The sequence below is a fragment of the Camellia sinensis genome, chromosome 12, assembly GCF_055761805.1.
Source record: "Camellia sinensis isolate YWXY chromosome 12, ASM5576180v1, whole genome shotgun sequence".
Classification (NCBI taxonomy): Eukaryota; Viridiplantae; Streptophyta; class Magnoliopsida; order Ericales; family Theaceae; genus Camellia; species Camellia sinensis.
In genome coordinates, this window is record NC_138972.1 from 90,327,451 (window position 1) to 90,399,539 (window position 72,089).

Genomic DNA, 72,089 nt, shown 5'->3' on the forward strand with positions numbered 1-72,089 from the left:
GCATGGCACTCCCCCTCCTTACGCCAATCTTCGGGTTTTTGGCTCTGCCTGCTTTGTTTTGCTTCAATCCCATGAACACACCAAGCTTGAACCTCGTTCTCGTCTTTGTTGCTTTCTTGGGTATGGAATTGAACATAAAGGCTTTCGCTGTTGGAATCCTCTCTCTAAACGTCTTCGTATCTCCTAACATGTCGTTTTCTAAGAGCACCAAATGTTTTCCGGGAGCACCAAATGTTTTCCTCACTATCCTCCTTTCACTTACCCGCACTTTCCACTAATGTACTGTTTACTAATCCTTCCATAGATCTTTTCTCTGATGATTTTGATATAGGTTCCTCCTTCATCGAGACGCCCTTGCTCACTCCTGATCCCGTCCAGCCTGCTCTCTCTGAAGGTCCACCTCTCATTGCCACACCTCCTTCTCCACCGATTCTTCCTCCCACCGATCCTCCTACGGGTCGACCACGCCGGGTAACTCAACCTCCTATCCATCTTCGTGATTATATTGTTGGATCTGCTGCCTTCTCTACTTATGAACCTACTTCCTATCATGAGGCTTGTACTAATCCTCTTTGGCAGCAAGCTATGACTGATGAACTCTAGGCCTTGGACAAAACTCATACTTAGGATCTTGTTGATCTTCCTCCTAGCAAGACTGCGATTGGCTGCAAATGGGTTTATAAAATCAAAACACATTCTGATGGCTCTATTGAACGCTACAAAGCTCGTCTTGTTGCCAAGGGTTTCAACCAGGAATATGGTATTGATTATGAGGAGACATTCTCTCATGTTGCTCGGCTTACCTCTGTTCGCAGTTTACTTGCTGTTGCTATTGCTGCTGCTCGCCACTGGAGGCTCTTTCAGATGAATGTCAAAAATGCTTTCCTCAATGGTCATCTTCTTAAGGAGGTCTACATGCAACCTCCACCTGGGTCCACTTTTCCACCTCATCAGGTTTGCAAACTACAGCGTGCTCTCTATGGCCTCAAGCAAATGCCTCGTGCTTGGTTTGCTAAGTTCAGTTCTACCATTCATGACTTCGGGTTCACCTTTAGCTCCTATGACTCTGCTCTTTTTATACGGACTACTCCTCATGGTACCACTCTTCTTCTTCTGTATGTGGATGATATAATTATCACTGGTAATGATGAAGCTGGTATTCTCCACCTCAAACAGTTTCTCCACCGTCAGTTTGAGATGAAGGACCTTGGTACTCTTAACTACTTCTTAGGCCTTGAAGTCTCTTATGATTTTACTGGTTCCTATTTGTCCCAGGCCAAATATGCATCCGATCTTCTGGCTCGTACTGGTCTTACTGATTGCAAAACTACCTCTACTCCAGTTGATCCTCAGATTCGTCTCACTCCTCTCGATGGGACTTTTCTCTCCGATGCTACTCTTTATCGCCAGCTCGTCGGCAGTCTTGTCTATCTCACAGTGACTCGTCCTGACATTGCCTATGCTGTTCACATTGTCAGTCAGTACATGTCAGCTTCTCACACTCCCCACTATACTACTCTACTCCGCATCCTTCGCTACCTCAAAGGCACTCTATTCCATGGCCTTCACTTCTCTGCTTCCTCCTCTCTTGAACTGCGTGCCTTTTCCGATGCTGATTGGGCTGGGGATCCTACGGATCGACGCTCTACCACGAGATTCTGCTTCTTCTTAGGGAATTCTCTTCTTACTTGGCGTAGCAAAAAACAATCCCTCATTGCCCGCTCTAGCACCGAAGCTGAATACTGAGCTCTTGTTGATACTACTCAGGAACTTCTCTGGCTTCACTGGCTCCTTGCTGATATGGATGTTTCTTCTTCTGGTCCTACCCTTCTCTATTGTGACAATCAGAGTGCCATTCAGATTGCTCACAATTATGTTTTTCATGATCGCACCAAACATATTGAGATTGATTGTCATTTCATTCGCCAGCATGTTACCTGTGGTACTGTTCATCTTCTCCCTATTGCTTCAGTCGATCAACCCGTTGATATCTTCACTAAGGCCCATCCCCCTGGACGCTTCAATGATCTTGTTTCCAAACTCAACTTGGTTGATGCTTTCCCTCCTTGAATTTGCGGGGGGATGTTAGTATATAATTGTTAATAGCTGTTATATCATCATAGCTTAGCATTATAGCTTTAGCATAGCTTTATCTTTTATATTGTAAATGTTTTATGCTTTCGGTGGGCATCCAATGCATCATATCCTCTCTATAAAGAGAGTGCATTCTCTTTGTAAACATAGATACACAATTACAGACAATTCTGTGTCTCTCTCCCTCTATCCTCTCTCTCTATCAAACTATTATTTCACTGACACTGAAATTTGAACAGTTTCTTTGACAACAACTTTCCTAGTGGATCTCAGCACAGTGCCCACATCATTCCCTGAACGTTTCTTAGGACCCATCTCTCTCTCTGAAATGTAATTCTTTGCCTTTTTCTGGTTTTCCCTCTTCTTTGGATCGGTTTAAAAGTGGAGAATTTGCTTTCAACTAGGATATGTAACTGTTAAGGTTTGTAGAGGTTGGCACGTGGAGGACAGGTGCCAATAATCTTTTGAATAAAAAAAAATTTGAAAAGGAGTTGAGGGTGCAGTTAAAAGTGAAAAGGAGTTGAGGGTAAAAAAAAATTTTAAAGAAAAAAAATTATAAATCAATATAGAAAGATTAAAAATAATTACAAGTGTAACTTCCTTTTTTTTTTTTGTGAAAAAAAAAATTACAGTAAAAGCTATGTTCCACTAAAAGGTAAATAAAATTTTCACTTTTTATCTTGTAATTTTCTATCTAATAATATGTTATTATGTATCTTAGGATAAATTTCAAATCAGTGTATAAGTTAAAAAATAATTATAAATTGATAGTAAATTTTATTAATATTATTAATTAAAATTATAAATTTTTCCATACATATGTAATAATTTTCTATAATTATCACCTCCAGGTAATTTCTCCTTTCACTACTACAAAAATAGTTAAAGATCACACTTTGACAAAAAAAATATCTCACTTTTATTGAAAGTGTGATAAAAAAAAATTATATTGATATTTTAATCATACTTAATTTGATTGAGTGTGATTATATTCATTTTTTATGTCACTTTTCAATTAAGTGTGATTCTATATTTATATTTTTAATCACACATTCTAATTAAAGTGTGATTATATATACACTACTACTTTTTAATCACACTTTTTAAATAAGTGTGATTATATATATATATATATATATTTTAATCACACATTCTAATTAAAGTGTGATTATTTATATATTTTTTAATCACACCTCTAATTAAAGTGTGATTATATACACATTACTACTTTTTAATCACACTTTTTAAATAAGTGTAATTATATATATATATATATATATTTAATCACACTCCACTACAAGAAAAAGCATCTTTGGCGAATAAAAAAGCACATTTGGTCGCTGAAAGTATAGGTTTTGGCGACCAAAAAAGCATTAGTAGCCAAAAGTAAAGATTTTTGGCGATTAAAAAAATTTAGTAGCCAAAAATATAGGTTTTGGCAACTAAAAATCTGTTTGGTTGCCCATATATGGCTTTTACTGACTAAAAAAATTTTAGTAGTCAAAAAGTAACTCTTTTTGGTGACTAAAAAAAAATTAGTTGCCAAAAGTGAGGTATTGGGTGACTAAAAAGATGTTTGGTCTCCAAAAATGAGACTTTTACCGACTAAAAAAATTTTAGTAACCAAAAGTGAGATTTTTTGGCGACTAAAAAAATTTAGTAGCCAAAACTGAGGTATTGGGCAACTAAAAAGATATTTAGTAGCCAAAAGTGAGGCTTTTTGGCGACTAAAAAGAAGTTTAGTCGCCAAAAGTGGTAATTTTAGCCCGGGAATTAAATTTTTTAACGACTAAAAAATAATTAGTAGCCAAAAGTATAGAATTGGCGACTAAAATTATGTTTAGTCGCCAAAGGTGGTCTCTTTTTTTTCTAGTAAATAATTTATTTTTACATAAATTATGTTCAATAAAAAATAATTATCTTTATATATATACTTTTATATTAATACGGGTCTATGTATTATATAAATAATATATATTGCATATATAATCATATGGTGTTATAGAGGTGTAGTGAAAAAAGTGTGGTGTATAAGGTTTATGGTGTGAGAGGGTTGATGGTTCGAATCTCCACAAGAGCAAATGAGAAGCTAGTGAGTGTAATTTTTTTTTTTTCACGAATGAGCTTTTGGCGACTAAAAGGTTTGATTTAAATGTTATTAATCACACTTAAAAGGTGTGATCTAAATATTATTAATCACACTTAAAAAGTGAGATCTAAATGTTATTAATCACACTTAAAAGGTGTGATTAAAAATGACCCATTTTAATCACACTTCCAAATATCACACTTTAATAAAACTTAAAGGGTGTGATTAAATAACATACATCACACAAAAAAAGTGTGATCTTTATCTATTTTTGTAGTAGTGTTTATCTTTAAGGCAGTTATTTCTTGAAAGTTAGATTTTCCGTTCATATGTAGGTTTGGAATTTTCAGCTTAGATCGTCAATGCTCAAGGAATAATCTCTGCCTTTTCTTTGCCCCCAATGTGAACCTGAGTTTGACTTGGGTTCACATTAATTATGTCTTCAATAAACATTAATGCATAACTTTATCAATCATGTGTGTTGAAAGAATTCTGAAAAGACTTTATTGATGATATCGGCCAAAAAATGATGCACATCTAATGATAGAAAAATTTCAAATTACAAGTATTCCAAGGTCTGGGCAATGCTTTGCCCTCATTGTCCTCAAGCCGATAAGCTTCATTGCCTAATACTGAAGTAATTCTGTAGGGTCCTTCCCAGTTTGGACCAAGCTTGCCTTCCCTGGGATCCTTCTTGTTCCCGACGACTTTTCTCAGGACTAGGTCGCCGACTTAAAAATCTCTTGGATTGACCTTCTTGTTGTAAGCTCTGGCAAGCTGTTGCTGGTATACTGCAAGCTGAATTGCAGCTTTCTCTCTTCGTTCTTCCAACAAATCCAGATTTCGGTCTAAGAGTACGTCATTGATTTTCTGTGTTTTGTCATATGGTTTCATTGTTTAAATATATATATATATATATATTAAGGTATGATATCACATATATTTATAACTGAAACTATGGTTCATTTGGATGCAAGTTGATTTTTTAACTTTTTAATTTTTTAGTTATTTTAGTCCAGGATTAAAAGTCATGTTTGGGATAAGAATTTTGATTTTTTTGACTTTTATGAGAGAAAAAAATGAAATGATTATGATTTGGATATGACATTTTGTCTTATTGACTTTTTAACATATTTTACCTTTTTAGGACTATTTTAACTTTTTAACCTCAAAATTTCACATGCCAAACGAGGGTTAAGGCCTCGTTTGGAAACAAGCTATTTTAATAATTTTTTGATTAAAATATGAGATAAAAAAAATTAGTATGTTTAGAATAATTTTTTGATTTTTTACGAAAAGATGTGTAAAAAAGTAAAGAGAAAATAAAATTTTTTATTTTTTGGTATAAGTTATAGACTTTTTGGTTTTGTTAATAACTTTTTGACTTTTAGGCTAAAACACTCGCATGCCAAACAAGGCCTAAATTGTCAATTCAAAGTACATAATTGCCTTTCTAAAAAGTTTTTTTGATCAACAAAAGAGGAAGAAACTTTATTGATGAACCAAGAGAATATTACATCAATAAAGAAAGGGGATGAGTACACTACAAGAAAAAACACATTTGGCAACTAAATTTTTAGTCGCCAAAAGTCAATTTTTAGTTGCCAAAAGTCGATTTTTAAGTTTCTCCGACTAAATTTTTTAGTCACCAGTTTGGTCGCTGGAAAACGGTCGGGAAAGGTATTGGCGACTAATTTTAGTCGCCAAAAAGCAAGTCTATCGCAACAAAAACTTTGGTCGCCAATAGTCAATTATATTTTTTAAATTATACATTTGGCGACTAAACATAATTTAATATATTTTTAAATTATATATAGTACTTTGGTCGCCAATAGTCAATTATATATTTTTAAATTATACATTTACCGACTAATGTTTTAGTCGCCAATGCTCAAGGAATCGGCGACCAAACAGATTTAGTCGCCAAAAGCTCATTTCGAAAAGAAAAAAAAAATTTACACCCTACTCTTGTGGAGATTCAAACCTTCAACCTTCCACACCATAAACCTTATACAACACACTCTTTCCACTACACCTCCATAACATCATATGATTATATATGCAACATATATTATTTATATAGTACTTAGACCCGTATTAATATAAAAGTATATATATATAAACATAATTATTTTTTATTGAACATAATTTATTTAAAAACAAATTATTTAGTAGAAAAAAAAAGGACACCACTTTTGGCGACTAAACATAATTTTAGTCGCCAATTCTATACTTTTGGCTACTAATTATTTTTTAGTTGTTAAAAAAAAAATTCTCGCGCTAAAATTACCACTTTTGGCGACTAAACTTTTTTTGGTCGCCAAAAAGCCTAACTTTTGGCTACTAAACATGTTTTTAGTCGCCGAATGCTTCACTTTTGGCTACTAATTTTTTTTGTCGTCGCCAAAGGGCCTTACTTTTGGCTACTAAAATTTTTTTAGTCACTAAAAGCCTCACTTTTGCCGACCAAACAGATTTTTAGTCGCCGAATGCCTCACTTTTGGCTCCTAAATTTTTTTTAGCCGCCAAAAGGCCTTACTTTTAGCTTCTAAAATTTTTTTAGTCGCTAAAAGCCATATATCGGCGACCAAACAGATTTTTAGTCGTCAAAACCTATACTTTTGGCTACTAAATTTTTTTAGTCACTAAAAATCTTTACTTTTGGCTACTAATGCATTTTTAGTCGCCAAATGCTATACTTTCAGCGACGAAATGTTATTTTTTAGTCGCCAATAGTGCTTTTTCTTGTAGTGGTATAAAAAGTATCATAACGAAACAAATCAATCCCAACCACCAATAAGACTACCAAATCATATACTAACACACCATTAAGAATTGGTGAGTAACCAACCACAAATACAGAGACCAACCACACCCAAATAATAACTAAAATAAAACCAAAAACAACAGAAACAGAAAAAAAGAAAATTACAAAAAAAAAAATTTCTCCGCTTTACAAATCTCTGCCCAAACAGACCAAAACCAGTAAACAGTAGCAAAAAGACCAACATCAAACATCATCAGCAACAGTAGCAGCCACTCTCAAATGGATCTCTACCCAAATAGGCCAATAACAAACAGCAGAGGCGACAACCATCCTCAATAGATCACCTTTGCTTACAACTCCACCTCAGACCAACACATAACAGATACTCCTTTTCATGACTTGCTGAAATTCTGCACAATGTCATTGACGGAGTAAATGCAATCAGCATCCACAGCTTTCAACCAGATTGTCACCCTCACTTTAATAAGATCAATAAGGCCACAATGTTTGGTTAAGTACCAAAAAAAATACACTCATTCATATACCTCCATACCGACCAAATCACAGCCACTAGTTCTCCAAATCTGCCTCTCTTTCTTTCTGAATTTCCAATCCATCCACCATTGCATCAAACATTGCATAGACCCCGATAAAACCCAGTACAATCCCCAAAAATCCAAAATACTTGACCAAACTTTCCACACTAAAGGGCACCAAAGCAGGATATGATTTAATAACTCTGGTTCAGATTTACAGAAAACACAAGACAAATCAACATTACCTCTTAGCACTCCAATTTTATGCAAGAAATCCACTGTTTTCATCTTGCCTTTCCAAGCTAACCATGTTAAAAACTTAGCTTCGGGTGGGGAAAAATTATGCCAAATCAAAGATGCTGACCTTATTTCAGGTCTTAAAGACAATTCACAACTCTTATACACATTACACACCTTAAACACCCTAGCTTGATCTGCTTTCCATCTTGGAGTGCTAACCAAATTCATAATCAACCTTGGCCCTTCACCTAACAGATTATTACTATAACAAAAACACATTTTAGTAACACCATACTAGTGGCATGTTCTTAAAAAATGTCACAAAAAGAATATTTGGTGGCATTTTTTAGAAAAATGTCATAGAGCCACAAACATACAAGGCTCTAGTGGCATTTCAATTAAAAAAGTGTCACTTCACTACAACAAAAATGTCACTACAACAAATTTACACTTTAGTGACACTACACTAGTGGCATGTTTTTAGAAAATGCCACAAAAATAAAAATTGGCATTAAATGTTTTAGAAATATGCTACAAAACCACAAACATATAAGGTTCTAATGGCATTTTAATAAAGAAATGTCACGTCAATTTTATGGCATTTTATAAAATAATGACACAAAAAATTATGTCCGTGACATTTACCAACAGATGTCACTAAACTTTAGTCGCAATGGCATTTTTTAAAAAATGTCAGGGCACTAGGTAGATGCAAATTACTTTTTATGGCACTTAGGTGAAAAGTGTCATAAACAAATATTTTATAGCATTTTGAGAAATGCCACTAAGCCAAAAACTTTCTAAGCTTATAATGGCATTTTTGAAAAAATAAAAAATGCCAATATATTTTCTAAATTTTTAAAATGCAGTAAATGATTAAAAATAAATAAATTAAACTCAATATACACTACAGGAAAAAGCACATTCGGCGACTAAATTTCCTGACCAAAAAAAATTTGGTCGCTAAAAGTATAGCTTTCAGCGACCAAAACAACATTAGTTGCCAAAAGTAAAGCTTTTTGGCGACTAAACAATTTTAGTAGCCAAAAGTCTACAATTGGCGACTGAAACTAAGTTTGGTCACTTATTATATGGGTTTTAGTGACTAAAAAATTTTTAGTAGCTCAAAGTAAAACTTTTTGGCAACTAAAAAAATTTAGTAGCCAAAAGTCTACAATTGGCAACTAAAAATAAGTTTGGTCGCTGATTATATGGGTTTTACCGACTAAAAAAATTTTAGTAGCCAAAAGTAAAGTTTTTTGGTGCCAAAAAAAATTTTAATAGCCAAAAGTCTACAATTGGCAACTAAAAAATAAGTTTAGTCGCCAAAAGTGGTCATTTTTAGCGCGGGAGAACTAAAATCCAAAGGTGGGAATTAAATTTTTTGGCAACCAAAATTTTGGTAGCTGAAAGTACATCTTCGGTGACCTAATCCGATTTTGGTCGGCAAAAGTTAAGTTTTTTAGCAACTAAAAAACAATTAGTAGCCAAAAGTATAGAATTGGCGACTAAAACATTTTTTAGTCGCCAAAAGTGGTCTTTTTTTATTTTGCTAGTAAATAGTTTATTTTACATCAATTATGTTCAATAAAATAATTATGTTTATACATATACTTTTATATTAATATGGATGTATGTACTATATAAATAATATATGTTACATATATAATCATGTTGTGCTATAGAGGTGTAGTGGGAAGAGTGTGGTGTATATGGTTTATGGTGCGGGAGGTTGGCAGTTCGAGTCTTCGCAAAAGCGGATCAAATTCTTCTACAACGAATTATCGTCACGAATGGCACTTGATAGCGTCACGAATAGTGCCTACCATGACATTAAAGTGTTACTGAAATGTTTTAGTCTTGATGGTGTAATGACACTTATAAGTGTCACTAACTCTTTTTTTAATGGCGCTTGATAGTGCCACAAATAATAGCTACCATGACATCAAAATGTCATTGAAAGTTTTTAGCCATGATGGTGTAGTGGCACTTGCAAGTATCTGCCGTAGCACTAGTATCTACCGTGGCACGGATACAAATGACACTTGTTTAAAATGCCACAAGACTAAAAAATGTTATTAAACCAATAATTTTGTGGCACTTTCAAATGTTACTAAACTAAGAAAATGTTGTAGTGTATGAAGTCTATCTAACTCTTCCTCCTCCCAAGCATGAAAGGGTCTTCTGAATCTGAAAACCCACTTGCTCTACCTATCATATCTTGAGAGTTGCCCATTCAATGATATATCCTTTTCAGTGCATAACTAATACAGTTTAAGAAATTGTGCCATCAGACTTGAATCACCTCTCCACTTATCTATCCAGAACAAGATCCTACAAAAGGGATGTAACATGAGGACTTCCTAGAGGGTTACTTATCCTAATACTACTCTCGTAGAGGTACGCTTAATTGCAGAGTTTTGATAGGATCCAGTATATTAGTGCTGCTATAATTGCTCCCAAAATAAAGCTACTAAGTGATTCTCTAGTGATGGGATCCGGTGGATTAGTACTGGAGAGTTCTAAAAAGTTACTGCATGGTTCTCTAGTGATTGAGGTGCTTTATAGGTTTCATATTTGTAATAAACCTAGATAATACATTTTAAATAAAACTAAGGTGTGCCTTGTCATTACATAAGTGTAATGATGATCTCCAATATTATATCATCTAAGAGTTATCAAATAATTATTAAAATTTATTATTATTTTAAATTTAAAGAAAGTAATTACATATCCTTAAATAATAGAATGAGATCTTTCATACAATTTTAAAATAGTGAGAATCACAATCCATAATAAACATATGGGCGAAATGATTCATTTTCTTACCAACAAATACAAAGAGAGAAAGTGGCTAAAAAATTGAGTGGCTATTTTTAAAAAATTGGCATGATTTAAATATTTCAATTTTTGAGATGAATTGAGATTTCTCCAATTTGAAATAACCTCTTAAATTCAATAAATTCAAAAAGGGAAAATTCAGACATAATAAAGAAATAAACAATAATATCGAATTGGGATCTTGTGGATCAAGAAGTTACAATCCTCGTTCAAGATAAAGGGGGAAACGTTAATATCACAAATGTTAGATTTAATATAATGACGAGCGAATTTGATAATTTTGAAGTATGAATAGTGACAAACATCGAAAGAAAAAGTTAAAAACAAAATAAGAAGAAGCGAGAATCACTTAAATGAAAGAATTAATTATATCTCATTCTTCGTCTCCCACAGTAACTAGGGATCAAAAACAATGGGCTACTCCAGAAAAACTTACCAAAAAAAAAATGACGAGTTTGATATGATGGCCCTGACTATGAAAAATTAACAATAAATAAACAAATAAAAAGGTAGTTTGATAGTCGTCAAGAGAACACATCAGAAGAAATTTTTTTTTTTTTTTCCCTTCTTGTCTTCAATTATCCATAGGTAATTAACTCTAGGGGGGGGAAAAGTACTATAAAGAAAATACAAAAAATTAAAGGCAGAGAATGTTGTGCTAAAAGTTAAGAAATCCCAAACAATTAAAATGAGAAAATTCCCAAACTACAATGAAGCAGTTCTAGTTACTTATATATATAATAATATCTCAACTATACATAACGAGAATAGTAAGAAAAGTTTCACTGATCATTGAGGTGTCTCTTCTTAGCAACACCAGACAACTCAAAGCTCGATCGAAAGAATGAATCTATCTCCTCACGCCACATAGCTTCGAAGAACTGCGACTCGGGATATTTTCTTTTGCGTGAGAAAACATGTCCTTGTTTTCTTGGTGCCGGTGGACATGTTTGGATGGCGGGAATCTTGTGATCTTGAGAGGTTGGTGTTCGACACTCCTCATAGTCGATCGCTAACTGATTTTGTTCTTCACAATCTTCTTGTTTGATTTCTTGTGGTAAACTTTGGTGGAGTAGTACATGATCTGTAGACATGGAAGAGTCTGCACCTAGGTAAATTGAAGAAAGAAAAGTGGAGATTGGAGGTGCAAAATGTGCATGAGAGAGAGAGAGAGAGAGAGAGAGAGAGAGTGTTTTGACAAATTTGTTTGCTTATTTTTCTTATGTTTTGAAACTGTCTTTTGGTGAGCTCTGCTTCTTCTCTTGTACTCTTGTACATTGTACAATATGTTTCATGACTTCATTCATTTTTTTCTCTCTATTTTATTTTGGAGATACAATGACAAAGCTGTCATTTTAAGGCATCTGACTGATACCCTCACCTACTGAATTTGCAAGAAAAGAACATGATTCATTTTGACTTTGATCCAAGATCCAACTTGATCCTAAAGCAATGTTTGATGCAATTTATTTTAAATTAAAAGTGAATAATTTAAAAGAAAAATTGAAAATTTATTCATTCTCTATTAGAATAATCAATTCATCTTAGTTTCTATGAGAAATTTATAATTTCTTTTCAAAATTATTTTGAGAGTGTCATTTGATGTCGCCCTCCTTGCAACAATTATTAGGCATCAATAATTTTAAAAAATTGATTATTCAAAAATTAGGATAGGAGTGTTGTTGACGTATATTATTTTATTTACAGTTTTAACATATAATAGGCCTCGCTTGAGAACAACCTGTTTAGTAATTTTTTAGTGTTTTGGTTAAAATAGTATATTTTGGATTATTTTTTAGCTTTGTATGAAAAAAAAATATGCAAAAAGTAGGGGGAAAAAAGGTATCTTTGACTCTCTTTTTTTATATATATATTTTGTTGATTTTTTTACTTTTTTAAGTGATTTTTTTACTTTTAAATCAAAATCATGTATTCCCAAACTTAGGCCTTATTTGTTAACTATATATTTTAGCCAGAAAGTCAAAAAGTCATTATAAATTGTCACATCACTCTCTCTACTTTTCTGTACATCTTTTCGTAAAAAGTCAAAAAATTACTAAAATATTATGTTCCCAAATTAGGTCTTAATACTATAAGTTACACTAAACAAGTCCATAAATAACCTATTTAAATTGCAGGAAACAACATATAGCTTGTAAATTTATCCTTTCTTATATATGATCAAAATGGGTCAAGTCCATTGAGCTTCAATTACTTGTACGAAAAATTGTCTTCTTTTTCTCTTTTTTTAACCATATGATGTTAGGGTGTTGGCAAGTCAGATTGTAAGAAAAATGTCACAGTCACTCTATCGAGTCAAATTCTGAGTCTCTAGTTTTCTCATTATCACTAGAGATAGTTACATAGATCACTAGGCGAATTGTCCGATCCATTATATGAAACAATTGGAGGGCTTTAAATTATGTCACAATTAATCTTATTAGACCACCATTAATCTCAAGCTAACACACCTAACGCAAAGCAGTTAAAGTTGTACCAACAAAGTTAATATATAGAATTGATTAAACCCTTTTTACTATTGTCGGTAACTTAGGATTCTCTATGATTTTGGGCAGTTATACTAGTTGCTGTATGTAAATGTTGAGTTAGTTAGAGGAGTGTTGAAGATCATCATATATATATGTTTCAAAGCAAACCTAATTCTTGAAAAATCTTCTTCTATCTCACAGACAGTGGTTTTAGCCATATTCTTAGCTTACGTCCGGCACTGCACACCTCACATGCACAGTGGTTGAATTTTCTTACCAAACACACTCAGTTTTTATAACATATTTTCCAAATTTAAGTAATCTTGAATTTATTTCTTAATTTCAGATTGTTTGGTTGACTTTCAATAATCAAAAAAATATTTTCAAAGTTTATTTTTGTTTTAGAAAAGTGAAAATCATATAAAAATTATGTGTTTATTTTTTTTATCAAATTAGTTTTAGCTTTTATATAAAAAAATATAGAATATAATTTGAAAGCCTGACTTCAAGTTTCAAGGCTTGTTTTAAAACATTTCAAGAGTTTAATGAATCTCAATTGAGATTTAAGTTGTGTTTAGATGGCAAAAATTAAAAGAAGGAAAACAAGAATCATATTATCAGGAATCATATTATTAGGAATAGGATTGTCTAAGAAAAAATTTTAAATGGTGAGCCCAACAGTTTTTTTTACTCTTAGCTATGTTTGAATAGTAATCTTGAGGGAGAATAAAAATATGATTCCAACATTAGAAATAGATTGGAATGAGAAAGTTACTTCTATTTCAGTAGGAATCACATTCTCAAACTAAGTAGGAATTTAATTTACCTACTTTCTCGTGCAAATTTCACATTCTTGAAGAAATGTTAATAATTTAAGAGTAGAAAAAAAATTGAACCAAAATATTTTCAATCTTATTATTTCCCCATTGAAAATCCTAACGAATACAAACACTTGAATACTATTGACACAAAAAATTTGTTATTAGTAATCTTATTAATAGTAATAAAATTCTCATTTCCCCTTAAAATTCATCTCATTCAAACATACCCTTAAAATAATCAAGGGTAAGGTGACTATTCCTACTTGAAAATGTAATTCCTGATTAATTAAGTAGTTTTCCAAAGATAACTTTAAAGTCTAATTTTTAAAACAAGACGTCATGAATTCAAAACAACTACTAGCATTTCAAAATATTTCTTGAAAGATGTATAAGAGTTTGGTAAATAACTCCACAATGGCCATATCTTTCTCTCTCTTCACCTGTCATGTCTGTCTCTCTAACTTGCCTGTACACATACTCAGTGCATAGGATACCATTTTGGACGTAGAAGATAAGACATGAAATTCAAGAAGACGTATACAATGCAACTTACATCTTTTTTTCTACACCACAAATTCTTCAATCACATCTTACTAAACAACAACATTTTGTTTTGGTACTCATTTCATTTTTGTTGTGTCATTTGAAATTTTGGGTAATCAAATCCAAAGAAAATTCTGTGATTGGTAGGTATAAAAGTTGCATGAAGAATTATTTTTGAGAGGATTTAAAGTTTAACCTAGATATATAAATACTCAGCAATATATACATTAATATCTGCAATGTACTTGCTCCTTTGCAATTTCCTTTTTCTTGTCTTTCTTTTCGTTCTCCTTCAAACTCATTCTCAAAATTTCACCCTTTTTTAATTTTTTATTTATTTTTTATGCTGAAGACAATTCTACAGTAAAGCAAATATAAGGGGTATTAGGAAGACAGTTAGGCCAAAATAACCTATTAAAATATAACTTAAGTTAAAATAGTTAATAAGACAAAATGCTATATCTAATCCATAATCATTTCATTTTTTCTCTTACAACCATCAAATCAATTACAAAAACAAGTCAATCAACTTCCCAAATACAACTTTTTTAACTCGGATAAAACAACTAAAAAGCCAAATAACTAATTAAAATAGCCAACTTCTCCAACAAGGCCATAGATTCATAATTGAATTACCTCCTTACTCCTTACTCCTTACATTCATGCACCAAGCCATCATTTTGTTTTTCTTCTTCTTCAGAGGTAGAATGTTAGCGAATTAGTAGTTAGATTACTTACCAATAGGCAATAAGCATTCGATGTTTCTCTATGAACTTGAACCTCTTCCTTGCAAACAAGATGTAAAACCTCTTGAGCGGAGCTCAAATTCTTTATTTTTAGTGAATTTTGTTAAGTTTTTCACCTTTTTAAGTTCTAGACTAGAAAGCCCTAAAATTATAAAAAAAAACAATGGACTAAATTTCAAAAACATTCCTTCAATAAAATAAAGAAATATAAAAAAAGTGTAATACACCACAAAATTTATTTATTTTTTATTTTTTATTTTTTTGTCTTCAATAAATTATAAAAGTAAAAGCTTTGACAAAATAATAATAATAAATCACTAAAAATAAAAATTGAATAAATTCTGTTAGAAAGCATTTGTCAAAAAACCCCCCAACAAATTATTATTAGGGAAAAATTCAAATCAGAGTATATTTTTTAAAAAAATAGTACAAAAAAATTATAAAGTTTATATATATTAATAATTAAAGTTATAAGATTTTTCATGAATTAGTAATAATTTTGTGGTATGGGAAGTAATTTTCCCTTATTATTATAAATAAAATAAAAACAACTTTGTTCTTTCTTTCTTTTTTTTAGATGGTAGACAAAAGTGGAGTTGTGTAAAATACTGCTCAATCCGCTAAAATCGCACTAATTCGCATCAATCCGCACTGTTCTATCCGCTTATCGCATATTAAACTTTAAAATTTATAATCTGTCTTCAAAACCGTTCCGCTCCTCAATAATTAATACATATATATATATATATATATTTTAACTTCTCATAAAATATTAAAGTAAAAATAATTGTTAAGATGTGAAATTTATTACAAATTAGTAGTTATATATATGAAATATATTATGTAAAAATAGTTTGTGTCGTACTTATAAAAAATATTGTGCAAATTAGTATTATATATTATGCATATGTTTGATAATTGATTATAATATTTTTCAATCTGTCAATCCGCACAAAACTATCCAAATCATGATTTGTCAGTCCACTATTCAATTTGTAATTTTACTATAAAATCATTCGAATTTCATTGCAAATACCTAGAGAGAAAAATAAATGTACTTTCTAAGTCCTGATGTTCTGTTCATTTTAATATCCAATACATCACCCAATTTGAGATGAGTTTAGCCCAATGGATCACATGCTAAACTTTTCACCTTTAGCCTTTTCAGCCTTTGAGTACAACTTGAGGCCGTTGCTTTTCGGCCCAATATGGTCTGGGCATAGGCCACTCTTTGCCAGCCGAAAATGGTGGTTCAAGCACCACCTCAAAATGGCCCCCCAGAAAATCACCTCGAAATAGAATGGCAAACGGGACGAATTTTTTTTTTTATTATCAATTTTGGTGTTTCCCTCCCCTCCCCTCCCCAGCAATGAGGCAGGATTTTTTTCTCCGCCCCTGTATTTATTTATTTATTTTTTTTTTTTTTTTTTTTTTGAACCATCTCCGCCCCTGTATTTGAACCCCTCATCATCTCACTAAGCCTTCGTTAGAATGTGGGTTAGTTTTTTAATTTTTTTTTTTTTATTTTAACTTAAGACTAAAAAATCTCATTTGAGATGAATTTTTTGATTTTTTTAACTTTTGTGAGAGAAACATGAAATGATTATAATTTAGATGTGACATTTTATTTTATTAATTTTTTAGCCTATTTTATCTTTTTGTGACTAAAATAGCCAAAAAAAAAAACTCATGCCAAACATAGCCTAAATAATTCAAATCAAAAATAGTAACAAAAATAGTGATATAGGTTTTTGCTCACTTCACCAACCTATAAGGGTGTTTAAGAAGAGCGTTGGGCTAAAATAATTTATTAAAAGATAAAATAGATTAAAATAATTAATAAGATAAAATGTTATATTAAATTTGTAATCATTTCATTTTTTCTCTCACAATCATAATTATTAAATCAACTACAAAAAATAAAAATAAAAATAAAAAAATCAACCAATTTATCAAACACAACAATTTTAGCTAGGCTAAAATAATCAGAAAGTCAAATAGTCAACTTTCCAAAAAAAGTCATTAAAAAGTCTTAAGGGTTCGTTTGTAAATTGGCTCTTTTAGTGTATTTTTTACTTTTAAGTGCAGCTATTAGCACCCGATTAATTATTTTAGATCCCCATTTATTTGGACTCCCACTTATAAATTGCAAAATCCTTAAAATCTATTTTCTCTGCCCAAATAATACCAAAATTACAGTTATAAAAATATTTCACACATTACCCACACATCAAAAAGCCTCTATTTCAAAACCCTAACAAAACCCATGATAGTAGAACCTGTCAAAATCAATAAGAAAAAATGATGCTAATTGAAAAGTTTTTTCTACTTCATTACGAAATTTGTCAATTTGTTTGATTTTTTTTTCTATTATCTCTTTTCACACACACAACACAATCCACTTTTATGTTTCTCTGGTTGGTTTTCTGTCATTCATCCATGGCCTCACTGTACTTCTTGTTGGGATATACCTCCTTATTGGAGTTTGAGACCCAATTGGTTTATTAAAAGAGTTTAATTTGATTTGGTATTAGTTATAATAAAAATATATTATATCTAATTTTTGGAAACCTAATTCAGTTTGAAAACAATTAAGATTTTGATAAAAAATCCTAGATTCACAAAATACATATATATATTGTTCTTCGAAAAATTGGTGAGTGGGGTGAGAAAACCAAAAAGGAGCAGCGGCTAGTTGCTTTGTTTTGTGAGATAGTGCCTGTGGAAAAATCAATTCAGTGGGTTAATTGATTAAGGTGTGATCTTCGGCTAGTTGCTCTGTTTCAGCTGATTTGGTTAGTTATTTTGGGTCTTCTTCAATTCTGGTTTTGAAGATTTTGATTCATCTATTTGGTGAGATTTTTTCTCTTATTTATTTGTGATTATTTAGAATTCACCCAAGGGTGGTTTTGTGAAACCATTCGTGCCTCGTTTGTAATCATTTGAAAACTTATTTGGTTGATAGTGGAATCGGATTTTGATCCCGTGGACGTACCTTACATTGAGGGAACCACGTAAAAATTCTTGTGTTGCTTTTGATTTAATTTTTCCGCATTAGTTTTAATGGGGATTTGGTGATAGCCCCCTCACTATCTAATTTGTCTTTCAAAAAGACAAGAATTAAATAAGTACTTTCAAAACCCCCTAATATTTTAAAACTTGTTTCTTTTACCATATTACCCTCATAAAATTTTATTTTGTATGAAAGTAAAATTTTGCTCTGTATGACTCTCTGAAACTAAAAGTAAAATTTTACTCTGTATAAAAGTAAAATTTTACTCTGAAAAATGAGTAAACTGTGAGACTTTGAAGCTAAAAGTAAAATTTTACTCTGTATGAAAGTAAAATTTTACACTCTGAAACTAAGAGTAAAATTTTACTCTGTATAAAAGTAAAATTTTACTCTGAAAAACGAGTAAACTGTGAGACTTTGAAGCTAAAAGTAAAATTTTACTCTGTATGAAAGTAAAATTTTACACTCTGAAACTAAGAGTAAAATTTTACACTCTGAAACTAAGAGTAAAATTTTACTTTGTATAAAAGTAAAATTTTACTCTGAAAAACGAGTAAACTGTGAGACTTTGAAGCTAAAAGTAAAATTTTACTCTGTATAAAAGTAAAATTTTACTCTGAAAAACTAGTAAAATGTTACTCTACACAAAAGTAAAATTTTACTCTGGTTCTGTCAAATGAAAAAACAGAACAATAGAACCAGAGTAAAATATCAAATGAAATTTGATAAAAAAATAACAAAAATAAATCAAAAACAAAACAAACAAAAACAAAACAAATTAATCAACAAATCAACATATCTAATTGAGAAGAAAAACTTCTAAAACTCGATCAACAATCACAAATCTCATTGAAAAGAATACATATGTTCAACAACACTCATACACACAAATATATATATATATTCTCAAAATCTTGAATGAGGAATGTAACGGCTGCGAGATCTTCAGATTTGGAGATCGTCTTCATCGATTTTGTGAAGTATGATCGATTTGGAGATCGTCTTCATCGGCTACGAGTTCAGATTTCAAATTTTTCATACATATGATACTATATATATAAGGGCAATATTGTGATAAAAAAAAATAGAAATTATAAAATGTCCTTATTAAGGTAAGCATTTCTTACTCAGGGACTTTTTGAAAGAAAATTAATTAGGTTATCCTTTACCCTAATAAAAAGGCCCAAAAGGGGGGTTCCACTAAAAATCCCTAGTTTTAATTCTCATTGATTGATTTACTTGTGGAAAATCATTTATTTTCCCTAACAATTGGTATCAGAGCTTACGGTTTATTTGGGTTTATTTATTTGTGCAAATCAATGGAGGGGAATGTGGGTCGTATGTCTAGCTTCAATGGAAGCAATTGGGTAACTTGGAAAACTAAAATGGAGGACCTATTATTTTGTAAAGATTTGCATGGCCCTATTGAGGGTGATAGTGGCAAACCCGAAGGTATGAAAGATGATGAATGGAAGAGGCTTAATCGAAAAGTCGTTAGTGTTATCCGTCAATGGATTGATGACAGTGTGTTTCATCGTGTTGCTACTGAAACTTTAGCACATGATTTATGGAAAAAATTAGAAGGCCTTTATGATAGGAAATCAGCCACAAATAAAGCTTTTCTGTTTCGTAAGTTGGTTAACTTAAAATATAAAGAGGGCAGCCCTATTCCGGAACATCTAAATGAAATAAAGAGTATTGTTAATCAACTTGCTTCTATGAAAATTATTTTTGATAATGAGTTGTAGGCTTTGATGCTACTTAGTTCTTTACCCAAAAGTTGGGAGACTTTGGTTGTGTCAGTTAGTAATTCAGCACCCGATGGAGTTGTCACAATGGGCCAAGTAACTAGTAGCTTGTTGAATGAAGAAACTAAAAGAAAATCTGCGGGTTCTTCTCATTCAGAAGCATTTGTTGTGAGAGGCCGAAACAAAACAAGGGGGAGGAGTAAGACTCCTCATGGTCGTGATCAAAGCAGTGACAAATCAAAAGATGATTCTTTTTCAAAGAAAGACATTGAGTGCTATTATTGCCATGAGAAATGGCACATGAAGCGAGAATGCCGAAAACTCAAGAACAAGGAGAAAAGACGTGACAAAAGTGTGGATAAGAAGCAAGAAGACACAACAGCAGTTACTACCAATGATCTCATGGTCGTTTGTGAAGATGATTGTATCAATTTTGTGGGCCAAGAGAGCAATTGGGTGATTGATTCTGGTGCTTCATTTCATGTGACTTCTCGAGTTGATTTCTTCACTACCTACACCAAAGGAGATTATAGTTCTGTTCAAATGGGTAATGAAGGTTTGTCCAAGATTATTGGCATTGGTGATATTTGCTTGGAAACAAATTTGGGCTGCAAGTTGTTGCTTAAAGATATGAGGCATGTTCCCGACATTCGCCTCAATTTGATATTTACCGGGAAGTTAGATGATAAAGGTTTCAACAACAAATTTGGTGATGGAATATGAAAGCTCACAAAGGGTTCTTTGGTGGTGGCTAAGTGCAAGAAGACTCATACACTTTATTCGATGCAAGAAAAAATTTGTAAAGGTGTTGTCAATGCACTTGAAGATGATACTTCTACTGAATTGTGGCACAAGCAGCTTGGCCATATGAGTGAAAAGGGGCTACAAGTTTTGTTCAAGAAAGAGCTTCTACCCGGTTTGAAAGATACACATCTTAAAATTTGTGTTCATTGTTTGGCGGGTAAACAACATAGAGTTTCTTTTCAGAAAAATGTTGCTTCTAAAAAAGAAAATGTTTTGGAGTTGATTCATTCGGATGTTTGTGGTCCTTTGAAAGTTATAACACATAGTGGTGCACTTTATTTGTTACTTTCATTGATGATTATTTAAGGAAAGTTTGGGCTTTTCTACTAAAAATTAAAGATCAAGTTCTAGAAGTATTTAAGCATTTTTAGGTCATGGTTGAAAGAGAAACATGGCAGAAATTGAAGTGCATCCGATCAGACAATGGTGGTAAATACATTGGGCCATTTGATGAGTATTGTCGCAGCCAAGGTATTCGACACCAAAAGACAGTTAAGAAGACTCCTCAACAAAATGGCGTTGCCGAGAGGATGAACCGCACCATTGTGGAAAGAACAAGGTGTTTGCTTTCACAAGCTAAATTGCTAAGATCCTTTTGGGGTGAGACAATGAAGACATCAGTTGACGTGATCAATTTGTCTTATTCTTATCCTTTGAATGGTGATGTTCTAGAAAGAGTTTGGACCGGTAAAGATGTGCCTTATGAGCACTTGAGAGTGTTTGGTTGCCGAGCTTTTGTTCACATTCCAAAGGATGAGAGGTCTAAGCTTGATAGTAAGTCAAGACAATGTATTTTTCTTGGCTATGGGCGTGATGAATTTGGGTATGGATTGTGGGATCCGGTCGACAAGAAAGTCATTCGAAGCCGTGATGTTGTGTTTCTTGAAGACCAAACAATTGAAAACTTTGGCAAAGGTGATCAACCGAAGCCAAAAAATAGTGATCTCATTGACATGGATCCATCTCCTTCATCTTCAGTTGATGATGAAAATTGGGGAGATGTGCAGCCACCTCTTGAAGATGTAGATGATAATGCTATTCAAAATGAAGTTAAACCCGAAATTAAGGAAGAGCATCCAACTCAAGAACCGTCACTACAACTTGAGTTAAGGAAATCTACAAGGGACCGAAAACCTTCGAGAAAGTATCCTCCCAGTGAATTTGTGTTGATTTCCGATCAAGGGGAGCTTGAGAGCTACCAATAAGCAATTGAGCATGCAAAGAAAGGTGATTGAAAAAAAGCTATGGAAGAGGAGATGAATTCCTTACTTGAAAATCACACCTATGATTTAGTGAAGTTGCCTAAGGAGAGGAAAATTTCGAAAAATAAGTGGGTCTTCAAATTGAAGAATGATGACAAGAATTTGAGGTACAAAGCACGTCTTGTTGTGAAAGGCTTTGGGCAAAAGAAAGGTATTGACTTTGATGAGATTTTTTCACCAGTTGTGAAGATGTCTTCTATTTGGGTTGTACTTGGCATGGCTGCAAGTATGAACTTTGAAGTTGAACAACTTAATGTGAAGATCGCATTTCTTCATGGTGACCTTGAAGAAGAAATTTACATGGAGCAACCGGAAGGTTTTTTAGAGAAAGAGAAAGAGAAATTTGTTTACAAATTGAAGAAAAGTTTGTATGGCCTCAAGCAAGTCCCGCAACAATGGTACAAAAAATTTGACTATTTCATGATGAATAATGATTTTTCTAAAACCACTTTGGACCATTGTGTGTTTCTGAAAAATTTCCCGGATGGCAAATTTATTATTCTTTTGCTTTATGTTGATGACATGTTAATTGTGGGTCAAGATTCTACCATGATTAAGAAGTTAAAGTTAGAGTTGAGTAAATCTTTTGCTATGAAATATTTGGGACCGGCAAAGCAAATTCTTGGTATGAAAATTGTTCGTGATCGCAAAGAGGGGCTGATTTGGTTGTCTCAAGAAAGCTACATTAAGAAAGTTCTTGAGAGGTTCAACATGAATAAAACAAAGTCGGTTGGTTGTCCACTTGCGGGTCACTTCAAACTTAGTTCGAATCAATGTCCTACAAGTGAGAAAGACAAAGAGGAGATGTTGAAAATTCCTTATTCTTCAGCAGTTGGTTCTTTGATGTACGCCATGGTTTTGTACAAGGCTGGATATTGCTCACGCCATTGGTGTGGTGAGTCGGTTTCTCTCTAATCTAGGTAAAGAACATTGGACAACGGTAAAATGGATTCTAAGATATCTTCGAGGGACTTCGAAAGTGTGTTTGTGTTTTGGGGATGGTAAGTCGATGCTAGATGGGTTCACAGATTCTGACATGACCGGTGATGTTGATTCTAGGAAATCTACTTTTGCGGGTATGGTTGATGTCTCCACCTAAGTCGATAGGGGGAGAATTGTTGGGGTATATCTCCTTATTGGAGTTTGAGACCCAATTGGTTTATTAAAAGAGTTTAATTTGGTTTGGTATTATTTATAATATATTTATAATATATTATATCTAATTTTTGGAGACCTAATTCAGTTTGGAAACAACTAAGGTTTTGATAAAAAAATCCCAGATTCACAAAATACATATATATATTATTCTTCGAAAAATTGGTGAGGCAGCTACAACGTTGTTGACTTTCGGTGGGGTGAGAAAACCAAAAAGGAACGGCGGCTAGTTGCTTTGTTTTGTGAGATAGTGCCTGTGGAAAAATCAATTTAGTGGGTTAATTGATTAAGGTGTGGATCTTCAGCTAGTTGCTATGTTTCGGCTGATTTGGTTAGTTATTTTGGGTCTTCTTCAACTATGGTTTTGAAGATTTTGGTTCATCTATTTGGTGAGGTTTTTCCTCTTGTTTATTTGTGATTATTTGGAATTCACCTAAGGGTGATTTTGTGAGACCATTTGTGTCTCGTTTGTAATCGTTTGGAAACTTATTTGGTTGATAGTGGAATCAGATTTCGATCCCGTGGACATACCTTACATTGAAGGAACCACGTAAAAATTCTTGTGTTGCTTTTGATTTAATTTTTCTGCATTAGTTTTTATTCCCATTGATTGATTTACTTGTGGGAAATCATTGATTTTCTCTAATAGTTGTATACTCTCTGTGTGAGCAAAACTGGGCAGGATTTCACCCACTGGTTGACTCTCTGGTCAACTGGCCAGTTGGCTACTAAAGAGTGGTCCGACCTCTTTTGTTTGCCTCATTCTACTACTGCTTTGATTATCTATTCTCGAACAAATAAGAAATATTTGGTTACCTATTCCCGAACAAATAAACAATGTTTGGGCATGTGCTCCTGAATTTCGATCATATGATCGGGAGTTCAATTCCAAAAAAATGAAGAACATATTTTATTATTTTTGTAATTTTTTTTCAAGAAACTTACCCTGTAAGACCAATCTCATCCGAGCTAAGAACACCATCAAAGTTATGAACTTTTTTAAGTTTTTATTATTGTATTTTCTCTCGTCTCATGGAGTTGTGATTTCTGAAAAAAAAAATTCACTCATTGTCATTACTCGAGAAGTGTATGTAATTAAATGGTAGCCACTGTTGCCACTAGAATATTGTCGCCAACATATTTTTAAGGTTTTAAAGATGGACAGATTTTGAAGGTGTGATTTGGAAAAAAAAAAAAATGGATGAGTGGTGATGTAAGTGAGTGCTCTCATAAACCCTAATCATGATGTAGTGAGTGTGTGAGTTTAATTGTAAGATGTGATATCTCAAAATTATTGATATCCTTTGTAATAATTTCATTTGAGGTTATTATTGTAATAAAAAAAAAAACTAAAAAACAGATATCTAAAATAATTGATGGGGTGCTAATAGCAGCACTATTGCTTTTTATTAAAAGATATATAAAAAAGTAAAGAGAATAAGCTAACTTTTTGACTAACATAACTTATTCTCGAAGAAGGCCTAAGAGATTTGAATCGATCAAGTCAATAGATTTTTGGCTCACCTATCCTTATATAAATTTAAGAGATTTAGGATTGGTTCATAAATTGAATTTTTTAGTATTTTTTGATATTTTTATAAAAAGATATGCAAAATAATAAAGATAGTAAATTTCCTTTTATAATAATTTTTTAATTTTTTTAGCTAAAAATTTAACTTTCCAAACAAAACTTTATTGTAACAAATAAAAAGTGCAAAAAGATAAAATGAAAGAACTGGGTTTCTCTCATATTTACATTTCAATATGAGAAAATTTGAGGAGTTCATAAGGACCATCACGGGTTCTATTTCGATAATTCGAATCATTCATTTTGTAATACTATCAATGTATTTGTGTAAAAAATTAATTTTAATTTGATAATAGTAATGCGCGTGTTTGGTTTGAGTTTTTTGGATTAGGTGTTTTGAAAATTGAGTTTTTTATTTTTTGTTTTTATTTTTATTTTTAGTGAATATTTTTAAAATTTTAAGCATTTTTTTTCTTTTTTAGATGTACTTTACTTAAATATATCTAAAAAATAAAAAATTTGTAAAAATTAATAAATACATAAAAATATGAAAAATATGTTGAATTCTCATTTTTTTTTTTTTGAATTTTTGGTATTTAGTGAATTTTTAAAAGATTTTTTCACAACAATTATACTTTTTATGTGTATTTATATTAGGTGTGTTTAAAAATTGCTTAAAATATTAAAAATTTAGTAAAAATAAAAAATATAAAAAATAAGAAAATAAAATTTTCTGAAAAGTATTTTTAGAAAAGCAAAAACAAGTATGGTAAATATTTTTATTTCATTGTATTTATCTTTAAAAAAATAAATAACAAATATATATTTAAAAATATATCATTTATTTTTTTAAAATATTACAATTAGAATCAATTAAAATTTTATTTTATAAATAATACATATTATGAGTCTTATAAAATAAATAATTTAAATTATCGTTGCAAAATAAATCTCTCGAATTCTTTCATATTAATATTAAAATTATGATAGAGACCCTCACACATATATGACCTCAACTCTCATTCCAATCACTCATAATATGAAATCTACGCGAACCTCACACAAACGTCAAAAACCAAAATCAAATTAGAAGTCATAGAATCTTAAAAAAAAAAAAAGGGTCAAACATTTCTCTTAATGTTAAAGTATGTGAAGCATGGTTTTAAAAATCGGACCGGACCGGCCGGTTCAACCGGTTGAACCGCCGATCGGTCGAGGTTCCGGTCCGGGTACACCCATAAAACCGGTCACAGTGAAAAACCGGCCTATTTTGGGAGAACTGGGAAAACCGGCGGTCGGACCGGCGAACCGGTTCCGGTTCACCGGGTTGATAAAAACGAACTTTTTGTATTTTTTTTCTTTTTTTTATTCTTTCTTTTCTTTCTCTTTCTTTCTTATATTATATATATATAATAAAAATTTAATTGGAAACTCTCTTTTAAGGGTCTCCTCTTGTGAGGAATCCCATTGAGAGCTTAAAATTATTGTGAAAGCCTCTATCTATTTATAAGAAAAAAATTCTTCCAAAAAAACTCAAGAAATCTATGTGGGATTCAATCAAATCTATTGGAGGGAAACTTAAAGTTTTGATATCCCTCCAAAATTTTTGCTCTTCTTTCAACCAAATTATTTGAATTAAAATCATATGGAGGGAATATTGAATATTGAATATTTGATTTCTTCTTCCAAAATTAAAATTAATAATATTTTTAAATATATTTTTATATTTTTTAATAAAAAAAATATTAAGAGAAATATTTAAGATTATTAAAATTTTTAATTTTATTACTTATATTTTTATTTAAATATAATTTTAATATATTTATGACGTCACGATTCGATTCTAGTGACCCGTGACCTGTTTACTTGATCATTTTTTCGATACACTCACCGGTCCGATTTTCAAAACATTGATGTGGAGCGTGAAATGCAAAAATGGGAAGGACTAGTGCCAATCCCCATTTTGTCATTGCTGTTTTGTCGTATTGCAAATAAATAAATAAACAACTGTTTAACCGGCAACAAAAAGCTCACTACCATGTCATCACTATTCACACCTACAAAATCCCCAAGCCCCCCTAAAACACGAACCGAACCCAACCAAACCTCCCTCTCTCTCTCTCTCTCTCTCTCAATACTTTCTATCTCCACCATAGACGGGGCTTGACAATGTCTCCGAAGCCCTCAGAGAACGGAGTCGACGGCGACGATGAGCGAGAAGAGGAGGAAGATTCAGAAGACGAAGAAGATGAAGAAGAAGAATTGGACGAGGAAGAAGAGGATGAGCCGAGGCTCAAGTACCAGCGAATGGGGGGAAGTGTGCCCTCGCTTCTCTCTAGCGACGCCGCCTCCTGTATCGCCGTCGCCGAGCGAATGATCGCTCTCGGCACTCACGCCGGCTCTCTTCATATTCTTGATTTCCTCGGCAATCAAGTAACTTCTTGAACATCACTTGTACTTCAATTGAATCACATCTTTATTCAATTCTCATCAAATTACTTGATTGAACTGAAATAATCATGATTGAAATCACTCCCCAGATCTAAAATTTCCCCTATTATTGTTAAAATTGATTTTTTATTTTTATTTTTTTTATAATTAGAAGTACAGTAGTTTATATTTTAAAAGAAATTAGCTTTGATCTTCATCTTGCTCAATTGAACTGACCATTCATAAGCTTTAGTGCAACTTACCCATTCCAAGTCTCTAAATTGTATATGTATATATATATATTATGAGTATAATGAGGGTTTATTTTGTAATTCTGAAGATATGGTGTATATATTAAGTTGCTGATTTTTAGGAATCATTTAGTTTGTTTCCCTACTCATTTTGAACTTGAGCTTGCATGTTCACTCCTCCTTTCGCTAGCAAAACCCTCCTCCTCCCCTCCAATCTTTTGCCAGTCTTCTCAATAACTAGAGGCTATAGAGCCCAAAAACTATTAACACCTAGGATTATACCCAAAGATGGACCTGGATACTTCATGCCTTCATTGGTAATAACTCAATGAAATAGCCTAAACCCCAAACCCTGAACCCTGCACGCCTTATACCCACAATACTACTTGTACATAAAGGTCATGTTTGATTGGGTGGATTAGAGTATGGGATTAGGATTATTAATCCGTGAACCCAATTATCCTATGTTTGCTTTAACATTTTGGTTTAGGATTATTAATCCAATAGATAATTAATCCAACAAATTTGTAGGATTATTAGTAATGGGGTAGGGGTGGGATTATTAATCCAATAGATATTAATCCAATTGGACAGTGAATACCACACTAATTTAATAGGATTATTAATACTTCACTATTAATCTTGCGAATCAAACATGACCAAAGTGAATAAAAAACAATCTCAATATAGAGAGCAATTGTACCATTTTGTCATCTTCACCACAAGAGAAAAATATAGTAATAGTTCGAACTAAAAATGAGAAGCATGAGTTAAATTATTATTATTATTTTATTTATTTATTTTTATCAGTAAAATGAGAAACAAAAATACTACCCGTCCCAATTACAAAGCCATTGGTCAATCTCCTTAGTCCTTATCATTAACATCACAGACAAATTACAAGATGACAAAAACCCAAATCGACCTTCTCCACCTATCCTCAAAACCCTTCTTTTGCAAGACAAAATTCATAAAACCCCACTTCACTTGGTCATATGCTTTTTGAAAGTACCTTAAAAATGAATTCTTCCTTGTTTTATCTCTTATATTTCTCTGCTGTCTCATTTGCTATTAACACATCTAAAATTTGGCGGCCTTCAACAAAAGCACCCTGATAAGAGGAAATGGTATTAACCAAAACTGCCCTCAACCTTCTTCACAAAATCTTTGCTAATATTTTATACAAAGAGGTGACTAAATTGATTGGCCTAATATCACTAATTTTTAAAAATTCTCTATTTTAGGATTTTGCCAAATGAAAGTATGGTTTGTAGATGCCTTTACAACTCAATTATTAAAAAATTTAACAAACACCTCAACCAAATAATGTTTAACCACCTCCTAATAATCTTGAAAAATGGCCATGGAGAAATTGTCAAGCCCTAGTGATTTGTTTATCACGCTAAAAAATGAATGCTTGAAATTTGAATTCCTTCAAACCTTCAACCCTTAGCCTATAAACCATTTGAAGAATACAACCTAGAATAGAAGGGAAAAAATTTCGTTAACAATTTGATCCTCCATATTCACAAATGACCCGACATAATTGGATGAACTTCTTCTTTCTCTTTCCATTTGCAACCATGTGAAACAATTTTGAGTTATTGTCTTCTTCCTTTAGCCATGTCATCTTTTTCTTTTCCCCCCAATAAATTTTCTTCGCAAACATCACATCCTCAAAGCTTAATGTTAAAATATGCCTCCTAAGATTCTCACTCAAACCTTGCATAACCTCAATTCTATCCTTTGACTTTCTGCAGTAGCCAAACTTTTTATTTGCAACCTTGTGAAAAAGTTTTGAGTTATTACCTGCTCTGCCTCTAGCCATTTCATCTTTGCCTTTTGTCCCCAAAAAATTTTCTTTGTAAACACTACTTCTGCAAAGCTTAATCTTAAAATTTGTCTTCTAAGATTACCCAAACCTACCATAACCTCAACTCTATCGTTTTCCTTTATCTAGCAACCAACTTTCCAAAAGATAGTAAGTTTCTATTGCATACCATTTGTCTGTTTCAAAAAAGAATAAATTATGAATTTGCATCCTAGTGATGCCTTAGTGATTAAATGTAATTATCTAGAATATTATTTTGTATAAAAATCAAAATTTATGCCTTTCATGCTTGAGCAAGGACGTACAGATTAGCAATTTATATTATCTTCAAAATTTTATTTATTATATTTTTTTGGCAAACTTAAAGCATAACTGTGTATTCATCTGTAAGAATCTCTGGCATCAGTGTTGTGAAATGCATAGGACAAAGCAACTGGAATTTGTGTTGCAAATGAAAGTTCTAGAGATTTTTGGTTAAGAATCATGAATCTAGTGGGTGGTACACTATGGGATCTTTGCTTAGGGTCATGATTCAGACCTTTCAACTACCTTGTTAGCTTGGACAATGGATGGCTTCTTATTTATTTCAGCTTTACTAAGCTGATATACTGTTGCATTCAAGTTAATGTTTTCCCCCTCCCCCTTCAAAATACGCATCTTTCTTTTCTACAGGTAATGGAATTCCCTGCCCATACTGCTACTGTCAATGATCTTTGCTTTGACATAGAAGGTGAATACATTGGAAGCTGTTCAGATGATGGATCTGTTGTAATAAGCAGCCTTTTTACTGACGAGAGAATGAAATTTGATTATCATCGTCCAATGAAGGCGATTGCTCTGGATCCAGATTATGCAAGAAAATCATCCAGAAGATTTGTTGCTGGTGGTTTAGCAGGTCATTTATATTTTAATACAAAGAAGTGGATGGGGTACCGTGACCAGGTTTGTTCCAGGTGTCTGGCATGTCCCTTATGTCTCTACTAAAAAAATATAGCTATTTTTTTGGTTCCTGAAATAATATATTTATTTGTTTTTTCAGGTTTTGCACTCTGGTGAAGGCCCTATTCATGCAGTGAAGTGGAGAACAAGTCTCATTGCTTGGGCTAATGATGCAGGTGTGAAAGTTTATGATTCTGCTAACGATCAGCGTGTAACCTTTATTGAGAGACCACGAGGAAGCCCACGCCCTGAGCTTCTGCTTCCTCACTTAGTTTGGCAGGTTAGTAGAACATTAAGATAGGCACAATATTGGGACACACACGGACACCCCTGCATGAAGTGAGTGCCTCTGCAATTGCAGTAATATTTTAAAAAGAACTACAACACTGGAGTTATCTAGTTTATTTATTTTGCCTCTGAAAAGAAATGTATCACAACTATGTTAATTTAAGCCTGCTTGCCATTGCATAATGTCTCTCCATCATGTTTAGGATGATGTTCTCTTGGTAATTGGATGGGGAACATCTGTGAAAATTGCATCTATAAGAACAAATCAGAACAAAGTTGCGAATGGGACACATAAGCATATTCCCATGTCTAGCATGAACCAAGTGGATATTGTGGCATCTTTTCAAACCAGCTATTTCATTTCCGGAATTGCTCCTTTTGGTGATACTTTGGTTGTTCTAGCTTATATTCCGGGGGAAGGAGATGGAGAGAAGGAATTTAGCAGCACCATTCCATCACGCCAGGTATTTTTCTTCCTCATTTGTGTTTTCTAGTAAAGCGGATTTGTATTTTTAACCCTGCATGCAACACACTGAAGTTTGGAACACTCATTTCCACTTGGTGAAGAAGATTGTTTGTTTCTATATATTTACTTTTGATCTTAATGCACTACTCATTTCACTTTGTGCTTTGGGTGTATGGGCATTTTGTATCAATTTTTACCAAGAGAATTTGGAAAATTTTAAAATCTTTTTCCTTTTTCACAAATCATGAGTGAAGGACAAATATTGAAGACAGAAGTTTTGTGCTGCTTATAGGAACCCCCAATAGGAGCGGTCATTGTAGACATGTTTGCTTTTCGCAGTTATGCTTCACTGCAAGACCAGGTTAACCAATTTCGAACACTGAGATCCCTGCTTTTTTGTTGGTAAAAGTTAGGATGTGTTTTACTTTCCAGAATTGTTGTACTCATTTGCTCGTGTAATTTTGCAAAATAAAGCTTTTCTTGGAACTATTCACACCTTAATTCTATTGATAGATTTTTGTGGTCCTGATGCATAGGAACTGTGTGAATACTATTTTTCATGAGTAATAGTAATATTTCTTTAAAAGATGGGATTAAAGGAATGGGATTAAAGGAATGCCACTTGTATACAAAAGAGAAGAAGAAAATGGACGATACTAGTCTGCCAAAAATCAGATTAACAGATTCCCCTGAACTCATATTATAGGACTCCTTGCATGGAGAAAGGGACCTTTAGAGCTGTGGGAGGGAAGAAAAAGAGCATAGCTGGAAGAACACTGTTAAACTTCCAATGTTTACAGTTTCCCAAATGTTTTTTTCTATGTTTTCTATGAGAGATGAGAACAGAGGGGAAGAGAAGAGAAGGATAAAAGAAGAGAGGATAGGAACAGAGGGGAAAAGAAAACAATTATTTCCCCTTGTTTGGTTATTTTATTGTACTTGGTCCAAGTCCCCCCTCTTCTGTGAGGGAAATTCGTGGACAAGCTTTTAATTTTTTTTCCTCTTCCCAACCAAACAAGTGAAAAGGAAGCGATAATGGTTAAAGAGTCTTGAGAATGGAGGCAGAAGGGATCATAACCCATCAAATCTTCCCTAGCCACCATCTTTATTGCCACATTATCTTAGGTGATTTTTCTTGACTTACAAGGTCTTAATTTTGAGGCCCTCTTCCCTTCAGTTCAGAGATTGTCTCCTGATTCATGAACAATATCTATTTTCTTTCAGCATCTCTGCCCATGGAATGCCAATTTTTTGTGTGATTGTTTTATCTATCCTTATTCCTTTTCACGAAGTAATTTTCTGTGCTTTTCATCTATTAATTATTCAGAGCTGTTTAGTATTATGATTTCTACAATCCTTTTATGCCTCAAAATCTTCTTCTGACAACTTTTTTTTCTTTTCTATGACACTGCATATTGTCCTTCATTGACCCTTTGAATCATGGACTATTCTGTTGTCTAAGCCTCTAATAACCTTTATGGTTCAGTTCTATTACTTTATTCAATTTATTCTATAGTACTAGAACACTGTCATATTTCTATATAAATATAGATAGGTAGAAGTCAGTAGTTTACATGATAAGTGTTAAGATGTAGAAATTTGTTGTAAGCAGGGAAATGCTCAGAGACCGGAAGTGCGTGTAGTCACATGGAACAATGATGAGCTTGCAACAGATGCACTACCTGTCCATGGCTTTGAGCATTACAAGGCAAAGGACTATGCCCTTGCTCACGCTCCATTCTCAGGTAAAAGTGTGCAAGAGTTTATGAATTTGCATTCAAACAGTGGTAATACTTATGCATTTTTATGTAGGTAGCAGCTATGCAGGTGGGCAGTGGGCTGCTGGTGATGAGCCATTATACTATATTGTATCCCCAAAGGATGTAGTTATTGCAAAACCTAGGTTAGTTCAATTTTATCTTTCCTTAGTTTCTATTCTAATAGAATGTCAGTATGTAATTTTCCTATTGATAATTAATTACAGCACAAAAGGCCAGAATATTTATAATCCGAATACACTTTTCACATATCCAAAATACTTTCATATTTTTTTATTCACTTTTTACATATTTCAATACACTTTACACATTTTTCAACACTAATAACAGCCCTAAGGGCTGTTTTTATCATTATCGTTAATTATATCAATCTATGTGCTATCTTATCTATAAAGTGAGAAGACACTTTTTTCGCACTTGTGAATCCAACCACTGGTCAAGTTTAGTTCATGAGATGATTATTATGCAAACATTAGGAGTTATCTGTTTAAAGTTGTCCCCCGCTTCTCATCTTTTTCATATGTCTGCTCACCAAATGCAGTATCTTTAGAATTCCAATTAAGCATAGGCTCCTCACCATTTATGGATATCTAAATCTGAATACTTCAAGTTTGTGAGAAGGTAGATAGAAGTGAAAAAAAACTGGAAGTTCTTATTGAAAAATAAGAAAATGGTGAAACAAATTAAGAAGGTGCATGAGCAGATAGGTGTCCCAGTTGGTTGGGGGGTGCTTGAGCAGACAAGTGTAGAATTCATCCATTAGTTTTAGTGAGTTCAATGAATTTTTTATTTAATGAATTTAAGTGTATGTCATCTTAATATGGAGAGTGAATTTCCTGAAAATGGAATGCTTTAAATTTTAATTCACCTTGATAGAAAAAATTGTGGGATTTAAAAGCATAATTTTGATTCCTTTACTGCTCGCATTGTTTGTTTTGCCATTATATCGTCTCCTATGCCATATTAAAAATCACAAACTTCGTTGATTTACAAATGCAATTTCTTGTTGATTGCTAGGGATGCAGAAGATCATATTTCTTGGCTTCTTCAACATGGATGGCATGAAAAAGCTTTAGCAGCAGTTGAAGCTGGGCAGGGACGAAGTGAGCTTCTTGATGAGGTATTTCTGTTTAATTTAGTTTAACGGTTCATTTATTTATTTGCATTGTATTACTTACTAAATAAGTAATTGATGCATGATTTACATATGAAATGTTTACATTTTCTTTCCCATATTTTCATGGAAACAATGTAATATAGAAATCTACAATTTGTCTAGATTCTCTTATTTTTTGGAAGTAGGCTATTTATGTGTTGTTATTTTTAGTCATTCTGGGTTACTTTGTGAATATGTCAATTAATACCTAATGTTATAATCATGAATCACCTGGTTCATGAGGCATTTGGGTTGCATATGTTCGTAGCATGAATAGTTTGAAAGTGTCCTAGAAGGATCAAATTGTTTTGGGACCAAAAACTATGCCCAATGCAATGCACTGGATACTTGTCTAAGGCCCAACATTTCAAAATTCAAAATAATGGCCTTTATGCCCCAAATGCTAACATTTGGAAATTCAAAACAATTGCCTTTATGGCCTAAATGCTTATTCGGCAACAAAGCCAAAAAAATGATCAACCCACTGAAATCCCTCCATAGCATAAATAATTCAATGCTCCAAAACTTTACGAACCAAAATTCATGCCTCTTTTGTGGCTCCAAATTAAAGCCCTCCCCCGAAGTATGAGGTGGTTAAAATTAAAATCTAGTCATTTTCTAGATAAAAGATGGTGCCTAGTCCCTGACAATTGGTTATATATGCCATTTCCATTTATGACGTTCAGACAGTCATTTTTGTAGCCATAGTATGTCTGTTTTCACTATCTCCTGTTGTCAGTTTTGATTGTTTCGATTGCAAAATCTTTTTCCTGTACATGTGGACAATAACTAAACTTTGCTATGTATTTCCTTCCACAGTTCCATATTATATTATAGTATCGGTAGTAATACATTTTCAATTTGTCCACTATGTATGCAGGTGGGGTCTAGCTATCTTGATCATTTGATTGTGGAAAGGAAATATACTGAAGCCGCATCATTATGTCCCAAATTGTTGCGAGGATCGGCTCCAGCATGGGAGAGGTACTAAATACTATTAAGTATGACTCTCCTGTAAATTTATTTTTAATAACTAGCAGTGGGTTATTTCTCACAGATGGGTTTTCCACTTTGCTCATCTTCGTCAGCTACCTGTATTGGTTCCATACATACCAACTGAAAACCCAAGGTTACGTGATACTGCTTATGAGGTTTGCAATATTTGACATTTCCTGAAAGCTTAATTTGATACTTCATATGCTCTTTGGACTTGCTAAATTGGAAATAAAGGTCTTAGCGGTTTTTGTTAATCATCTACAGGTAGCTCTTGTTGCTCTAACAACAAATTCATCTTTTCACAAGGATCTCTTGTCAACTGTCAAATCTTGGCCGCCTGTAATTTATTCTGCCTTGCCTGTTATCTCAGCCATAGAACCTCAGCTTAATACTTCATCCATGACTGATGCACTAGGAGAGGTCGGTATGAACATTGTTATCTTGATATTGATTATGAATTTTGGTTATTATTACATCTTTTCCATTATGAATTACTTTACCATGTCAGGCACTAGCAGAGTTGTATGTAATTGATGGACGGTACGAGAAAGCGTTTGCGCTATATGCTGATGTAAGTGCTCTATATGGAGTCCTGCATAGTTTACGCAGAAAACCAGCGACAGCTTAAAGTAGTTACACTACTGAATACACTCACATGATGCTCTGCAAAATCAAGCTCTGGCTATACTAGTTTCTTGACATTAACTTGGTTGTTTCCTTACTATTTAATTTTCTTTTATTCTTCAGCTTATGAAGCCAGATATATTTGACTTTCTCGAAAAACATAACTTACATGATGCTCTTCGTGAAAAGGTATGTGTATGTTACCACATTAGGTGATTTTTTTTGGTTCGTATCATATCTAAGCTTGAAATTGCCCATTTCCTTGATTTGCTTTTTGTTTCTGCTGTTGTTGTTGTTATCATTATCAGTTGTTACCTAGAAAGGAAAAATTCAAAGAGAAAAATTCAAAGAGAACACTGAAACTTTTTTATTGACACTTTCTTTTGTAATCTATGAATGTGTAGGTTGTCCAACTGATGATGATAGATTGCAAACGTGCAGTACCATTGTTGACCCAGCACAGAGACTTAATCACTGCATCTGAAGTCGTTTCACAACTTTTGGCTGCGGGGAATAAGTGTGATTCCAGATACTTTTTACATCTATATCTGCATTCGCTATGTGAAGCTAACCCGCATGCTGGAAGGGATTTCCATGATATGCAGGTATGCGGAAAGAGAGTTAAATTCATATTAGAAAATGCTTTCACACTAGAGTTGGTTTTGTTCTTAACTTTTGGAGTGATGGGGAGATTGAATCAGAAGAGGCTCATGGGAAATAAAAAGAATTGCATAATGGCCAAGTATTATCATCTAAATTGATCTTTTGTAAAAGCAACTGTGGAGTGTGAGAACCATCCACTTGTGAGCTCCATCAATAAGTTCACCTTTTTTGCCAGAATCTACCTTCTTGTAGATGCTGGAACTATTAAAGTCTTCAGAACAGTAGTTGATTAATCATCCATTCCATGGAAAGACACTTCTACTGGAAATGGTGATATTTCGAATCATGGGATGTGGTGGTGTTATAAGTATGTTGTCTTAGATTCCCATATTTTGTGTTTGTAACCTATAGATATTTGGTTCATTCAATGGGAAATGCCCAGCCCAATGAAAATGTTCATTTTGCATCTGTTTGGCTATAAATTTAAATAATTTTATTATTTTTTGGACTTTTGAAATAATTATATATATTTTTGGTTAATGGGGTATGTGAGCCTCATAGAGCACCCAACTAATTCATGGGCACATGCAGTCCTCTCATCCACATGCACCAGGTAATTACTATGATAAATCCCTGGGGATGGACCCAAGGGAAATGACTCAAAATCAAGACCTTTGCTTGAAAATAATTCAAATAATTAGAGTATTTTCCTTACACTGTACTTTCAAAGAAACTACTTGCAGTGTTCAACCAAACAAAACCAGAACTGCTGGTTGAACCGTTTTAGTTTTTAAATCCACTTAATCTTGATATACTTAAAAAAGTATAAAACTTGTACAAAAATCTTTAAAAAAATTCATTAAATACTGCAAAATACGAAAATGTACTGAATTTTTATTTTTTATTTTTGTATTTTTTGTATTTGGTGAATTTTTTAAAGTTTTTTTTTTTTTTGCCTCACAAATATTATACGTTTTTAAGTGTATCTAGATTAGGTGTATCTAAAAAATAAAAAATAAAAAAATTGCATAAAATATTAAAAAAAAAATACTAAAAACAAAAAAATCACGGAAAACAAAAAACTCAATTTTCAGAAAACTGAGTTAAACCAAACAAGGTGATTGCCTGTTATTTCCATGTAGTTATTGTATGACACATGCCTATAATTTCATGCATTATGTTGCATGCAATATTTGACAAATTTGCTATTGTTTACAAACTGTACTAGGTGGAGCTTTATGCAGACTATGATCAAAAAATGTTGCTTCCATTTCTTCGCAGTAGTCAGCACTATACACTTGAGAAGGTTGGCACAGTAAATGGCTGTAAATCATTTCTCCATGATTCACCTTTGTGTTAATAATTTCTGCAATCTTATCTCAGGCATATGAAATTTGTGTCAGAAGAGATCTATTGAGAGAGCAAGTTTTCATCCTTGGAAGAATGGGAAATCCAAGACAAGCCCTTGTGGTTATCATAAATAAATTAGGGGATATTGAAGAGGTACTTTCCATTTTTCATCTAGGGTGTCATTTTTATGTAACATCGGAGTTCAGTGGTGATAGTATTAATGTCATGACATTGTACAGGCTATAGAATTTGTGAGTATGCAGCATGATGATGAACTTTGGGAAGAATTGATAAAGCAGTGTTTTCATAAACCTGAAATGGTACCGTCTGGACTTATTTTCCTTATTAAATACACATGAAAACATAATCACTGCAAATGTTCAAATGTTTCTTTTGCAAGTTTTCATGTATGTTTCTGCTAACTGGCAGGTGGGAGTGTTGCTGGAGCACACTGTTGGCAATCTTGATCCTCTCTATATTGTAAATATAGTGCCCAATGGCCTCGAGATACCTCGGTTCGTATGATCGTAAAATGCTTTTCTGTTAGCAGTTCTTTTAGACGTTTCTTCTGTTTTTTAGGGTCAACTTTTGGTGTTCAATTAAACAGTCCATCTGTGTTGAGTTCTCATGGATGAAAGAGTTTGTTTTGATTGGAGGTTAATAACTTGCTTAACGTCATGGTTTTCTTATAGCTCCCTGCTAGGTTGCATGTGTTATGCTTTTTAATGAACTGCTAATTTTCTATAAGACGCTGGTCAGAGGCTACTTCTCAGCCATTGCCTGTAATTTAGAGGGAACTATAAGATAATGATTTAAGCCAATGGAAGTTGGCTGAGTTGGTAAGGATCGGACTCTTTGCCTTCAAGGCTTAGGTTCGATTCCTGCTACCAGTAGTCCTCCTTGGTGGGCAATCTATAATTCCAATGTAAGTCCTTGCTAAGGCTGCGGCTTGCCTTGGCCTTGGACTTGGACTGGGGTAGCCTCCCCTCACCTAAACTTCTATTTACCAAAACTAGATAAATAAATAAATAAGATAATGATTTACCTGCTGTTATACGTAAGTGTGTGCTGGTTCAATTTGAAATTAGCCTCTGATATTTTATGGTAGATATGCTTTTTGTAGCATGAACATTAACCAATGGATATTGATACCATTAGTCCTAGATAGGGACATTATACTACTTTTGTTAAAGCTGATATATCATATTATTATTATACCAGAAGTTCAGAAAATCTGATTCTGTGTACATAAATCACATGTTGACCTTTGATAATTTTTTTTACTCCATGAAGAATCCCTCAATGACAATGTCCGTCTTCTTTTGAAGGATGGGAATTTCGTATCTATAAAGGTACGGATTTTAAGGTTTTCATGCTCTATGGAAATTTTAAGGCAGGCATCCCAGAGCCTCATAAATGGAAATGATTCAGGAATAGTTTTTCTAGGATACAGAACCATTTATCCGTGGCAATAGCATTACCTAATTTTATATGAAAAGCACAAAATTGTTGGGAGAATTTATTTTTTTATTGGCAACAGAATTTTAAGATACAAAATTATCCATATCTCTTCTCGTAAATGGGTATAGGAATTATCCTTGAATCACTCAATTCCTTCATTAAGACAAATAAATTAAATATATATATATATATGCTGAAAAGTAAAATTTTGAGGTATTTTGCGAACTAGCTCAAATGGTTTTGTTATCTTCATTAGGTAATGAAGACAATGATACTGGTCTGACATGGTAAACAGAATATAGGGACTGGTTGGTGTTTCTTAGGGTCAGGGTGGTGGAGTGGCGAATTTGTTTTTGAGGTACTTTGAAAAGAAAGATGAGAAGAAGATCCTGGGAAGCTCTCCTTGGGTCCTCTAGGCATCACAGCTAAGGTTATAGTTGCATCACGCACACTCCCGATTAAAACTTCAAAGCTCCTGAAAATTCTCTAGACTGATGTTCATTGGATTGAGAGAATTGCATTACTATATATAGACTCTTAGCTACTTCAAATGCTGTTAGAACTTAAGAGCATCGCCATCTAACTGGCTATTTCAATTTTTTAGCTAAAATAGTGAGTAAATCACCAAATTCTCTACTCCCATCAAACTAGTTATCAAGTTAGGTATTTTAGTTTTGGTACTTTAGGCTCAACAAATGTAGTAGTGGTTTTTACTAGTCGAACATTAAAATAATATATTACTTCTGATATTTTGGAGTTGGTTGTATGAGGTTCATAAAAAAGAATTTTAAATTAAAAAGAATAAAATGAATATTTAAAAAGAATAGAGAAAAAATAGAGAATTTGTTGGAGAGATTTAAAAAAGTGACTAACCAAAATAGAAAGTAGCTTTTTAGCTAAAATTTAACAAAATATTTAGCTAGTTTGATAAAGAGAATTTATATAGACTTACCAAAATTCAAAAATAAAAACAGTTTGACCATAATACCTTGGCTCAACTTAATAAAGCATAAATTTATCAAAGCTAGCAGCATGTCGTAGAAAATATAGACGCTGATTCAAAACAACCTGAAATCATACCCAATCATTATTACGAGTTATGTCTTGTTTAAATTTGCATTCCCTGTTGTGTTATGAACTGCATCATCACATATCATTCTTATGCTTGTTTAAATACATTACTTTGATGTTTTTACTGGAAAATTGTATAAAATCTTGTGCTTAAAAATATATTTTCTTTCACATATTTTTCTCCCCTTCTTACAATTTTCATCCAACTTTTTACTTTCTAGTTGGTTCTTTTTGTTTCCTTTTGTATATGTTCCATGTGCATGCATAGAAAACTCTCTTTTTTGAGTTGAAAAATGTAATAATTTTGCTGACCATATCTTTGTTATGGAAGTAAGGAATGTTTGCACCCTTTCATCTTCTCTACAATTATTGGACCCATATATGACTTTTCCCTTTCAGACTCAGGGATCGCCTAGTCAAAATCATAACAGACTACAGAACAGAAACTTCTCTTAGACATGGATGTAATGATATTCTTAAGGTACTACTACGCTTCGTGTGCGATTATTCCTTGCAGTACTTCCTTGATTTCCTCCTTTTAAAACTGATTGAAAATTGACAATTTGGCGTTACTTTTAAAATGGCAGGCTGATTGTGTTAACCTGTTGATCAAATACTATAAAGAAGCAAGGCGTGCCATTTACTTGAGCAACGAAGAAGACAAAACACGAGCTAAAAGGAATGACAGTAGTAGTAGGGCTTCTCAGACTGAGATCATGAAAACCACGGAGGTTAAGTCGAAAACTAAGGGAGGTGGAAGGTGTTGCATTTGTTTTGATCCCTTCTCTATACAGAATGTATCAATCATTGTATTCTTTTGCTGTCACGCGTATCACACAACTTGTCTTTTGGATTCTATCAATGCGGTTCTTGCCAAGAAAGAGGCAGCCAGACCTACTTCTCGGGACACGGAATTGTATTATCAATACGAAAATGGTGATGGTGATGTTGATGATGATGACGAGGATGGTAATACTGCTTCGGGTGCCCCTCGGATGCGTTGTATTTTGTGTACCACAGCTTCAAGTTGAGTATAAGGTGTGTGAGTGTGTGTGTGCCCTGCGATGTGTTTTTCTCGTGGTGTGTGTCCACTTATGTATATTAGGTTTTTGTTTGTCTGTTGTTGATGGGCTTTTTGTATTTTAATTTATTTTTTTGGCGAGAATTTTGATTTTCTGGCCTCTTAATTGTTTCTTTGGCTTCAGTTTTCTGTGACTAGCTTTTGCATATTTTATGGGGTGGGTCTGATTACTTTGATATGTCTGATATATAGAAAAAAAGAAAAAGATTAGTTCAATATGTGTTGAGAAGTAATTGGAGTATTATTGATGTAGTTTGAACAGTTTGGTTGCCACATACTGATGCGTAATATTCCATAGTGGTTTCAAACCTCATATAGAATTCATACAGATTTTTATTATTGTTATTTTTTATACAGAATGATTTGATAAATAATCATTTTAAAACAAAATTCAACTTTTTTATAAAAAAATTGTCATTAATTGTGGCTTTTTTTTAATAAATAAATTTTGTGAAAACTAACAATACATTTAACAAATTATTTTTAAGAACTATGGGGTGTGGTTGCGGGTTTGGGGGAGGGTGGTGAGGGACTGGGTGGCTGCCGGAGCTGTGGAGGAGGCTAGAGGGCAGCGGTTGGATGGGGGTAGGGAGGATTAAAATTAGGGTTTGGGAGTTAAGTAATGGCGGTAGAAATAGATTTTATGAATGATTAAAATTAAAATAAATTTTTCTATGGTCATTTGGGGTTGAAAGAATAATTTTTGGGTGCTAAAATTATGATAAAATTTTGTATGGTCATGTGGGGTCGAAAGAATAATTTTTGGGTGCTAGTAGATTTTTTTTGGGGGATTTCTCATTAATTCATAAATAACTACCCCCACTTTCCAATTTTTTTTAGTAATTCTCCTTTACTTTTAGAAAGGGAAAATTGTATAGGGGATATTATCAGTGGTAACAGGGGAAATGTATTATAAAATCATGAAAATGTTTATAATTTTAATTATAAATATTTATAAAGTTTATTATTTATTTATAATTATTTTTTAAAAATCAACTGAATTCTAATTTTTTTTTTTTAAATTATATTAAGCGTGTGAGCTCATCTGATGGATGTACTTAAAATACAAATTTTAATTTTGAATTGAAAACATATCTTCTATGTTGTTTAAGTGGCAAAAATGTTATTTATTAAGTTAATCAATGGTAATAGATTTAAGTCTTATATCCCTCTTGTAGCTATTATGTTTTTTTTCTTTTTGAATGGAAAAATTGACACTTGGTGCAAAGACAGAAGACTACTTAGCAAAAGGAGATAAAAATTTTGAATAGAAAAATTGACCCCTGAACTGAAGGAGATAAAGAATTTTGAATGGAAAAATTAACACTTGGTGCGAAGATAAAAGACCACTTGACAAAAGGAGAAAGAAATTGATGGACACCAAGTGAGTTGTTCATTTTTAATAATAGTGTAGATAGTATAGATATTAGTGTAGTTTTTTTTTTTTTAAAAAAAAAATTACAAATTAATTGTAACATTTATAAATATTAATAATTAAAATCATAAGATTTTTATGTGTAATTTTTTTTAAATACATTTAATTGTAAAATACAATGAAGCAACTACTTCCAGATATCCTATGGCTTGGATAAGAGAAAAGTATACGCGAGGATGCGTATGAAATTAAACGAAAGGGGGAATTATACTTTTCACTTTGTACAAATTTTCATTTTGATTTTTACACATAAAATTGCGACAATTAAATATTAATATCTCTCTTTTTGTTATCCACCATGTACATTTTTAACAAAAATTAAGAATGTAACAAACATATGACTACAAAATGAGGACAAATACGAAAAATCACTCTCTTTTCTCGCCACATTTTATCTCAAAATTTATGTCAAATTATGACTATATTTAGTTAAAATAAAATACAGATTATGAACGATTAAGGAGATAAACTAAGGCCTCGTTTGTCAACTATATATTTTAGTTAAAAAGTAAAAGAGTCACTATAAATTGTCACATCACTCTCTATTTTTTTGCAAATCTTTTTTTAAAAAGTCAAAAAATACGAAAATAGTCTGTTTCCAAACGAGGCGTAAGATTTTGTAAAAATTGAAATTACAAAACTCTGTGTTTCATAAGTGGTAAATATGTTCTTAATCAAACCTAAGATCTTTAGTTCAAAATTTACTTACGCGCTTTGTATAATAATTTTTTTTATTTTAGGCCTCGTTTGGGAATAGGTTAATTTATTAACTTTTTGACTATTTGGCTAAAATATGAGCTAAAAAAAACTAGTATGTTTGGGATGATTTTTTGACTTTTTACAAAAAAATGTGCAAAAAGTAGAGAGAAAAGAAAATTTTTGACTTTTTGACATGGGTTGTTGGCTTTTTGACTTTTTTAATAATTTTTTGACTTTTTAACTAAACCGGCTTGTTGACAAACGAGACCTTAGCATACAAAAAATTGCTACGTGGCATGAAAAGAATAAAGCTTTACTAAACCAATTGAGACCTTTGCTAAATAATAGTATAGATAGATAATAGTATAAATAGATGTGTTTGTGTGATAGAAATTGAATTGATAAATTGTGGAGTCTACATATAAAATGAATCTAAGCTATTAAATTATTTTTTTAAAAAATAGATTCTAAATTGATAAGAATGGATTTGTAATATTGTTAACTGTGTTTGGTTTCAATTTTTTAAAAATTAAATTTTTTATTTTTCATATATTTTTTTATTTTTAGTAAATTTTTTTTAAATTTTAAGCAAGTTTTTATTATTTTTTTAGATGTATCTTACTTAAATGTATTTAAAAAGTAATTTTTTTAAAAAAATCAATAAATACATAAGAATATGAAAAATGTACTGAATTTTTATATATATTTTAATATTTTTGATATTTAATGAATTTCTTAATTTTTTTTCACAAATATTATATTTTAAATATATTTATGTTAAGTGTATTAAATTTTTTTAAAATTATTAAAAATATTAAAAAATATAAAGAATACAAATTTTTAATTTTTAAAAAATAAATTTAGAAAATTCAAACTAAGTGTTTGTTTGGCAATGACTTTTTTAGTTGGTTTTTTAATTTTTTTGACTTTTTTAACCTGAGACTTTTTTAATCGTTTGGTATTCTTGATTGATTTTTTTAATTTTTTAACTTTAGAATAGTAGATTTTTTTTGTCTTTTTATGATTTTTGTCATTTTATAATTTTTGAACTTTTTTTTTTTTTTGATCTTGTTGTAATTTTTTAACCTAATGGGTTTGCCAAACGACCCCTAAACCAACTGAATTGATAACCAAAGTTCTGAAAGTAAAAAAGCAACAACTCTACTTTCCCCCCCAGTTTACTCTTTATATAAGAAGGGTTCTAGGGTTTCGCTTCAATTCAACTCCGACACCGCCAGAGTACCCTCCCTCTCTCTCTCTCTCTCTCTCTCTCTCTCTCTCTCTCATTACTCTAGGGTTCTGAGGGTTCGAGATCTTCCATCGAACCTCCATTGCAAGCCCAACCACAGCTTCTCTAACTCTTCGACGTCGTCAAAGGCCTCCGCTTCCAGATCCGAGCCTCCCACTAACCCTACTACTACGGTATTCTCTCTCTCTCTCTCTCTCTCTCTCTATGTATTATACTAGAAGTTAGGATAGATTGGTTCCTTTCTGAGAATAAGATTGTGAAAGTCTAATTTGGACTCAAACTTTGAAAACTGAACCAGGTTTTTATGTTGTGTAGAGAAATTTTAGTTTTCATGTTTCGTCACGGAATTTAAGAACCGAATTTATTAAGATTGTGAATAGTCCATTGGATCCAAAATTTGAAAACTCAAACAGTCTATTGAGTTGTGCAGAGAAATTTTGATCACAGAGTTTAAGAAACTCAATCTGTCATTCGTGGCGCAAAATTGGTAACAAAAGAAATTCAACGGAGTTGGGTGTTCAAATTATATAATAGAATAGATGCATTAGCGGTTATATTATGAAAATAAAGATGTTTTTGTTGTTTCAACTTTAAAACTGTATAGTTTTTTAAACTTACCGAATTTTTAACGCACATATGATTCATATTTGTAGTTATGTATAATGTAACAGGCTAAGTAAATGGAATTTATCAATCTTTAATGTTTGAAAAAATTAGTGAAACATTTAACTTTAACTTTTTGTGGCAGGAGAGATCAAGATTTTATTTTATTAGTTAAGTTCTTTCGATGAAATTTCTCTACGACCATGTCAGGAATTTTTTTTGAAATAACTCTATGAAATGAGAGAAATTTCTCAGCTGTGTTTGGTTATGTTGTGTTTCAAACACATTTTCACTCTCTAATTTGATTATGGTGTTTGTTTTGACCTTTCAAATTATAATTTTACACTCATTTTTGAAAACTTCTTTTTCAGGTGGGAAAATTTGGCTAATTTGGTTGTCCTCTTGGACGTCTGGCCGGTTGATCTGAACAGTATTCGTGTTTTTTTTTTTTTTTTTCACCTGTTATTTTTATATTGTAAATAAAGAATATTTTTGAATATTTTTTAACTTTTATATGAGCTTTAAATAGAATTTTGAATTGTGTGTTTAGTTATGAGTTGTAAGTTTTTAAATCAAATAACTTTTCTAATCTTAAAAATTCAAAATTTCTCCAAAACTCAATTCAAAACTCATAATCAAACAAATTTTTTACACTCAAATTGAAGTTTTAACTGTTTTTTATTATTTTATTTTTTTTTACAGAAAAATCCTCCCACTCTCCCGCAGGTCCAAGGCAGCGCCCCTTGAGGAGATCACCAGGGTGTCCTCTTGTCTGTACCTGGAAGCTTGTCCCGCAGGTCCAAGGCAACGCCCCTTAAGAGATTATAACCTGAAAGCTTGCCCCGACCTCCCAAGACAAGTTCTGCTTAAATCAGGACTCGCACAGCGGGGGAGAATTCACTTTGTTATTTTTAAGTTTTATTAGTTCATCGGTTTAATAGCAAATGTAATTTGGCTCCTTTCTAACTCTACAAGGCCAAGTAAGTGGAATTTATAATTTTTTTTTTCCAAATATTTAATTTGTTTTATGGTTTTTTATTTTTTTTTTGTATGCTAAATTTTAAATTATTTAATTTAGCTGGTATTTTATTATTTTTATGGATGTTTTTACTTGGTTTTTATTTCTGTGTTTTAATTTTTAAATTGTTGTTTCCAACTATTGTTTCAATTGTTTTTTAATTTTAATTGTAATTCTGTTATATATATACACATATACATATTTGGGTGTTTTGTGGTTGTTATCTTACTCCACCAATTTTTTTAAGCCTCCGTTTGGGAAGTGGGTTGGCTTTTTGGCTTTTTGGCTTTTTTGGCTATTTTAGCCTGGGCTAAAAAGCTTGGTTTGGGAAGGGCTTTTTGGTTTTTTGGCTTTTTTGACTTTTTTTGTGAGAGAAGAATGTAATGATTATAGGTTGGATGTGATGTTTTGTTTGTTATGGCTAAAATAGCCTATTTTGTTTTTTGTGGCTAAAATAGCCAAAAAAGCCTGAAAAAGCCCTTGCCAAACGGAGGCTAACTGTAGGTTTTAGCAGTTACTTAAGTTATTGTTTGGAAATAAATTATTTTAGTAATTTTTCAACTTTTTACGAAAAATATGTAAAAAAGTGAAAAAAGTGATGCGATAATTTATAGTGATTTTTTGATTTTTTGACTAAAATGTATGGTTGACAAATGGTGTTTTCTAAGTTTTTTTTGTGTTCTAATTTTTAAATACTAGTTCTCAATTGTGAATTCCATTCAGTGTGTTTGGTTTGAGTTTTCTGGATTAAGTTTTTTGAAAATTGAGGCTCCGTTTGGTGGAGTTTTCAAAATCTAGTTCCACACTTACTTTTGAGTGTGGTGTTTGTTTAGGATTTTCAAATCATAATTCTACACTCATTTCTCAAAACTCAATTCAAAACATAATCATTACTTTTCAAAACTCATAACTAAACACATAATTCAAAACTCTTTTCAAAACTTCATTCAAATCAATATTTTAAAAATATTTTAATTTTGTTAAGATTTTAAATATTTTAATATTTAAATATGTTACGATTTTTTTAATTTTTTGAATATTTTTAAATATTACGATTTTAATTTTTTAAATTTTAAAATATTTTATAAAAATAAATTCAAACTCTATTTTATAAAAATATTTTTAAATATTTTAATTTTTTTGTTATGTATTTGGTTACGATTTGAGTGTAGAGTTGTGAAAGTAGTATGGAGTTTCGAGTTATGTGTTTGGTTATGAGTTTTAAAAATAATTTTTTAATTGAGTTTTGTTTTATGTGTTTGGTTACGATTTGAGTGTAGAGTTGTTTTTAAATTTAAAATTTTAAAATTTTAAATTATTTTAATTTTTTCAATATTTAAATTATTTAAATTTTTACGATTTAAAATTTTTGAATATTTATTTTAATTTTTTACTTATTAAATTTTTTAGATTATTTAAATTATTTAAATATTTATGATTTAAATTTTTTGAATATTTATTTTGAAAAAAAATTATTTCCTTTGCAGTATTTTCAATTAAAAAATTGATTAATGTTATTTTTTGTTAATAATAAATTTTTTTAATTGAATTTTAAAAAGAGTTTGGTTATGAGTGTTGATCAAAATTTTCAATAATGTGAAAGTAATGTGTTTTGTTATGAGTTATAATAATTTGAATTAAGTTTTGAAAACTCTTTTCAAAACTCATAACTAAACAAATTTTCTTACTTCACATGTCAAATCAAACTTTCAAAACTCAATTCTACACTCAATTCCACACTCAATTCAACACTTTATTCAAAAATCATAACCAAACAAATTTTCTACACTCAAATCATAATTCTAAAACACACAAACTCAAAATACAACTCATATTCTCAAATCATAATTACAAAACTCTACCAAACGGAGCCTGAGTTTTTTGTTTTTTGTATTCTTTTGTTTTTAGTGAATATTTTTTACATTTTAAACATTTCTTTTATTTTTTCAGATGCATCTTAGTTAGATGTATCTAAAAAGTAAAAAAATTGTGAAAAAATATTTAAAAAAATTAATAAATACAAAAAATATATTAAATTTTTGTATTTATTTTTTGTATTTTTGGTATTTAGTGAATTTTTAAAAGATTTTTTTTACAATTTTTTTTTTATTTTTTAGGTGTATTTATGTTAGGCGTGTTTAAAAAGTAAAAAAATTGCTTAAAATATTAAAAAAATTCAGTAAAAACAAAAAAGAAATAAGAAAGTAAAATTTTCTGAAAAGTATTTTCTGAAAAATGAAAACAAGCAAGCTGATTGTTTTTTAATTGTTCATTTTGATAGTTGTATATTCATCAAGAAAAATAGCTTGTAACTCGAAATCCCCCAGGCTCGTATGGCTCGAAATCAAAACGTCGTCGTTTTGATTTTTGATTTTTTTTTTTCCCCTCTTTTATTTGTAAAACGTAAGAAGAAAGGGAGAAAGAGAGGGAAAGATGGAGAAAGAAAGAGAAGAGAGAAGAAAGAGAGAGAAAGGGCCGATCTGATCTTCTTCTTCCACTCCGCTCTTGCCATCACCGGCGACTGCCATCATCGGTAGATTTGTTTTCTCAATTTTTTTTTTTTTTTTTTTTTTTTTTCTAGATCTGAAGATGAAAGAAAAAATAATAAAAAAAAAAATTGTTGGCGGATGATGATGATGTTGATGAAGATGTTCTTGATTTTTTTATTTTTTATTCTAATAAATCTAGATCTGAAGGTAAAGGAAAAAAAAAAAATATTGGCTGATCTCTATTCTGTTTGTTGTTATAGTTGATGATGATGATGATATGTTGTTGATGATGATATTCTCTTCCTTCTTCTTCCTTCTCCTCTTCTTCTTCCTTTTTTCTTCTCTCCGGCCTTCTTTTTTCTCCTCCTCTTTGTCTGAGTAAAAAATGATAAAAAAAAAAAAAAATCCAAAACGATGTTGTTTTGATATTTCAGGCCACTCGAGCCGCGGGAAATTCGAGCTACCAAACGGGGTTGATTCATCAAATATGTTTTTGTTTTTATTCCTGTTTGCAAATACGATTCACAGATAAATTGGAACAGGTAAAAAGATAGAATCTATCTGTTCAAATTATATGTGAATTTGATTATCTGTGAATCTATTTGAATAGAATCTATTTGAACATATAGATTCTATCTAAGCAGGTAGATAAGGGAAAAAATTGTACAGATAGTCAAAAAAAATTGAATAGATAGGAATTTTTTTTGAACAAACAGTCAATGAAAGTCAATAGATAAATTAAGGAGTAAAATTAAAAATAAAAAGTTTTTCAAAAAAAAAAAAAGGATTTTTCACCAAATTATTTTATAAATGGTGAACTTTTTACTAACAAAAAATATTTATTAAATCTAATGTCTTATACATTCTTTATTTTGAACTTTTCAACAATTTATTTATTTTTATTTATTAATTTTTGAGTTCTAATTTTTGGATTGTAATTTTCAACTGTTTTTTAGTTGTTCAAATTGTTATGAAAAATGCTTGGGAGCACTAATTAGTGCTCCCACTAATTAGGTGGCAGTGGGTCCCGCCATTAATGATGTGATGTTTTGGTCTTGGAATTGTATTTTTTTTTTTGTTTTTACTTTTTTTATGCATTAGTGCTATTAGTGGTGATATTTTTAGTGGGATGAATCATTGTTGAATTGTTATTTCCAACTGTTATTAAACAAGAATGGCTATAATTAATGAAAGGGTGAAATTTGAATGAAAGTTGAAGGGTATTGCCACACCAATTTTGTGTTTTTGTTTTGGGTGATTATATTTACACATCATTAATGCTCTCAGTACATGCATCATTAATACTCTCAGTACATACTATTATTTAGTGTGCACACAATAATTTTTAGGGTTTAAAAATATCTCAGTTTACACCTTAACTTTCATTACTAATCCTATATTAACACACCAATAATTATTTGAATGCACACCATTCCACATAAGAACTCTTCATCTTTATCACTACACAACAAAAACTCTACAATCTTTAGAATAGAGATCGATAGAGACCATTTACATCGATTTTGATCTCCATCGTCACTGAAAGTTTTAATCGGCTTCCATCTTCGCTAGTGTTGATCTCTGTAGTTAGTGTTGAATTTTTGTCGTGTCTCATCTGGTCATTTCATCGTTTTGGATAACCGGCGAAGTGTTTCATTCGACCTCCATCTTTGCTGGTGTTGATCTTTATTATCGATTTTTTTTTTTGATCGGTATCTTTATTATCGATTTTGAACTCTTATCTCTCATCATCGTTTTAAATTCATCAAATTAGTTATGTTCATAAATAAAGAGTTGAACAAACTTAATGTGTTTAAAAGTTTAGGGCAAATTACACAAATAGTCCCTATAGTCCTTACAAACTTAATGTGTTTAAAAGTTTAGGGCAAATTATACAAATAGTCCCTATAGTTTGAGACTTGTGTCACTTTAGTCATTGACTTTTTAATTGTGATACATTTGACCATAAATTTTGAATCTTGTTCCAAATAAGGATAATTGAATATATAATTAGATTTTTCAAGGGTAAAATTATCAATTTGATAAAATATAAAACTAATTTGACAAAAATAAATGTCAAACAAATATTTTTGAATTTTAAAAAATTATTTCTACATACTAAAAATAAAATTATGTAAAATTGATAAATCTTTTAGACATTTATTTGTTTTTTTATCAAATTAATTTTTATTGTGTATTTGGATGATGATCATGTAAAATTAATTTTAAAAAAGTAATCATGTAATTTTTATTAATTTTACATAATTTTATCATTGATGGATAAAAATAATTTTAAAAAAATTAAAAATATTTTTTTGACATTTATTTTTGTCAAATTAGTTTATATTTTCTTAAATTGACGATTTTACCATTAAAAAATCTAATGATATTTTCAATTGTCTTTATTTGGAACAAAATTCAAAATTCAGGGTCAAATGTGTTATAATTGAAAAGTCAGGGACCAAAGTGACATAAGTCCCAAACTATAGGAACTATTAGTGTAATTAACCCAAAAGTTTATATTTGAATAACGAATACAAGTTTAATTTATTTTAATCGAATTAACTTAAAATGTTCAATTTTTTATGTATGAACATTTAATATTTGGTTAATTTTAATAATTTGAATAAAATTATTTTGTTCAAATATAAATAATTGAGCATTGTATAAAAGTTCAACACGACGAACAAACTCATCTTTTCAATATATGAACGAGATAAATAAAAAACTAAAATATTAAGTCATAAATTAACATTTTCAATATTGAAATCAACACTTTCAATATTTATATTGGAACCAACTATCTTAATGTCATCCATGATGTGCAAATTTTCAAAATTAATTGCATTTAATGTTTTTAAATCCTAAATTTTCAAGGGTAATAATGTTTTGAGTTTGAAAGACAAGTATAATGGAGAAGAGAATGAAGTAAATTAATTGATAATAAATGATATTATAAGTGTATGTTAATGATGAAAAAATATAATATTTATATAACCTTAAACTCTATAGAAATGATGGTGCGTAAAGAGTATTTTATATTTTTAAATATGAAAATTTTGAATGTAGAACACACCTTATATTATCTTTAATGATCATTTTATTGAAGGATATTATTAGAATATAAATTTAGAAGGTTGTTATTAGCACTTACCTTATTTATTTAGACCCTCTCTTTTCTATTTTTTTTATTTCAATTTTGTCCAAAAATAAAATTTCATTTTTACCCTCATCTCTAGCCTTAATTTTCCCAACCATAACCCTAATTACATCAACACCCCCGCATCTCTCTCGTCGGCGCCAGCGCCACCCCACTCACCTACCACCATCTCTTCTACCTCCGACTACCTCTCTCAACCCCATGACCATCTTCGACAGCCCTCTTTCGTTTTTCCATGACCGAAGCATAACTCTAAAGACTCTGATGGCCACAATCTCATCGAAGAAGATTTCTCCAATCTCATTGATGAAGATCTCTCCAATCTCATTTAAGAATATGATCGAGCCTCCTCACCACCATTCAAGATTAGAGCCCTTCTCTCACCGCCCAAATCTGCCAAAAAACTCTTTCATCCTCCTTCATTCGTTGCATCATCCAGCAACCAATGATCCCATTCTACCGCCACCGCTCTTATTCTTCGAGATTTCTGATAGCTGCCACGAATTGGTGTATCCACTAGATATCGAAGCCGGTACTCTATCCCCTGTGCTATAAGAAATCAAAATCTGTATTTGCATCTACAACTGGAAAGATTCATCATCCTCACTGTGTGGGTGATTTTCCGCCCACACTGCCAACTTAGTACTCAACTGGAGAACACCGGCAGAATAGATTAAGCCCGAACGACCTGCAATAGAAAGAAGAGTTTCCGACGGTGGCTCGTCCACCCGGGGGCACTCCGACGATCAAGTCAATATATCTCTCAAAGATAATCAAAAGTGCTTAATTCACTAGACAGAATATCAAAAGCATCAAAGACATAACTTAGACCCATGAGGGTGCCTTTCTTTTATAGCCAACACAATCCTAGTCCCAATAGAAGCCTAACTCTAATGGACTTAGGATTACTGCTAACCTTAGACTCCTAGTAGAATTAGGATAAACTCTCTAAGAGTCTCATCTTTACCCAAGCTGAAGTCTTCTCCCATTCTAGGACTCTTATCCCTTATCTGCTTATCTCGGATTCCGGTATCTTCGGAGATAACCTCGGCCTTGCCGAGATCACCTCGGCGTCATGACCAGGACACGTGGCACCTCGGCTGGCACTTCGGTGACACCTCGGCCACGTGTCGTTATTCAAAATTTATGTCCCCACAACTGCCCCCTAGGTTCTATTATCTCGGTATCCTGAGGTGATGAAACCTATATCATTCCTTCTTTTAATCATGATCCTGGTTTAACTTCAACTTGTAAACTTTTCTCAAGTTTTAACAAGTGTTAAACAATGGTTTCGGTTTAACTTCAACTTGTAAATTGTCCACAAATTTCAACAAGTGTTAAACAATGCTCTCGGTCTCTTGTTTGTTGGAATCTGGGATCTGCTCACTTTAGGCTGAGCTCTTCTCTTCTCGGACCTAATCATCTAGGCCGAGATTGTGTCTTCTAGGATTCTCCATGGCCGACCTCCCGCGAGGGCCGGTGAGAATGTCCCTTGGTCTCGCCATGCTAAGGGACTGCAGGAACCGTTTTCTGCCCCATTTTCTGGGCTTCTTTCTTGGCCGCTAGAATCGGCATATCTTGTGACGGGAACGGTGGCTGCATGACGTTGTTCTGTATCATGAAATTAACAACCGTTTGCAGGTTCGCCAATTTGTTCGCCATTCATTTCATCTCGTCGTCCCTTCGTAAGCATCTTTCTTTCCATACCTGGAGGTCGTTCTCGTTATAATACTCGCTTCGGTCTGATTTATTCGGTACGCCGCCCTCTTGGCCGACGTCTTTTCCTCCGTGATTCTTATCATGAGTCTCTTCGTTGCAGTTGTCTTCTTTGACGTCAAGGTCAATATGTTTTCCACTCTCAATAGGGGTGTCGTCCCCAACCTTCTCTTTCGGTCTGTCGTTGGCCATCTATTCTCCTTTCGTTTCCACAGACGGCGTCAAATTGTGTGGGTGATTTTCCGACCACACTGACAACTTAATACTCAACTGGAGAATATCGGCAGAATAGATTAAGCCCGAACGACCTGCAACAGAAAAAAGAGTTTCCGGCGGTGGCTCGTCCACCCGGGGGCACTCTGATGATCAAGTCAGTATATTTCTAAAAAATAATCAAAAGTGCTTAATTCACTAGACAGAATATCAAAAGCATCAAAGACATACCTTAGACCCATGAGGGTGCCTCTCTTTTATAGCCAACACAATCCTAGTCCCAATAGAAGCTTAGCTCTAATGGACTTAGGATTACTGCTAACCTTAGACTCCTAATAGAATTAGGATAAACTCTCTAAGAGTCTCATCTTTACCCAAACTGAAGTCTTCTCCCATTCTAGGACTCTTGTCCCTTATCTGCTTATCTCGGATTCCGGTATCTTCGGAGATAACCTCGGCCTTGCCGAGATCACCTCGGCGTTATGACCAGGACACGTGACACCTCGACCACGTGTCGTTATTCAAAATTTATGTCCCCACACTCACTATGCTTATCATCATCTTCATCATGGAAATGCTAGTCGTATCTTCCTCATTCAGAATGGAAACCATTGGCAATAGCTCTGCTAAGTTTTATTGTAGTACTTGGACTAAATTTCATTGAACAAGATATATATAAAAGATAGGCAGTTTAACATTAAAAAAATAAAAATAATAAAAAAAGGATTGAGATTTGTGTAAGAGTTGAAATGGATTGTAAATTTTGATTTTGTTTTTTGAAATTTTGATCCATGGCATGAAATCAATGAAATTGGTCAGTCCAGTACTCAGATTTGAACCATTCGATGTGCTTTGTTTTTGGACACCATTGTTGCAGAGAGAGAGAGAGAGAGAGAGAGAGAGAGAGGACTCCTACTGCCGGCGGGGTGGGATTGCCGACGGTAGGGAACATTGCAGAAGAAAAGTTGGAGTTCAAAAGATGAGGGGTATAATTGGAATTAAGGTAGAGGTTGAAAGTGAAAATGGAGGGGACTTAGTTAGGTGGGTGGGGGTTTAAAGAAGTGGAGAGTCCAAAGAAATTAGGTAGGTGCTAATAATAGCTCTCGAAATTTAATTTATTAATGGTATCTATTGAGAGTATTAGTGGTGCATAAATAAAATTATTTATTTATTTTGTTATAATTTTTTTGAAAATTAGTCTTACATTCAACAAATTATTTTTAAGAACTGTGTGGTTGAGGTGGCGAGCAGCCAAACAGTGGTGGTCGGATTTATTCTGGTGGGTGGTGCGTGGGACGGGTTATGGATGGATCGGATTTGAAAGGTAGGGCATGAGAGTAGAATAGGAGCTTTATGAATGGGCATTGGGCATAATGTGAGGCTGAAAAAAGAATTTGGATTTGTTAATATATTTGCTGAGAGGTTTTTTTTTTTTTTTTTTTAAGAATTGTGTTTCATTTAATTTTTCAAAATTTATATTTAGATGTGTTTTTAGTGAATTTTTAAATATATTTGTCATTTATTTTATTTTATTTTTTAAAAACATCTAGATTTTTTTTAGATGGTAAAAATAAAAGTAAAGCTTCCAAAAAAAATGCATCTAAAAATATGCAATTTTTTCTCCAATATTTTAAAGTAGTTCTTTATTTTCAAAAAATATATTTGCTCAGAGTTTTTTTTTTTAAAAAAATAATTGTGTTTGATTTGATTTTTCAAAAATTATTTACAGATGAGTTTTTATTTCTTTTTAGTTAATTTTTTATATATATATTTTAGTCATTTTATATTTTATATTTTAAAAACATCAAGATTTTTTTTAGATGGTAAAAAAAAAAGGTAAAAATAAAGCCCCCACAAAAAATGCATCTAAAAAATATGCAAAATTTGAAGTAACAATAGAATAATAAAATTTTGTTTAAAAATAATTTTTATAAGAATTAAATCAAATAAAATCTATACTTTATAATTCTTTGTTTTTTTGCAAGTATATGAGAGATTGTTAAGAGTAAATATTAAATATAATAGTGATGCGATATTATCATTTTGTGGTGGGAATCACATAGTATTGTGTTAATGGGAGATAAAATTTATCAATTTGTAATCTTTCATTTGTATAGTGGCACTAGTGTACACTCAACATTTTTATTTTAGTGAGAAGGTAAACTTCTTGAAGCAATGTGGATAAGTCCCCAATCCACTTTTAGGCCGACTCTGAGGTGGCATGTAGTGATTTGTCAACTTTCGGAAGCACCAAAAGCATCCACAAAATAAAATAAAGGACAAATTTCACTTTATTCTCCCATGATTTTGGCTATTTGTGAATTACTCCAATGACTTTCGAATATCACTACATAATTTTTCTGTGATTGATGGAGTAAAATGAGCAATTAATACCATTAATGATAGACGTAAAAAGAACAATTTATCTTTGTATATATAACTCTTATTTATCATTTCTCATTCAATTGTACATTTGAGAAGAGTTTCAATTACATTTCCCAAGTTCATCAATTTACACAAAATCATCACATTTTTAGTCACAAAATAAATCATCACATTTACTGTAGGGGTAATGTGATGATTTTGAGATAGTAACACATCAATCCAGAGAGAAAAACAGATAAAGAGAGAGAGAAAAGAAAGAAAAAAAGGAAGAAATGGAGTAAGTTAGCAAACTTTTTAGTGGAATCCAATGTATATAATTTGTGGCTATATACATACATACATATATATATATATATATAATCTTCTTTGATTTCAATGAAGATCCAGTTGACTTACTTCTTCCATACGCCACCACTGCCACCGGTGTTGTTGCCGTCGCCGTCGACTTCCTATTTTCTTCAATTGAAGATGAAACCCAGTAAGAACATGAAGAGGATGAGGAAGTGACGAAACCCAGTAAAAGCTCTTGCTTTTGCACATGACGGATCTAGATCTGGAAACTCTTTGGCCAAACGCCACCGGGTTTGGATGCTCACTGTCATCCATCACTACCGTCGTTGTCGCAAGCTCCTCCCTCTTCTTTGATCTCTGCGACAACGAACCCACCGACGAGGAATCACTTTTGTCTCTCTCTCTAGCTTTCTTTCTCTCTATCTCTCTGTCTCTGTGTCTCTCTCTCTTTCTCTCTACAGTATTTTCGAATTCAAATCAGATTCTCCTTTTTGCTACCCTTTCAGAGGTGCATAAATTTTTCAATTTCTATTTTTTAGTGTTCATGAATTATGATTGTACTTTATGTTTTGAAATAAAATTGAATTTTCGGGTTTTGGATTTTGGATTTTGGTCTAAATTCTATGATTTTTTTATTTGATGAATATAATTAATTGAGTGATTTGGTAAGAAATGATAAGAAATGAAGATAAAGAGAATAAAATTAAAATTATCACATTTCCAAATCTGATGATGAAGATGAAGAAAATAATGAGGGTTGTTTTTGGAAATTGATGATGAAGATAAAGCTATTTTAGTCATTTAATATGGAGAAAAAATTATAATTTCATGTCAAACTGCACCACACTCGCGTGTACTGCACAGCCTATTAGAATAGATGGAAAAGTTAATTGTGCATTTTACTTTATCAATTACAGGGGAGTTATGTGATAATATTCAAACGTTAAAGATAATATGCGCATGACTTAAATCATAAGAGGATAAGATAAAGTTTGGCCTCAAATAAATCCCAAAAAAAGTGTAGTGATCTGTCTAAAGTAATCACTTGTCCATCGGTAATGACGTGGTCTTAAAGGACTTGAACTGTCTTCAATCTTTATTACATATTTTAATTTTTAACACATTATTTTAAAATTTTAATCATGATTTATTCTTTTACAGACTGAGGGATCAAGGGTCAAACTTTTAGGAGACTACAGAGCAAAACTTTCTCTTAGACATGGATGGATGTAATGATATTCTTAATACTTGTTTGATTGAGGCCTTAATTCATGGGATTGATATTGCATTGTTTAGTTATAATTTTTGTTATTCAAATTAAATTGTGCGATTCAATTTAATAAAATTAACGAATTTTTTAATTGTTGCACTAATAATTTAAAACAAATGTGGCCGGCACTTTTCCTGTGACTAGCTCATGCATGTTTATGTAGTGTGTTGCGATAATTTTTTTTTTAAAAAAAAATGTAGGAAATGAAAAAAATTTGAGAAGATAAAGAAAGGGAAGTGTTGGAGATGGTAAGGCTTACACAAATTTACATGTGCGCAGATCTCATATTCACATAAGAGATTTGATAAAAAATTTAGGCCTCGTTTGGGAACAGATTAATTTAGTAATTTTTTGGCTATTTGACTAAAATATGAGTTAAAAAAAACTAGTATGTTTGGGATGACTTTTTAACTTTTTACGAAAAGATGTGCAAAAAGTAGAAAGAAAAGAGAATCTTTGATTTTTTGGTATGGGTTGTTGGCCTTTTGACTAATTTAGTAATTTTTTGACTTTTTAACTAAAATGAAGGATTCCCAAATGAAGCTTTAATAAATAATTTGAAATTCCTACCACAACCCATAAAATAAAATAAAATTAAGAGAGAGAGAAAAGGAGCAAGTAGGTGGGACTATAAATAGAAGAGAGACAGAAAGAAAGAAGGGGGGAGGAGATAGTGTGGAGTGAGGGCCAAAAAAAAACTATCGTCGGCTGGGGTTGCAGGAAAATTATTTAATATTTTTAAAGTATCATGTGTTTGTACTTTCTAATAAATCATTATTTAATATATTTTTTTATGTTTTTTAATTACTTAACACAATATCTCACATATTTACTTTGTTTATTAATTATAACATTATAGAATATCACGGATTCATGTTTCGAAATTACTTCCGAAATTACTGAATAATTATACGGAATTGCATAATTTCTAGTTTCCGTCAAATTGTACAGGTGGGGATTTTTAAGTGGTTAGTTGAACGGATGACACCTACATTCAATTTCAAAAGGAAACATTACAACCCGAAAGAGGAAGTTTCCTTGTCTTTCTCAGAGGTCATGCAGTGAGTCAAACACGAACAAATCAAAACTTTGCACTGACTTGTTCTACAAACATAATTTTCTCCCATTTAGAGACTTATCCTAAATCCATCTCAATTTCTTCTTTGTCCTATTAATAGTGTTACATACAGCTAGGCCGAGTCTCTTTCTTGTGTGCTTTCCTTTCCTTTTTTTTATTTTATTTTATTTATTATTATTATTATTTAAGATAATATACATAAAGGGTTTAAAAATATGAAATATTAGAATTATTGAAACGAGACCAGAACCTCACAAATTCAGATGACGTCCAGGAATCCACATCCAAATTTAAATGGGTGGCCCTGTTTCACCTGTCAAACAAAAAAAGAAAATAAATCAACATAACAGGAAACAAGAAGTTAAAATGCCTCTTTCGTATTGTCTTCTTTGAAGATTCTTCGAAGGTAGCCTCCCTCAAATGATGCACTGTTATTTTGGGGTTTGTTTATTTTGTGAATTATGTTTTTATTTATTTTCATCTTTAGTATTTTTTTTTAAAAAAAATTTACTTGATGAATTAGAAAATTATAATTTTTTCAAAAATTGTAAAAAAAATGCAGAAAAAACAAAAATAAGCGAGGGTAATTTATATGTAAATTGGGCCAAGCTATGGGCCATTCTGTGGGTTACAGTAAGAAGGACTGAGTAAAAGAACCTTGTAATTAGTCTGGTCTAGAGGAGCTTTGCAGAAAGCCCGGTCCGAAAGAGCTTGGTGGTTAGTAAGGTCACCAAGGTTGGTGCGGTGACAGTTAGTTCGGTCAAACCATCTTGAGCCGAGCTATTTTTGGTTTCTACTCAGGACCTTGCTGTTGAGTAGCTCGGTCCAAGTACGCCATGGTTAGCACAGTCTACAGATGAAACCGAGGTACGATTAACAGAGAAAAGAACCGAGCTAGCTAGAGCTCGGTCGTTCCAGCCAATTTAGCAAGGCTATTTTATCCCGGTCATATTGCCTTCCAACCGGGATAAAACCATCTCACTTGGTTTAAGCGGGGGTGTTGAAGGATAAGCATTATCCTTCAGGAGTGTGATTCCTAGGAAGACTCTGCATGGAGGAATAAAAGTCCTACTAAGATTATGACACGCGGAATCTATAAAAGCTCATAACATCACCTATGGAGAGGTAACACAACTTTGACTCTCGAATACATAGAGTTTTTGTCTATTTACTTATTTTGCTGACTTAGGCATTAGAGAGGTATTCGACACACACCCGCCGGCTAGCTCACGTTTGTATTTTCAGGAAATAAGGCGACGACATTTAGAGGAGTGCGGACTTGATCAACAGGATAATACGAGAAGATTATTTTTTTTCATACGATAAGTTTTTTTTTTTTTTACTTACTATGACTTTTTTTCAATTTTTTTTTAATTTTTCTAAAAAAATATACTTTTTTAATTTGTCTTGACAAGACGGACCGAAAATTAAAAATTTTTGAAACAATTTAAAAAAAAAAATTGAAAAAAGAGATGACTTCTGAGTTGCCAAAAGATTTATGTAATGAATAAAGAAACAACAATGATAGAGACCACTAATTTTAGAATTCTAAAAATATCACTAATGACATGACACTCAATAAAAAAATAAAAAAAATACAACACCAAGACCAAAACATCAAATCATTCATGGTGAAACCCATTATCACATCATTAGTGATAACACTAATTAGTGCTCTCACTCATTTTCCATAAAGAAATCTTTATACAAACGCAGCCCCCCCCCCCCCCCAAATGAAATAAAATAAAATAAAATAAAATCTTGGTTATAATAAGGACTCTCAAACCCCTGTAAAAGACCATCCCAATTGTGTATTATCTCTCAGCTCCAATCTTCTTTCCTCCATTAATGTTACGTGAAGTTAGGCCAAGTCTCTTCTGCTGGCGCTACCTTGGCATGGCTATTTTCATGTCTGAAGATGGATTTTCTCAACAAAATCACCGGTGTTGTTGCCAATATACTTGTGCGACTGACAATAATTTTGTCATGGTTTGTCCTCAACGTTTTGCGCAACGATGCTCTTTTGTTTTTCCTAGGTCAACAGCCACAAGATCGTTTATTCCGCGGCTACAAACGCCTTGGGAAGACAGTTGGCTCTGCTCTTCTCTTCTTCGGAAACATCGGTCTCTACTACTACTCCGAGAAGTCCATTGCTTGCATGTTGACTTTCCTATTTCTTGCCTTGCACTGTCTCTGTGCTCTTTTCTGCATCCAACCTTACACGGATTTTGGAGTTTTGGAGTTCTTTCTTGGCACGAGTTTGAATCAGGGGTTGTGCCTTTTTGGGATTCATAGCTACTCCTTTTGGTTTGTTTTCATTGCTTGCATTGTCGTGGTCGGTCTGCGCTATTGCCTAGAGCCGACTAACAAATCAAACCCAAATTCACTTTCGGTTCAGCTTGAAATCGGATCAATTTCGGCACTTCCTTCTGTCTGGTTGTGCTTCAAATCAGTTTGGGTGTTCCTCCAGTTCAATTGCGCACGGATATTTAATTTAGCGCTGTTTGTGTACCCCGCACCCTTACCCACCCGCTCATTTCACTACTTGCCCCCCACCCCATTTTCGAGGTGGCGCCTCTAAGTGGAGTCATTCAGAGAGACGGAGATTCATTTCCATTGTGACCATTCATGAGAGAGAGACGGAGACGGAGACGGAGACGGAGGGAGAGAGAGAGATAATAAATGAAGGAATACAACAATAGTGGTTAGAGAGTAAAGAGTTGATGGAGCAAACGAATAAACGAACACTGACTTAAAATTGACACCACTAAATAATGAATAACTCCAAATATATGTGATATTTATCTAGATTCACTGGGGTCATTTTGTTAAAATTGACACCACTAAACAATGAATAGCTCCAAACACTGGGGTCATTTTGTTAAAATTTAAAATTATTAAACAAAATTTCATTTATATTTAAACAAAATTTGAAAGTTCAGTGGTGTCAATTGACACCACTAAATTACACATAGCCCCGCCCCTGCTCAGAACCAAGGATGACTAGATCTGCCCCTACCACCGACGATGTCTTCACTGCTTCTTTCAACGACGTGACTCATCACCAGATGTATTTTGAAATACCAAAATTAAGCATTTATTATTTTCAGTTTTGTTTATATTCTGAGATTTGAAGTTATGAAATTGCTTGTTGAGTTTCAATGACATTGTTGAAATTTTTTTATTGAATTTGTTTGAGATTTATTGATTGTTGTTGATTGATTTTGTCAAAAAAAAAAAAAAAAACCTTACTGATTTCGGGTAAATTAAATTTTTTTTTGGTGAATTCTGATAAAAAAATGTTGAAATAGTTGTTGGGTGGGTGAGTGGGAGGAAACAGTTGGTTTTGGCTGAGTTAGTATAAATGGCAACTGTCAAAAGCTTGTGTCAAATTTGATACAAGTTTTGGTATTTTTCAAATTTGACAATTGCTATATTCAACTATTGGAGTATCATTTTCAACACAACTGTTATATTATAACAATGGCAGCTCTAATGGCAGCTCCAATGACAAACCATTAGAGATACTCTTACACTACAGTTCCAATGACAAACCATTAGAGATGCTCTTACACTACAGCATATAAGAGTTGTTAGAGATCAAATTTGGTCTCTAAAAATAAAAATTTGTTACAAAAGACATTTATGTTGTGTTTGGTTGGGGGATTTGGGGAGGGATTTGGAAAGGGAAAAGGAAAAGGTGTGTGAAACTAGGTGAAATATAGGAATGTTTTATTCACATTTCACCTACCTTTTCCATTTCTCTTTCCAAATCCCTCCCCAAATCCCCCAACCAAACACAGCATTAGGGATCAATTTCTTTCATCGTGAGAATAGTCTCTAACAGGTCGTCTCGAAAAATCAAAAGGAGGATTTTAGCGACAAAATTTTGAAAATGTCACTAATAAATAGACTTTTAGAAACAAAATAATTTGGTCTCAAAACGATTTATTTTTTAAGACACAAAATTTGGTTTCAAAAGAATAATAATTCATCACTAATATTCAATTTTCGTTTATAAAAATATAATAACGATACTTTTTGTAACAAAAATACTTGATTCTTAAAATTTTTTTAGCACATTGATTTCTTTTTTTAGAAAGGACATTGATTTCTATTGCTTATGACCATTCCATTTCATGCTTCGCTCTCTTTATTTATGTTTTTTTGAACGTTATTACTCGGGTCCATGTATGAGTCATGACAAGTAAATTATTTTATACTCATCCAAATCAACTAAATAAAAACCGTACAATAAAAGAAGCTCCTATTATCAATAAATATATTCACTAATGTATGAGAAATTAAACTTAAGAAAATAAAAATTCACGATCGTGACATCCGATTCAAAATAGATATCACTTGATACTTCTAATATTATTACATCACGATGAATACCATTTCAAATTCAAGTACCATTATTTAAACTCATGCAGTGCAATCTTGTAAAGAATTTAGTAGTCGGACATTCATCATGAGATATGACATGAATAGGGTCATATGACCAAAGTAAAAATGAAAATGTTATTCTTTCAAAAAATTTATACAAAATCATTTACAAGAATTGATGTATTAGTGACAGTTTTAATACTAAAAAGTAGGGTTAAATTTATTTTATTCATTTGTGATTTGAGGCTCGAACATATTACTCTTATGGTTTAAATATAGCCATAAAACTCCGATATGATTTTAAATTAAAATACCACATTATTTAGTTGAGCAAATCAATTGATTACTTATTCATTTATTTATAACAAATTAGTTTTTTAATTTAAGGTATTGCTTTTCAATTACAGAAAGTTTAGAATGCATTATCTTTCTCTTTATTTTTATTAACTATTGATATATTTTGATGCATTGCAACTTATAAATTAGAATCTAAAAAAAATATAAATGTTATCAAAGTTGGATATACATAATGTTTAATGTAAATCAAAGTATTATATTACAGCGGGAAAAAATATCAGAATCATACCTTGTAGCGAAGAACCTCGTGGGTAAATCACGTGCTTTCAAAATCTGAGCAACGAACCCAGCAATGGAGTGATACTACAAAATGAGTATCACCCACACAAGTCATAGTGCAAAATGGCTTGATCGTTGTTTCTGGGAGAGAGTCAGAGAGAGAGTCTGGGGAAAAAGGCTATGGGTAAAAACCACATAACGTATATCTTTAGATTAACCATATAATCTGATATATAACCAATATCTATCTATCCATCTATCCATATTTATTGATATGATAGATATAGATATGCTGAATGGTTATCCAAATAAGTTTTGAATTCAAATTCAAACTTACATGGATAAGGTTCAAAAGGTTCTAAGGGTCATGCCACATGGGAGCCCAATTTCTAACATCTCCCACTCGGACATGAGTTGGCATGACACTGCCACATCTCTATCTCAATCTCCCCTCAAAAAATAAACAATCTTATACTAGCCACTGCATTGTGCGACTGCTGAGAACACCTGCATGTGGGAGCTCTATACTAGAAACTCAAAATGAGTCAGCATAGAGACATCAACCCAAAAAGAACAGAAATAGTGTCTCATATACCCCAAACTCATCTAATTACACTGGTCCAAAAAACATCTCTAATTCCTCAAAAAGAGCATGTTTGACCCTCTCAATTCTTGCAATATATTCACACTTAATCCGTCTCTCATACAGAGCGATGTGAGTTGCCGGCAGTGAATATACAACAGTAGTGTAATACTAGATGATCTTCCCTTTGCCCTCATGCCATTTAGTTTAGGATTGACCGCTTTCCCAGTGATGTCCCTTAAGGCTGAATCATACATGACCGCAGGCAACATACCAAAGTAGTAGAACATCAACCCCTTACCTTATGACATAGTCAAAAGTCACAAAAGGGTACATAAATGAAAGTCATATCAATAATGACACGTAAGACTCACATGGTGAGGAAACAGGGATCCATTCTCTCACCTCATTACTCGGTCGCCAAGCACATATAGTATGAATACATGCTACGATGGAGTAACTTTTCCATAAAGAGTGACGTATACTCGATACACCATACAGATATTAGTCTAGTCGCTTTCTAGCGCCTAACCTGAATTCTCTATTTGCTCGCCTTTCACGCGCCAAATGAGATCTCGCATCTGGCTAATCATAACAGGCACAACATGGAAAGTGGGTACGAACATCCATGTTTGGTCCTTAACACGACCTCATCTTGGTTGTAACCAAGGCGACATGCATAGTGGATTATTTAAGCCTCTCTTGGCTCCAAATAAAAATAAATCACTAGTCTCATCCTTGCTCGCTCCCAAGCGCCAAGGGCGATTGCTCGTGTGAGTGAACCAATCTTGCCTGCTGACATCATCATCTGCTAATCATTATGACACAAACCATAATAGTGTCAACATCCCATCATCTCAAAATAAGTGATCGATTTTAAAAAAAAATGACCACAGCTTGCGCAATTATAGATTCCAAACATAAGCCTTATCAGCACCTCTTGCGATAAGTATATACAACGGAATCCACCATGTGCGCTTCACATGAAGTAATTTAAGATCACTACCTCTTGCGCAATAACCTCTCTAAAGATATTTTGGTGACCAATTTGCGTTCATTCTTAATGCGCCCAACTAGCGCAGATGCGTCCAACTAGCACATTGAATCTTACAAGGAGCAAATTAATATACTATTAGTAAAGCATTTTATCCACAGTCTAATGAGCAAGGTCAATGTCTAAACAACTCAGTTGACCATTTACTAAAGATAACACTTATCATGCCGAATACGCCCACATAGCGTATTTTAGGCTCCCACAACAAAGAAAAGATCAAGGAATATAGGTCATCTGTTTCTCCCAAAGACAATCCGAGGATTCACTGAAGAGCTAAGGCTCTGGCTTTTACCGATAGGTAAGTCGATGGGTTTGCAATTTTACATCTAGAATCGTTCTAGGATATTCCTTATGTAAGTTATCGAAGACAAAACATGAATTCTCTCAAAGCAATCCCTAAGGATCGTACATCCGAGCATATAAATTACATCACCCATGTCCATCATATCTAAAATAGAGGACTGCCCACCCTAGGTGGCGACAACCTTATAAATTCCTGGCTCATAATGACTAAGTAAGGAAAAACTTCTTTTGGACCATTGATCATGCCTCATTGGTCTTCATCGATCATTGTTGGCCTATCATGGCTTGACGAAATCTAAGAACAACTATTTGGATAACTGTTTTAGGCTGTAAAAGATTTATTGGAACTAGCAACCTTTTTGCGTTCCTAACTTTTCACCATAAAAGCAGAAGGTAAATCCCTACGGATCTACTTATCCAATTCTCTAACGAGAAAGTTGGGTCACAATGTCTACAAATCAATGTTCCGAACTTATGTCAATCATAGCCTAAGTCAAAATAACCTCACTCCCCAGGAGGAAGTCTTCTCATGGTCTACACTTTCCTCAATGGTGCGACCTTTCGGTATCTAGCGAGCCTTATGCCTCAACAATGACTATCCAAATTACGCATAACTTTATAACAATTTTGCGTCATAATGAAAACTCAACCAAATTATAAAAATGGTTAATCCTCAAAGACTTTGTCTTAAACTGCGCCACATTGATCCACTTTCTAAAAATAGGAGACTAGAGCCTTAGGCATTATCCTAGGCTCTTTATCATCTTGCGGAGTAATCATGAATGTTTCCCTCTCAATCACCCAGTGATGACGCGGAAAATTTTCACATTTGCTACCACGCAACTAAGAATGTAGAGTATTCTTCTCTAATGGAGTAATCCATTAGTAGGCACATCGCTCCCACTGTCCCTAGGATATTGGAAATTTCTTTCCATTCTCAACTAGGCTACATAAAGCGCTATGTTTAGAATTCTCTATCTTATAGAGTTCCAAAACTCTATTCACGTCACCTTTACTAAGAAAACTTTATGTGACTTAGTTACACTACCACAAAGCTGCTTACCTATATGCACATGACCCGGAGGGTTTGAATGACCTCATACAATAATGCGCCACACGACCCTTTGTGTTTACAAGACAGCATACAATAATGCGCTATAGAATCCTAGGTCTTAACTTCGCAATCTTATGAGAAGTAGAATAAAGATAAGCTGCTTAACGGTTACAGATCGCCTATAGATGGCTCTCTGCTAACCTATTACTCAAAATAGAGTGTAAAATCTGATATGGAGGGCACTTAGTTAGGGATATAGGCAACAAACTAGTGCAATTCCCAATTGGGAAACATTTTGCGCCATTATCCACCTAACATTAACAACACTTAATTCCTTATCTCTACTACACCATTGTGTTATTGAGTATTAGGAATAATCAATTTTCTAAGCATCCATCTCTCTTCACAGAGCTTTCTAAAAATAACTCAAATAGATACTCGCTACCTTGGTCAAAACTAAAAGCACAAAAGCTCTTATCTAATTGATCTCAACCTCATATGTGCAATGTCAAAAAAACATCTCAAAACTTTTGACTTATGGGAGATCAAATAGTCTTGACTCAGATGCGTATCGTAATCTATAAATGTGTCGAGATTGAGGCTTAGCTATCATACCCTCACACATGTCTAGTCACAAATATCATAGTGGATTAAATGCGCCAATACAAATGACCTTCTATGGCTTTCCTACTTACTTGTGCGCAACTATTGCGAACAAAGTTACACATTCACATGAGAGCAGGATGTCATAAGCAAGTGGGCCCGAGAAGGCCTACTCAAACCATCGTGTCATCATCTCATTAATGTGATTAAGTATAATAAGCCACTGGTTCATGACCAATGTCATAAACTAATCTTAATGTGTGAGTTCTCGAAGACAAGTTTTAAAGGTTTAGGCCCAACTAGGTAATGACTCACAACTAATTCATATTCACTAGATCATAAAAGGATGTCATGGAGATATCAAGTGCGCCTAAGTCACAAATTTAACTAGTAAGTGCTAATCCCCTGCACCTTCAAGTCAATTTTATTCTCCATACACTTTACTACATCTAGTTGAAAGATGACGATACTCCTCTTGCCATCCCTGTTTCTCGCTTCATAGTTGCTTGCAATAAATTCTACTATCCACAAGAAGGAGAGAATAAGCTATCAATCTATGACAGCTCCTGAAGTAACTTAAGCACGGATTAGGCTGAAGAGTCTAATTCAACACAATGCTCTCACAAGCGATGTGTCAAATTCTTAGAATCATAACAACCTTGTCGGTCTTGACCTTTTCATTATTATGCTGCAACGCTTGCGCTTAGTGGTAAACGTTATTCAAAAACGTTAGCCTAGCTAAGGAATCATACAAAGAAGCCCCTCCTCATGTCTCACACTCAAGTGTGGAAACAGTAAGTGTCCAGACTTAGACAAGTTGGCAATGCTAATAGATTTTGCAGCCACTAAGCGCTAATCTTTTCACTTCATGTGATATTTCAACGCACACTCTTATAGTGCATGAAATTTTGCTCCATCCACTGCCAATAATTGGGTAGAGAGCAAAACACTGCTCATATTGGCTACTCGTCTTACACTTAATGCCTAATTTATTTAAGCTCGTATTTCTTGGATGACGTGACTCTTGAATGTTACTTCATCTAATGATGTAACATTATTTACAAGTCAAATTACAAAGTTAATCCGCACAGCTCAATAGTCAAGATCATATATAGATCTATTGAGGGCTTACTAATTTCATAACTCTAAAACTCGCCAACCAAAACTACGTAGCGTGCCACTAACCATAGCGCACACATTAGTTTTTATTATGCCAAATAAGGTAACAAAACCACGGCGACTTTGAGTCATGTTTCCTTACTTTGGCTCAATTAAGGTCTGACCTCAAGTCTCCAAGCCTTTTGCTCATCTAAAGAATTGGATTACATTGTTCACATTTGAACATCTCTACTAGTCTAGGTCAACCAAATAACTTCCATAAGCTAAGTCAATTTAGAGAGAAATTCGTATTGGGATTAATTTTGATTAGCATAATATAATTTTGTCGCAAAAATTTAAATTAAATAGTGACAATATTACACAAGTCGCAAGATCGAAAATCCGCTATGCTCGTAATCATCTCTTGCGCCATAGGTGACAATTATCCAAAATTTAATTTAATTTATGTGCAAAATATTGGTTTTCGGGAGTAAATCTACAAATATTTCTCTTAACCGAACAACCTCCCACTGACTATGGCATGTCAAAGCATGATAAATTCCATACAATAGCATCTTAATGTAAATTTACAAATAACTCATGCTATATTCATTCAATAATGGAATTCAAATAAATAAATAAAAAACTAATCATGCTATTCTAATTACAACATATTAGAAACTCTAAAAAAAATGATATGCTGTATTAAATATTCAAATTATTCCATAACAGAATGTACATCATCCTTAATTTTTCTGGAATTTTTTTGAATTTTTTTGAAATTTTAAATAACTAATAAACACACATAAAATTAGAAATAAATATTCTAGAATCTGGTAAAATGCTACAATTATACCAGTAAACAGTAAACCATAACAGTAGTCTATAATAAAAAATTCAGCCCCAGAAACTTAATCATGCAACACCAGATGCATTTTAAACCAGAAATAATGAATTATTATTTCAGGAAAAATATTTTTTATTTTCATAAAATTTTCAAAATTTTACCGTAGATCAAAAATTTAATTCTGAGTCTAACGGTATCAACCATGCTTAAAACAAAGCTATAACGAATTAATTATGACCATTTAACGTAATTCTGAATTTAAAAACAAAACAAATAGACCCTTACATCAGCAGCCAAGCCGGCGGAGGAAAAATGGCGCGGCTCAGCATGTAGCTCAGCGCGCGGCTCGGCGCGCAGCTTAGCATGCGGCGCACGTATGTGGCGCGGAGGGCGCGAGCGTGGAAAGCACGGAACAGCGCGCACGTGGAGGCGCGTGAGAGCGCACAGTGGCGCGTGACAGCGCGTGGAGGCGCGTGAGGCCCACGCTCCGCCTTTCAAGGTGTTTTCTGGTTCGATTTTTATACTGCCGGACTCCATTTTTCACAATAAAAACATCTATGGCATTAAAAATAACATTTAATGAACATAAAAATGAAATGTATCATATTCTCAATCAATGAGAGTTGAAGTGCAAAAAAAAACCGTGCACTTCATCTTCCTCCTCCATTAATTTTCATGCATATAATGTGTATATATTTATATAAAAAAATACACATATTTTAATGCATAAAAAATAAGCACGAGAAAACCCATATAGGTTCTGATACCAATGTAAATCAAAGTATTATATTACAGCCGGAAAAAATATCAGAATCATACCTTGTAGCGAAGAACCTCGTGGGTAAATCACGTGCTTCCAAAATCTGAGCAACGAACCTAGCAGTGGAGTGATACTACAAAATGAGTATCACCCACACAAGTTACAGTACAAAATTGCTTAATCGTTGTTTTCTGGGAGAGAGTCAGAGAGAGAGTTTGGGGAAAAAGGTTATGGATAAAAACCACATAACGTATATGTGACATACGTATATCTTTATATTAACCATATAATCTGATATATAACCAATATCTATCTATCCATATTTATTGATATGATAGATATAGATATCCTGAATGGTTATCCAAATAAGTTTTGAATTCAAATTCAAACTTATATGGATAAGGTTCAAAAGGTTTAGGTTCAAAAGGTTCTAAGAATCATGCTACATGAGCACCCAATTTCTAACAATTTAGTCCCCTATCTTAAAATCCTGACTCCGTCCTTACCTAGAAGAGATAGAAATCCAGCAAGTTAAGCAATCTCCTTGTCCTAATAAACTCCAATTGCTAGAGGGGCCACTAATAAGGAAAGTTGTGCAAATAAACTCCCATACCTAGACCCAGCGAAATATGGAGTATATGAAATGGAAAACGATTTAGAGACAATGGAAAATGTACGATTACTAGGCACACTTATTTATCATGGAAAAATTTATCATTACCAGAGAAACCATGATATGACCACTTAGGTTTTTTGAAATATTGGCTAATAGGTAATAAATAGTTTTACTAATTATGTAGTTTGAATGGTATAATCTACTATTCTCACACATTCTGTATTTTGCTATAAATTAGGATGCAACTCAAGTATGATGTAATAGAAAGAGTATTTGTACCTAGATAAATTGAACTTAAACTCGGGCATAAATTGGGTTTGCGCTATTTGGAATATTTGGCTGGCCCGTAACCATAGCTTTTTCAATCCAACCCATGAGTAAACAACTTCAAACAAAACCAACTAGGCTTAACCTAGTCGGCCACTATGCCTTCCTTAGGTCCTAAGGAGGTTATGAGTTCAATTCTCCTTAGAGGAGTTGAATTTAGAGAAGCACTTAGGTGTTTTACCAAGGGTTGAGAGATTTTCTCTCATAAGTGCTAATCTAACAACTAACAATTAACATTTGTCGGGAAAAAAAAAAAAAAAAAAAAACTTCAAACAATTATCCGCCAAACCATGGAATTCTACTTTTCGGCTTATCCTGTTAAAACCACAACGTACCATCTGGATCAAATGGACACCACCTCCTCTTCCCTTTCTCAAACTCAATACCGACGGTTGTGCAGTCGGTCAACCAAGTCGAGAAAACATTGCTGGCGTCTTCTGCAACCACAGTGGTAATTGGATTCTGGGTTTTGGCCAACATATTGGCACTGCCACCAGTATGGTGGCCGAGCTATGGGCGATCCGCACTGGACTTACTCTACCTTGGTACCATAACTATCGCCACATTGAGCTTGAAATTGATTCTCAAGCAGCTTGGTCACTATTATCCACCACACACATTACTTCACCATGGATTCTGTTGCGGATCGTGGGCACACCAGGGGACACTCACAAGCAAAAACACAAGAGTTTTAACGTGGTTCGGCAAACCGGCCTACGTCCACGGGAGCGATGTTGTTATATATCAACAAATGGAGGAGATTACACACTCTCAACTCACTGTCTCTCTATATAACACACTCACTCACACTCTCTGACAAACAGAAAATAGCTCTCACTAGCTCTCTCTGTTTTGTGCCTTTCTCTCAGCAATGTGTTTTGCCATTTGCCCTGTCTACAACTCACCATCACCATTCCATTTTATACACCTTGGAGTAGGTGGGAGTGCCATTGGGTAGCCTCCATGCTTGACTTCGGCAGCCTCCTTCTTTGACATGGTTGGTAGCCTACTTCCTTGTTGACCAACCAAGGTGTGTTCACAAGACAATTTGTTGAATTCACCCCATGTGAAAATCACCCCCTCAACCCATGTGAGGTGATCCACTGCACACACTGCTGCTAATCTTGTCACGCCCAAATTCAACAAAGTCTGCATCTCTTCACTGAGATGCTTGCACCCCCTTGCCTGGAGTGCCCGGCACCCCCTCACTGGGGTGCCATGCAAAGCTTTACTTTGCAACTCTTTGAGATGGCATCTCTCCCTTCCATCCAG

General features: G+C 32.9%; 1 protein-coding gene, 1 long non-coding RNA gene and 1 pseudogene across 3 annotated transcripts; 2 read left to right on the forward strand and 1 right to left on the reverse strand.

Annotated features, from left to right (window-relative positions):
* Window positions 1-2,409, reverse strand: part of LOC114301231 (uncharacterized) — a 5,974-nt pseudogene extending 3,565 nt beyond the window's left edge.
* A 24,287-nt stretch (window positions 2,410-26,696) lies between these two features.
* Window positions 26,697-41,217, forward strand: LOC114301257 (vacuolar protein sorting-associated protein 41 homolog). Of its 2 annotated transcripts, XM_028246183.2 has the most exons (20): window positions 26,699-27,109; window positions 29,861-30,130; window positions 30,228-30,407; window positions 30,619-30,879; window positions 31,174-31,242; window positions 32,494-32,626; window positions 32,694-32,784; window positions 33,677-33,779; window positions 34,696-34,799; window positions 34,873-34,966; window positions 35,076-35,231; window positions 35,320-35,382; window positions 35,559-35,624; window positions 35,840-36,040; window positions 37,267-37,344; window positions 37,422-37,541; window positions 37,628-37,708; window positions 37,818-37,903; window positions 40,320-40,401; window positions 40,508-41,217. In XM_028246183.2, the coding sequence occupies exons 1-20, from the start codon at window positions 26,846-26,848 to the stop codon at window positions 40,949-40,951; spliced, it is 2,946 nt and encodes a 981-aa protein (XP_028101984.2). In that variant the 5' UTR covers window positions 26,699-26,845; the 3' UTR covers window positions 40,952-41,217. The 2 variants fall into 2 exon arrangements, with proteins under 2 accessions (XP_028101986.2, XP_028101984.2); XM_028246185.2 differs by lacking the exon at window positions 31,174-31,242 and having other exon boundaries at window positions 26,697-27,109.
* Window positions 41,218-44,273: 3,056 nt separating this feature from the next.
* LOC114301258 (uncharacterized) lies at window positions 44,274-46,079 on the forward strand. Its single transcript, XR_014346793.1, has 3 exons — window positions 44,274-44,557; window positions 45,359-45,417; window positions 45,690-46,079. It is a non-coding gene; the product is annotated as an uncharacterized LOC114301258 (long non-coding RNA).
* The last annotated feature ends 26,010 nt before the right edge of the window (window positions 46,080-72,089 follow it).

What these genes read in the sequence shown, in the direction of transcription:
- LOC114301257 (XM_028246183.2), top strand. Translation starts at nt 26,846, where the DNA reads ATGTCTCCGAAGCCCTCAGAGAACGGAGTCGACGGCGACGATGAGCGA. An exon ending in TCGGCTCCAGCATGGGAGAG is followed by an intron (nt 34,800 to 34,872) that starts GTACTAAATACT and finishes TATTTCTCACAG; the next exon opens with ATGGGTTTTCCACTTTGCTC. An exon ending in GGGATTTCCATGATATGCAG is followed by an intron (nt 36,041 to 37,266) that starts GTATGCGGAAAG and finishes AAACTGTACTAG; the next exon opens with GTGGAGCTTTATGCAGACTA.